At 38.2% G+C, this 72089-nt stretch overlaps 1 protein-coding gene across 4 annotated transcripts; it reads right to left on the bottom strand.

Moving 5' to 3' along the window:
• Nucleotides 1-16288: 16288 nt before the first annotated feature.
• VGLL3 (vestigial like family member 3) lies at nucleotides 16289-58935 on the bottom strand. 4 transcript variants are annotated; one of them, XM_081234485.1, is made up of 4 exons: nucleotides 58439-58935; nucleotides 46286-46568; nucleotides 36526-37059; nucleotides 16289-16399 (listed from the first exon to the last, which is right to left on the bottom strand). In XM_081234485.1, the coding sequence occupies exons 1-4, from the start codon at nucleotides 58562-58564 to the stop codon at nucleotides 16356-16358; spliced, it is 987 nt and encodes a 328-aa protein (XP_081090611.1). In that variant the 5' UTR covers nucleotides 58565-58935; the 3' UTR covers nucleotides 16289-16355. The 4 variants fall into 4 exon arrangements, with proteins under 4 accessions (XP_081090611.1, XP_081090613.1, XP_081090610.1 ...); XM_081234487.1 differs by having other exon boundaries at nucleotides 46286-46403; nucleotides 58439-58934; XM_081234484.1 differs by having other exon boundaries at nucleotides 46286-46571; nucleotides 58439-58932.
• Between the last annotated feature and the right edge of the window lie 13154 nt (nucleotides 58936-72089).

Below are 72089 nucleotides of genomic sequence, written 5' to 3' on the forward strand. Positions count from 1 at the left end.
ATATCCAAAATACATAAACAACTCATACAATTCAACATCAAAAAAAAAAAAAATCCAGTTAAAAAAAGGGCAGAAGACCTGAATAGACATTTTTCCAAAGAGGAAATGCAGATGAACAACAGGCACATTAAAATGACTCAATATCACTAATCATCAGGGAAACACAACCAAAACCACAATAAGATATCACCTCACACCTGTCAAAAAGGCTTTCACCAAATATCAAACAACAAATTTTGGTAAGGATGTGGAGAAAAGGGAACCCTTGTACACTGTTGGAGGGAATGTAAATTGGTACAGCCACTATGAAAACAGTATGGGGGATTCAAAAAAACTAAAAGTAGGACTACAATATGACCCAGAAATTCCACTTCTGGGTATATATCTGAAAAAAACAAAAACACTAATTTGAAAAGATACATGGGGTCTTCCCTGGTGGCACAGGGGTTAAGAATCCACCTGCCAATGCAGGGGACATGGGTTCGAGCCCTGGTCTGGGAAGATCCTACATGCCACGGAGAAACTAAGCCAGTGAGCCACAACTACTGAAGCCCATGAGCCACAACTGCTGAAGCCCACAAGCCACAACTACTGAAGCTTGTGTGGCTAGAGCCCATGCTCTGCAACAAGAGAAGCTACCGCAATGAGAAGCCCACATACCACAAAGAAGAGTAGCCCCCGGTCGCCACAACTTAGAGAAAGCCTGAACACAGCGACAAAGACCCAATGCAACCAAAAATAAATAAAATAAATAAATTTATATTAAAAAAACTTGTAATTTTTTTTAAAAAAGAAAAGATACATGAACCCTAATGTTCAGAGCAGCATTATTTACAATTGCCAAGATATGGAAGCAACCTAAGTGTCCATTAACAGATGAATGGTTAAAGAAGATGTGGTAAATACACACAACGGAATACTACTCAGCCATAAAAAAGAATGAAATTTTGCTATGTGCAACAACAAGGATAGACCTCGAGGGTATTATGCTAAGTGAAATTAGTCAGACATAGAAAGAAAAATACTGTATGATATCACTTCTCCCCACGTATAAGTGGGGAGAAGGAAGAGGGGTTGGCCACACAGGAGTAGGGGATTAAGAGATATAAATGACCATGTATAAAGTAAGCTGCAAGAATATATTGTACAACAGGGGCAATACAGCCAATATTTTATAACAACTATAAATGGAGTATAACCTTTAAAAATTGTGAATCATTATATTCTACACCTGAAACATATAATACTGTACATCAACTATACTTCAATTAAAAAAAAATAAGCAGTTGAAAACCACCCTGATACGCAGGAACATGAGAAGTAGATAATTAAATGTTTGCAAGTTCTCAGTCCGTGGCATTTCAGGAGCAAAACCAGACACAGCCTCTGACTCGGGAGAGAGCATTTACCTGAGAGCCTGCCGTTTCCTCGCCTTCCTCCTCATGCTTTGGATTGTATCCTCAGGCAAGATTATGTTGCGGAATCACATCTGCATCTTGAGTTCATACCTTCAAAGGCATCAGCACAACTCCTTCACCTGCTCCCACTGCATCCAGAGAAGGACCTTGAAATGCTGAAAATGCCAACCTCTCCAGTCTTTTGTCTCAGGAGAAATTCAGAAACAATGAGCTCCTATATGAAGACCAAATTGTGATTTGTTTTCCTTCTTGTCTGCATGTGCTCTCCCCTTACATAGACACCCAAAAATTCTGCTACAGCTTGAAGTCTGTTGGTTGCACTGACCTGCCCCTTCCAAACACATGCAGAGCAGGTTCTGTTACCCGCCCTTGGACCAATGCCCGGACGCAACTCTCGCAGATATACCCAGTAACCCTCGTGCTTAATCCTGGCCTTAGCTTAGAATCACCTGGAACACTTAATTAACATAGCATTGATGTTTCCACCCAGATCAATAGACCGACTCTGAGGGGGAGGCACAGGTGATGTTATTTCTCAATACTCCTCATGTGATCCTAATGGATGGGAACCACTTAGCTAGGCGTTCCTTTTAAAGCTTTAAAGTGCGTGCAAAATCCCTTAAGGATAAGGGGCCCCAATCTAAGATGTTATGATCCTGCAAGTTTGCACTGGAGCCCATGAAATGACATCTTTAACAAGTATTTTGTTGCTGATGTTGCTCCAGCAGACATTTTCAGCAGCACTGAGTTTGAGGTGTCACACAGCACACCTGAATCCTCTGCATGCTGTGAAGCTTTGGGAAGGGAACATCCAGAACTTCGGGCTCCCATGGGCCAATTCCTAGTGTCTGAGCTCATCCTGGAATTGGCGTGGCTGTGTTGTCGCCTAGAGAACATGGGGTAGCCAGGGAGAGAATCACATGGTGCTTCAGGGTTGTGTAAAATGTTCCCCTCAGAATTCTACCCAATGCTACCCTTTGTCCTTGAGTCCTTTAGCCCCTTGTCTCCTCAGGACCCAGTTGATTCACGGGGCAATCCATGGTGTGGGCACCTGTCCACAGGTGAGCAGATCCTCCATCCCCAGGAGACCTGAGGCATGAAAGTGTTTACATCACAGCTTTGCCTGAAAATAAACCAAAGACAGCAATAGAGCATAGATTAGCATTTTATGTTTGGAATGGAGAGAAACGCTTCCAAATGATGCCACGAGTGCACATTTAATGATGCACAAAGGAAGCTATGATACATGCTAAGTAACAAAGGAGATTATAACTGGAAAAAAATGCAAAGCCACACACCAATATCCTGTAAGTAGGACTTCTTTTTACCACGGAGACACGTTGAAGTGGCATGTACACAGACAGATTTGCCCTGAAGCGAACCAGGCTAAAGCTTCAAGGCCCCTTCCCAAGCCCTGGGATGCATCCCAGCATTCATGTTGACATATGTTTTTGCAAATATTTCAAAAATAAGCTATTTTAACCACAATCATTTCAGATCACTCTCTTTTTTACTCAGATGGTCCTTATTACACTTTCCCTGCATGGGGTAGTGGGGATTAAGCTAAGGGAAAGTTTAGTTGGTAGATATACACAGTTTGGATTTGGATTGAGTGGGATATATTTATAGCATTCTCAAACACTTCCAGGGGTAGATAAGTAATCATATCCTAGTGTAATGGCTTCTAGGAGTACTTCAGCCCCTCACTGTGTTGTTTCAAAAGGGGCTGAGAGCATGTTACTTTATGAACAAGTCCTATGAAGGTTCCACTACCAAGTATAAGAAGAAGGTACTGGAAAAGGAACATGTTTGAAATCTGATAATAAAAGCAAGTTGTTTAAAGAGTACTATGTTATACCATACTTGTGTCTTGAGCAGGTAGTTAATACAAATTTACATGATTTTTCTAAGTTTTGTGTTTATAGTATTCATCAGTCTCTCAAAATCTGTTAGTTGTGATTTCTGATTCTAAATAAATATTCACTTTCATACATAATTTAGCATTTGTTTTGTTTCTTTTTCTTTAGAAGCCCCCTATCGACCAAACTTTTATGTCTCAGGTCCCACAAATCATAGATCAGCCCTTGGGTGAATAACTTCCCAGAGAGAATCCTTTTCGGCTTCAGGACAGCCTGATCCTGGCTCATTCCAGGAGGCAGAACTGAGCCAGGCAGGGGTAGGAAAGACCTATTATGAACTACCAAAGAAGTCAGAACCTCTTTGAGAAGTGCAATAAAAAGATCAACATCAGAAAGGTTGAATTCTGTTGACAAGTCTAAGGGGCTCATCATGGTGCCAGGCAATAGACGAGTTCAGAAGTTTCACAGGCCCAGATGTACCACAGAGAGCAAGGAGCAGTGGTTGCATCAAAGAACTTTTCCATGAAAAACCTGGCATTCCTAAGACTTGTTTCATGAATGTGCACTGCCTAATAGGAGGGTAGTTTGGCCTCTTTCAAGTAGTACAGACACTACGTCCACTGACAATTGTCAAGGGAAAAAGATTTAACACACACATGACTTCAAGACCACAGCCCCTATGCATTGAAATTGCCGCTTTGTTTTCCTTGTATTAGTATGTTAGCATATATCGTTGACCCTCCATTTAGCATAAATGGAGAAGAAGAAAAGATGTTATGCTGTACACACACACACACACACACACACACACACAAATTCTAGGGTTCTGGGAGAGGGAGATTTCTCCTGCTCCATTTTTTGTTTTTAATAGATCTTTATTGGAGCATAATTGCTTCACAATACTGTGTTAGTTTCTGTTGTACCACAAAGTGAATCAGCCATATGTACACATATATCCCGATATCCCCTCCCTCTTGAACCTCCCTCCCACCCTCCTATCCCACCGCTCTAGGTCGTCGCAAAGCACCAAGCTGATCTCCCTGTGCTGTGCTTCCGGGATCTAAAAAAAAAAAAAAAAAAAAGTGGTACTGATGAACCTAGTGGCAGGGCAGGAATAAAGACATAGACATCGAGAATGAACTTGAGGACATGGTGCGGGGGAAGAGGAAGCAGTGGTGAAGTGAGAGTAGCATCAACATATATACACTTCCTGCTGTGTTTTTATGGGATTTGGAGGAAGAAGAAAATGGGAATTATTTCCCTCTTGCACAAGTTTATGTTAATCTGATTTCTGATGCAGAAATTTGACTAGACTTTTTGATTACTTATCATGGTGTATAAGTCATGAAATTAGCTGCCCAGTAATTTAGTTCAGGGACCACAGCTAGTGTGCAGTATAAGCAGTTTAGAAGCCAGGCATCCCATCACCCAGAGTAGGGCATTTATACTCTTTCTTACTTATATTTTATACGTGAATGTGAGCAAACCATAGGCACTCAATATTAATTTTTTAGTAGATTGAGAAGCCAGCTGGTGTAGTGGAAAAGAAGTGAGCTTTGAAATTACACAGACTGAGCATTCAATCCTAATTCTGCTTTGGACAAGTGATCTAAAAACTCTACAACTCACCTTTCTCATCTGTAATGTGGGAAGTAAAAAACCCACCTTGGAAAGTTGTGTGAGGATTCAACGGAGTGACTGTTGTGTCCTTCTTACAAGTGCCTAGTAAACTGGGGCCATTAGTAATTGATCCAGGAAATCATACTCTTCCCAGGAAGTCTAGTGTTTAACAGGCATATATACATTATCTCGTTTAATCCACATATCTACTTTACAATGCAGGGATTACCATATCTTTTTTTACTGATGAGGAAGAATACTTTTTCCCACATCAAACAACTGACAATTAGAGAGTAAAAAGATCAAAACCAAATCTTGCAATTTCTTAGCCTTCTGACAGAGAACCTGCAAGTTAAGATATCATGTGTTTTTAAATGATTTATTCCATTACCATTAGTCCTGCCCCAACACACATTCGGTGTGAGAAATGAGAATACTTCATAAACATTAACCTAATTATAAAATAATCAGGTTTAAAATGTAACACTGATTCTTTCAGCAGAGAAAATGAGAGCTCATCCCTAAAGAGCTAGTGAGTTGACATTTTCAGATGAAAACTATGATAAGATGTCAACAGAAACAAGCTATGATTCTTCCAACCCATTATGCACTATTTTAATGAGATTTGAGATTGGCCTGAGTAGAAAAATAACCAGGATCCTTCAGACCAGAGGAATATGTTGAATGAATTGATTCTGTATCCCCAAGTTACAAATAATGCTCTACAGTTGCAAAATCTGTCTGAACTCTATTTGGCTTGCGAAAGCCACCTTACTCTAGCTGTTCTAAAGAATCTTCCCCCTCTTTCTGTCTAGTTTTAGGTCCTCCTACTGTCTCTTTTATTCTAGTTGGCTAAGAGATTATTAAAATATGTTCAGGGCAAATACATTCAGATGTGACAATAGCAAAAACTTTGAGAACAGTGTGGTGTTCTAAGATTCTATTTGGGGGCTTGAATCCTGGCTTTTACTTGTGGCCAAGTGCCCTTGGGCAAGAGCTTCCCTGATCATTTACTCAATTACTCAAATTACTGAAAAATAAGATTAATAAAAAATCATAGTATTTACCTAGTGTTAAATTATTTACATATTTTACTAGTCTTCATAACTCTATGAAGTAGTTATTTTAAATATCTTCATCTTATGGATGAACACAATGAAATTTAAAAAGGTTAAGGAAATTGTCCAAGGACATACAGCTTCTAAGTAGCATCATTAAAACTCAAATCCCCATTTTTAAAAATTATTTATTTATTAATTATTATTATGTTTTTGTTGCACTGGGCCTTCGTTGCTGCAGGCGAGCTTTCTCTAGTTGCGGCGAGTTCAGGCTACTCTTCATTGCGGTGCACGGGCTCTAGGCGTTCAGGCTTCAGTAGTTGTGGCACATGGGCTCAGTAGTTGTGGCTCACGGGCTCTGGAACACAGGCTCAGTAGTTGTGGCGCACGGGCTTAGTTGCTCCACGGCATGTGGGATCTTCCCGGACCAGGGCTCGAACCCGTGTTCCCTGCATTGGCAGGTGGATTCTTAACCACTGCACCACCAGGGAAGTCCCCCCATTTTTTAAATATTGCTAACACCTCCCAAATAATGCTATCCACATGTTATTTGTGAAAATTCCTAGAGATAAATTCATGTATTTTTCATGGTATATAGAGGACTTTTAGTACATATCCCTTCCTGTCTCTTTGTATCTACTTTTTGTTTTCTCAAAGCAGTTTGCATCTTTTTATTTCACTTGATCTTCATCTGACCAATAGAGAAACTTTGGAAATTGGGGACTAAATGTTATCAACAAATTTCCCGTGGCACTGTTCCTAGGACCCAGGGTTTCTCCTTTTACGTTTGCCATATTTTCTCCTCTCGAAACCTGTCAAAATGCTCTAAGAAGTGACTTTTATTTTTAACTTCTCTTGAGTCCTCTCTTCCTTTTTAGGCTTTGGGTAGAAAGGCATATGCTTATTTTCATAAATGGATGAGTGCCTTGATAAGAACCTGATAATACACACTTAAAGTGATTACTCTGATCTTTGGAATCTTCACGGCAGGATGGCCACTCTCAAGAGGACTTTCCCTCCCCTCGCAATGACAAGCCTTAATGGAATCTGGCCTGAGGAGTGTCTGGGCTGTGTGCAGGGCTGGTGTCAGAGCAAGTGCAAGCTAGTTCCCCGAAGCTCAACCTTTACAATATAGTACAACTCAAACATTCCTTCAAGGCACCGCCCACATTTTCCAGTGGGAATCTACTGAAATGATTCTCTTGGAAGCAGTGTGGAGGAATGGGGAAGGGTGTTAAGTAGGTGTTTTCAGAGGAGATAGTGGATGGGTGAGTGGGTGGAGACAAAAGGGTGAAATGACAAGTAAAGATGGAAAAAATAACTACTACTGCCACCAAAAATATTCTGCTCAAGGAATGAGGGAGTACACCTTACAGCTGTTAGCACTGGTCAGCATACTTTGTATATTTATATATACCAAGTATTTCCAAACAGCCTTGTGTTTGTTTTAAAATCCCACACAGAGATATCTGGTAAAGCTATCACTGTGAAAGGGTTATTTTCTTGGTGATGTTTGCAAAACTGCTTTCAAAATTCTGTGTATACAACATAAGAGACAGAAGAGTCAATGTCATTACCCACGTTATAGCAAAATCTGGACTAGTCCATTTACCCATCAGACAACATTCAGAGTGAAACACCCACATTCTAAGGCAAAAAAACAACAACACTTAGTTTGTTGAAGCCAATTTTTTATTATTACTTTTGGTTCAATACAAACAAAAGACAAAACATCACCCAGTGATCCTTGGTTAGTCCTGAACCCACCAAAGTGTGATTTTCTTAGTTACTGCTGACTCTCATCTTTGATTTAGGAGTTGATTTTTTTTTTTTTATGAAAAATGCTAACACTAGATGGATTTCTCATATAGCCATTTTCTTTTGGAAACATAAAGCTCCACAAAACCACACATAGCCCATTTGAAAAAGATTAGGGAACTTCCAGCAGAAGGAATGGGGTAGTTTAAAGCTATATTTTCCTTTTAGCAAGATCCACAAGAAAAGGATAGAGTGTTGTGCTTAAAGCGGAACAGATTTTGTATTTTTTGGCAAGATATTAAATCCTCTGTTGCTATATTTGTCTTCCTGCAAATAGTCTTTTGTACAAGTGCAAAGCAAAGATCAATGTTGGTGTTCTTCATTCAGCCACAGCCAAACTTGGTATGGAAAGTAAAACAGTTGGGCTTAAGTGTTGTTTCTAAGAGATTCTAGTTCATTTATTGATCAACAGCATTCTAGAGTCTAGGTACCTACTTTACACATTAAATGTAACAAAACATGTTTGCTTTCCATAATAGTTTTTCCCCTGCTTAACTAATAACAGATGTAAGTATTCAATCTGGACAGAAATGTAAAAGCTTTACCAATGTAGTCAATGTAGTCATATATGGATATTTAGTCAAATGTGTATAAGCAGGTCAAATGAGATGCTTGGAAACTTAGGACATCACACAATGGGCATATATTCCCAAAAAAGGAAGCAAAACAATTAAATGGTAGTTGATTGTCCCCAGAGAAAACACACTTCAGCTAGGAAGAATCTGTACCAGATGTCCTGCTCACCACCCCCCTGAGTGCCTGTCTGACATAAAGACAACATAACCCTTTGGATTCGAAGACACTATAATAACCACATAAATGTTTAAAATAGCAACAAGAATTTCCTTTATGTGCAATTATTTAAGTGAATGTAGATTAATCCTACACAGATGACCATTGCAAACATGGAACACACCTTGCTAGTTCCAGTGATATATTAAACCCTCTTAGATTAAAAGGCTGATAAAAATTAACTGAAATCTGATAGTAATTGTGGTAGGTTAAATAATGCCCACTCAAATGTTCACTTCCTAACCCCCAGAACCTGTGAATATGTTACCTTACATTTAAGGACTTTTTAAAAATTAAGAACCTTGAGATGGAGAGATTATCCAATGCAATTACAAAGGTCTTTAAAACTTGTAAAAGAGAGGCAAAAGAGAGGGTCAGAGTGATCCCATGTGAGAAAGACTTGACCAGCCATTGTTGGCTTTGAAGATGGAGGAAGGAGGCCATTAGCCAAGGACTCTAGAAGCTGGAAACACCAAAGGAACAGATTCTCCCTTATATCCAGAAAGAATGCAGCTGACAGTTTAATTATAGCCCACCAAGACTGGTGCTGGATATTTGATTTATAGAGACATAAGATCGTAAATTTGTGTTGTCTTTAGCCATTAAGATTGTGGTAACTTTTTACAGCAACATAGAAAACTCATTACACTTGTCTAGTCTAAATATGGCAGACAGTTGAGAAGGCTGTGCCGCATTATTTCACCTGTGATGATGAGGGTCTACTAATCAAAATGCTTATCTCCAGGCTTTGCATTTTCACGTTACAAATTCATTTAATAAGAAAATAGAAGGCCCCTGTAGAGAAACTCCAGCTTCCTTTAAAAATAAGGTCTTGGACTTCTCCTTTCCACGTACACTTCTTCAATCTCAATGAATTGTCAGGAAAGTTTTGTTTGTTCTACCACACTACTTACAGAAGCTCCCTATCAACAAATGTAAAAGCAAAACAACAAAGTACACCTCTCCCAAAGAGTTAATTGATAACTTCAGAAGCATTGTGTTAAAAAATTCACAAGCCTCCTGTTATTATGTAATTGCTATGGCCCATTTCACTTGCTCTATTATAAACACTTGTTTTGTAACCATACAATCCTCACTATAACATATAAATCCCTTGGCTATAGAAATTAACCTCATTAAAAAAAACTAAGGTGGTTTAATTTCTAAAGATATTTGTAGTTTGCTTTAATTGAATAAGAAGAAAAGAGAGAGCTTTAGTTAATTGTCAAGAAACGCAGACAAAACCAAATTGCTACATTAAAATATAAACATTAAGTTCACATTAAGTTATTTATTGAAAAAATTGAAGATGACATTTGTTTTTATTACAAAGTACTCCATCATCTCATATCATCAACATATAGTTATGAGACCTGCATTTGAAGAGTGAATAGAAATACAAAAATGTCTCTTCCTCCAACCCCATGAAAAACAACAAAAAATATGATTTTATAATTAGCTTCTGAAGCGAAAAGTTTTATGAATTACATATATTTTGTAAATTAAGAATGACAACAGAGCTAAGATTAGTTAATTTCTCTTTCTGGATATGTAAAATGAAGATAGCATAAAATTGCCCACAAAACTAATAAATCTGGAATTTTTTTTTGTATTTCAGGGTTCTAAGATAACATTGATATTACAAGTTTTCAGTTCACTTAATCAAGTGACAAATATAAAGTTCACCATACTATGTATTTTTTTATAAAAGCTTTCACCTTATCTAGATTTATGTGATGAAAGCAAATTGAATCTATGTTTTCCCTTTCAATATATGCAGTTTAAAATACAAAGAATTCACATGAAGACCCTTCCCCATATTGCATATCCAGAAAAATGTATGGAATAGTAATTTTAAATCAGATACAATATCCAAGATTGTAAATAGTCTAAGAAATTAAATCAAGTGTGTAAATAATCATTAATTTTTGCCCTAGCCACAGCATAGAAAAAAACGTACACCTCTATCAGTATCTCTTATCAGTAAGAGATATCATTAGAAAACTTCACATCTTATGCATATACCAAAAAAATACTAATTAAAGAATCTTGTATTCTAAAAAAGTTATTCTTAGGGCAAAATTTAGTAGTCCAGAAATTATTAACAAGGAAGCTAATCGATGATGACGTGGCATTTTCTAGGTGTCATTGTTTATTTACACAAAAGAATTGGTAAATTACACTTAACTCAATTATCATTTCTTTAAACTTTAAAAGAAGATTTAGATAATTGTATTGGATCAAATTAATTGGCATTTTCAAGAGAACATTTGTTTGATCAATTATCTGAAACTATAAAAATATTTTTCAAACAGACAAAAAAGCACAATGGACAATAAAAGGAATAAGAAGAGTATGATATTTTAATTATAATGACTATTTCTATAATTTGGAAAGTGTACAGAGGGAAATTCCCAGTGAGCACTAAAAGAAAAAAAACCTACTGAAAATTCTGAAAGTCTGTTCTGTGCCCAATCTCCATGACCAAGTTACCAATTAATTAACATTTTGAAGCTATTAGAACTGAGGCTCCCTTGCAGGCCTCACCCGTTCCCCACTCTCCATTTGTGTGTAGTTTACATATCCTTCTTCAACATACATTATTATTATTTTTTATTTTATTGAAGTATAGTTGATTTACAATGTTGTGTTAATTTCTGTGGTAGAGTGGTACAGCAAAGTGACTCAGTTATACATATATATATTCTTTTTCATGTTCTTTTCCATTATGGTTTTTCACAGGATATTGAATATAGTTCCCTGTGCTATACAGTAGGACCTTGTTGTTTATCCACTCTATATATACTAGTTTGCATCTGCTAATCCCAAACTCCCAATCCTTCCTCCTCCCACCCCACCTCTCCCTTGGCAACCACAACTCTGTTCTCTATGTCTGTGAGTCTGTTTCTTCAACATATATTATTAAACTAAATTTTACCTTGATTTTTCTAAAATGACTTAAATAATAGTTTTAATGTTTAATAATAGATTTAAAGGATTCTAGGGCCATGTTTTTAGAGAATACATTTTAATTTCTCTCTCAAGCTGCCTTAAATTTTTTGAAAGATATGTCTTTTATCCTGAAGGAGGAAGAAAAACAACTGAGTCCTTACGGTCCTGTACATTAAAATTGGCAGGCTTATTTCAGTCTTGGTCTCATAGTTTCAGCTTTTCTGCTGTCCTGTCTGCTGTGAAGATGCTCAATCACAGGAATTTTAACAGCCATCGATACCCCTTTGTAACCACAATGGCTCAAGTGAACCCTTTCCATCTTCAATAACTGACACAGTGTCAACATCTGCTTCCAATGAAGTTGTTTCTTTTTTTCTCAAGTAGAATAAATCTGCCGACTGAGATCATAAAGGGTTGGGTTTTTTTTTTCATGCAGAACATTTTTTCCACCATATTTTGCAATTTTTTCTCCAAGTTAAGTAAAAAAAAAATGGGATAACTTCAAAAGAGATGTTTTTATTCTAGGTGCTAAGGAAGCCCAAAATATAATGAAAAAATTAAAACTTTGGTGATTTCATGAAACTGTCACTTTAATTTTGGGGACAATAATACACGGGGTCCTGGATGAATAAAAGTTTAGAACATGTAAGAAAACTCAGAGTTGGGTCTACATACCACTAAAAGGCTAATTTATTTTCCTTCATAAACAGCACACTAAAATAGAGATAATTTAGAAATTTACGTTTTTTCTTCAACATCTAGTAGAAGGCAAAGATTCTCTCGCAACAATTTCTTACAGAAAAGCACAGTCATATCTATTTGATTGCTACAGAAATGGGTGTGAAAAGTAAACAGAAGTGATGTTTTGGAGCTCAATTTTATGATTTACTTACTCAGCTGATAGGTCTTTGTAGTATCTGTCATTTATTGAATGTCTACTATGAGCCAGATGATTGAGATGTATATATATATATATATATATATGATTTCCAGCCTGCCAGTTAGGTATTATTATCCCACTTCACTCATGAGATAAATAAATGAAGCACCAAAACACACATCTAATTATGGCTAAACCAGAATTCAGAAAATGACCTAATGTCCAAGCCAATGTTGTTGTTTTATTTTCATTAATTCATTCTGCTTTTCTATTTATCCTCTAGTCGAACTGTAACATAAATACTAGCCTTTTCTACCTCTTAGTACCATCGCCCCATTGACTTAATTTGGCAAACATTGCATAACCAAGGGGCACTCAGTAAGGGATGGAAGGCAGTTTCTAAAAATATAGTTTCTGATTGCCATTTGAATAATGAATAACGAACTCCTCAAGGGCACAGTTTATGCCAGTGCCTAGAATTTTTTTTTAAAAAGTTTTTACAACGTTGAAGAAATTAATTTCTCAATTATTTGCAAACCATTTATTATCCTTTGCAAAATGTAGAGCAATCCCGGCCATTTTTGTTTAAAATAGTAATGTAAATAACTCTAAGAGGAAAGAGAGAGGAAAAAAGCTAAAGGGGAAAGTTAGGGGGGGATGGTTAACCTTCTTAAGATGAAGCATTGATTTTTACCTTCAGAGGTGCTTTTCAAATAAACAGTGAGGAAACAAATAACCTGTAAAGATCTACCTAATCACTATTTTGTTGTTTCTTATTTCATGATAGTTTAGTGGTTGAAGCATAGATTAGATGGCAAATCAATGAGATGATTTTCTAGGGTCTAGCTCACAGATCTTTAGAAAGGTTGAATGAAGCCTAATTTATAAAATAACCAAAGGTGGAGTGGTTCCAAATGAAATTGGAGAGGTAGCCCTCAATAAAGCAGTCTGGAAGCCTCCAAAATTAACAGTATCATTCTGGTGTGAGAAAACCAACCCAGAGAGTGACAGCATTTTAAACTTAAACTCAGAATCATATTAAATTACAACTCATCCTCTTTTATGACTTTGGTGGTAATAGTAATATGATTGTAGCAATGGGATGTGAGACAATTACAGAGACAGGCACTCATCTTTTTTGACTCACATTTTGATCCAGTCCTTGTATATGCATGGATCCAGTCCCTGCGATGTGCCAGCAACACCTGGGCCTGTTATCAGGGGGATCTCATTCACAAATCTCTCCTGTGTACAGCAGAATTCAGATGCCCAACTTTTCTTGGGTCCTCAGAGCCAAGGAATGTTTTATCAGATAGTTACCAGGAGTGACACAGGGCAGAGTGTCACCCTAAATTCAGGGTGAAGCTATCTAATTGTCAGCTCTCTCAACTTAAATTCAATTCAGTGGAGAGTAAGGAAACGGGCAGAAAGTCAATACGTTTCTTCCCATAATTGGGAAAATCCAATTGAATGATCTGAATGAGTTGGAGTACAACACTGTTCTAAGAGAAGATGCAAAGGAAATTAACAGGTTCCAAGGGAAGAGGAGGAAAATAAATATCCCCATTGAGTCATCCCATGGGAGCTACTGAACACTGGTCTTTGAGAATTCAGAAGGACACAAAGTAAAACAAATTTTATAGATTCATTCCACCTTGTGCTACACAGACTTAGGCAGATTACAAATAATTGTATCAAATCAAATTGTAGATCAAAACGTAGATAATTTAACCAAGCCACTCCCTAGAAATCTAAGTTCATATCATTAGTAAGTGGAAGATTCCTTACGTTTGGACCTCACATTAGGTTAAATGTGTATACTGTGTTAAGAGGAGTCTGGTTAAGAAGCAATATAGTGATGAAAATACAAGAGAGTGTATAGATTTATAACTCATAAGATGCACCAGGAAAGAAGACTATGGCATAAAAATAGAGTTAAGGGAAATATTTGAAAATTTTCTGTGAGAACTCTGCCTAGCTAATCAGAGACTATGTTGTTCCTATATCTAAAATGTTCACACATATGAATAGTTAAATAGTTCACACTATTTAAGATGGAAAATGTATTTCACTAAACATTTAATTTCACATGGGTGAGGACAGGGATGGGAAAAATTTGAGAAACATTTTTAACAAACTAAAACTTCTATATAATACTACCTATTTAATATGAGCCATCTCTGGAAGCAGATGAAAGAAAGAATGGACTTTACATTGAAAGTCCTTAAAATACCAATAACGGCTACTTTTATAAACCTAATCTTTTCCTAATAGCAGTTTAATGATAATCCCAACTTTTTCTTATTTAGATCCTGAGGGCCATGTCAAGTTGAATCCTGAGTCCTCAGTAATAAATTTCAGATAATAAGTTGTCAATTTATTAACCTAATTTCAGTAATTGTAGTATAAATCCCAATTTAAATTTATCTTCCCCCATTTTTTTCTTAAAAAGAACTAAATCAACTAAAACCAGAGTTAAACAGACAAAAAAGACGCAAAAACTGATTTAAAATATTACATATGCAATACATTATTTTTCAATTTAAAATGATGGGTAACACTTTCTGAAACAGCCATTGAATTACAGGATTTGTGATGTGTCTAGTACCTTCCCAAATATTATCCCTTCAAACTATCTTCAGGAAAAAAAAATTTCACTTAAAATATGGCAAAAAATTGCCATGAATGAATAATTATAAACAAGAAAAATAAGTCACTGGCACTAAAAGGTAGCATGATTCAATGTTTTTTTTTTTTTTTCCAGTAGTTGGATATAAATTCTGGTTCCATTTTTCAAAGTCAGATGGACTAGAAAGATAATTATATACTCTAGGCAAACTCTCCATCTGATTGAAAGTTTATGCCAACTTTCTTCTCAGTCAACCTCCAAGCAGTCTTTAGGAGAAATCAAAGTAATGAAATAGCCTTTCTTTAGTGTGATCATTAAAAAACTTCCTTTTCAAGCTTTACATATAACTCAGAGCTAAGTGATCTAGCATGGAATTAAATCTTCACTGAGATTGAATGTAAAATAATACCATATTGGCTTGGCTATGGTGCTACTTTTGTAAAAAGGAAAAACTATCAAACATTTGAGGTAAGCTAGAAAGCACAGAGCATATCACAGACATCTTAAAGCCAAGCATTTTAAACATTTTTGCCAGTGCTTCTCTGAGAGCAAGTTCTTTAAACAGAACTTAACAATTCTTACAATATTAAAAAAAAAAATCACATCCCTCAAAATTAGCCCATCAATGCTAAATCAAACTTTCTGTATTTTTACAAAAATAGATGCACATAGAGCTACAAAATTGTACTCCTGAAAGAATGATCATTTTCTTTGTGGTTCATCTTTTCCTGACAAGGTGGTTGGTTCAAAAAGAAAAAAAAAAAAAAAACAACAACTAAAAAAAAAGTGTCGAACTGAAACAAAAATTAAACGATGTATTGTTAAAAGCAAGACAAAAAGTTAAAGAGAGTTGCACAGTTGGCAAAGGCTCAGATGAGGGAAAAAATAAACAAAAATGCTTTTCTTCAATGTCTATGACCCACTCTGCTTTCTCAAGAAAAGGCTCCAGGGCCTCCCTGGTGGCGCAGTGGTTGAGAGTCCGCCTGCCGATGCAGGGGATACGGGTTCGTGCCCCGGTCTGGGAGGATCCCATATGCCGCGGAGCGGCTGGGCCCGTGAGCCATGGCCGCTGGGCCTGCGCATCCGGAGCCTGTGCTCCGCAACGGGAGAGGCCACAGGAGTGAGAGGCCCGCATACCGCAAAAAAAGAAAAAAAAAAAAAAAAAAAAAAAAAAAAAAAAAGGCTCCAAACCAAAGTCATCTGGATAACACTTCCTCTTTTCCTTCCATGTCTACTGTGTCCCACTGCAGAATGACAAACCCTGGTAGCATCTTTTCCCAGTGGGCCCATGGATTCACGCTTCAATCTAACTTGCTAATACTGTGTGTTTCAGTACCATGCTGAGTCCTTACTCTTGTCTTGATGCTGTAGACCTAGAAAAGGTGACAATGAGAAATAGAAAAGAATCAATATATGTAGCATTCAAAAATGGGCAAAATCTACAATGCACTACATATAGAAACCAAAAAGACAATTGAGCTCACAATTTTCAAAAAGCCAACCAACACAGTAGGTGACAAAAAAACTTTAGACTAGAGCAGTGCTATTTGCATGGTACACAGTCTTTACTATGGTTTTATCTTACTAGAGTAAGTGTGAATAATAAATAAAATAATATAAATGAAGATTTCTTACTTCTAATCCCAAAAGGAACTGATATGGGGGAAAATGATATAACCGGTCTTTGGGCATTTAGGCAGCGCTTCAGTTCATACTTCTCAGCAACCATCAAATGACACTTTTGGACTAAGGTAGTGACTAAATTTACTTATTTTTATTGTCTTTTCTTTCAGAAACTATTAAGATGGCTTATAAAAATCCATATCTCAAAGCCAGAAAATGAAATTTACAGATAACTTTAAAAATAGTAGTACAAAAGGAAAATATGTGAACATGTATGAATTCCAACTCAAAGCTAGAATGATTAGGATGAAGTATATCAAAGAGGAAATAGAAAATATGACTCTGATTCTAAACCTGTTTTAAGTCTGGGCTGGATGTCAGAAATTGAATGGTTAAATGAGCCAGTACGGTTTTCAATGTAATTGTCACTAAAACAGCTTTAGTGATTTCATTGCTTGTCCTTCAACTTGGTAAAGAATTTTATAAAACAATGTGTGTCATTATAAAACAGATACAATTAGTCAGTCATTGATACGAGACATTAAGACAATCTACAAAACAGATTACATAAAGGGAGGAAGAACAAATAAAAGGAGTCAGAGAAGCACCTCATAGAACCACAAGGCAAAATCTCTGGTTTATAGTATTTGTATCCTGGGAAAAAGCAGCACTTCTAGAATGCCAAAAGATTAGCTCCATCTTAAGCTTTTTCTCATGTATACTAGCATTATGTTTAGATACAGAGTCAATAGTTTTCCTTTCCCATTTCAAAAGAAGAAGAGAAGGATAAAGAGAAACAGGAAGAAGAAATAAAAGGATCTGGGATGTACCAATTCACTCTAAGTTTGCTTTATTCATTTTCAAATAATTTTGTGGTCAGAATAATTTGCAACCTGACAAAGTCTCCGTTGGGTGACTTTTATAATCTAAACCACCTTAACTGACAATCTGCTGACTGCATAAATATTTTTTTCATTATTAAAACGTCTCATCTTTTGTATGACTCAGTATTTTCCGCACTTGAAGACTACATCAATCTATAGAATGTCAGCACTGCAAGTCATGAATAGTGTTGGAATTATCAAGTGGTTTGAGTGTCTTTTTTTCTTCTTAAATAAAAGCAATCCTTAGTTTGCCTTGCAAAGACAGATGACTCCGTCAAAAGCACGTTAGCCTTTTTCTGTGGACAAGGATTACATTACTTAACAGAGCCCTAAATATTCTAACCAGAATAACTGGTTGGAATAACTTTCATTATAACTTCGTCTCTTCAATTGTTTTGTTTTAAAACTTTGCATTACTCCAAAGCAAACCTTTAAAAAACCAATTCATCTACGCCCTGAAACTTATTAAATAGCTAATGTTGACCTTTTGGCTTAGCTTCTCCTTAGTGATGGGACATAAATAAAATTTTTACTTTGATTACTAGGTATCTATACCTGTAAGTTTCAAAATAGGTATAAGTAAAGCACAAGAAAATGAACAACCACAAGCAAAAGACCCTACTACTAGTAAGTTGTAACAGGAAAGCAGGACTATGATCTTTCCTGTTAAACACTTGTTGAAGGAAGATCAGAATATTTAAGAATCAGCCAGTACACTTAATTTTCCAAGTAAGGGTGAAAGGGGACAAAGTCATTAACCCATGATCCTTATGTGGTCTATATATATATATCTTTAATCCATGATCTACAGTTACTTGGGGTTTCCCCAAATTTTCTTACCAGAACACAAAATCAACTCTGCTATTACTTTGTTCCTATTCAGGCTTTTTTTGCCTTCTCAATTCCTCAACTCAAACCTATATGAAATTAGTTTATAACACATTCTGAAATCTGCCCACTGGCTAGCTGAAATCACCCATGTTTTTCTCTTGATGTTAGTAACTCAGTTTTAGTTTTATTGTTTCATCTGTGAGATTTTCCGTGAAAGGAAAATAAACATCATAACAATAATGTTAGCAAACACTTTCTTAGGGCTGAGTATGCCAGACGTTGTGCTGCTTTATGTGAAATATCTCAGTTAATGCTTCCAACCATGTTTTATATATATATATATATATATAATCTCCAGTTTACAAATGAGAAAACTGCGAGTAAGAGAGGTTATGTTAACTATTAAGTGGTAGAGCCAGGACTGAAAATAGGTGGTCTGGTATCGGAGTCAATGGTCTTAACCACAATGTATATGGCTCCCCCTATGTGGACTATATTGTCTGTAGGCTGTGACACTAGCCTATACTCCTGCAACTCCCTGAGTCAAAATCCTTTCATTAAATTAATTCGAAGAAAAGTCAATACATTTTTTTAACACCTTTATTGGAGTATACTTGCTTTACAATGGTGTGTTCGTTTCTGCTTTATTCATTTTTTCACTGTTTAGAAACACCCTGATTTAACAGAACTGATACCAGTGTTAACAAAATAGCTCTCCTACTGTGGTTTTTTAAACTATACATTTGAAAAGCTTTTCCCAAGACACAGCAAATGATTACACAGTAGTTTGTTTTACTTCCGATGAAGACTACTCTAATCGTGTAACGGACATGTTTTATTAACTGATGTGTTTTTTTGATATATATCTTTAATATAACCACTCCTCCCTGCCCCCCAAAGACCTCCCCAGTGTGAACACTGAAGACATAGGGTGGCTATTTGACTCATGAGGTGGTTGTCAGAAATGGGACCAAAGAACAAAGACATCACATTGCTGGCTTCAGAGTCTGAGTCTGGGATGGAGTTAGGAGAAAAGCCTGAAAGGAAATGCAAGCCCACAGACCCAGTTCTTCCCTTCAGTTCCAACACCACCACCACCTGACCACCAGAAGAAAAGGGAAAAAAAAAAAACCCAGACCCAGAACAAAGGAAGTACGAACATAAGAAAGAAATATAGAATAATTAGTAGCAGGAGAGAAGTCTTGGTCACAGAAGATCATAATAGGATTTCCCTTTAAAATTTGAAGAATCTGACTATATATCAAGGTATCATAATTCATTTTCTAGCTGAGATTTTTGGGAGGCTGTTGCTTCACAGATTCATTTCTTGCAAAAGGCTCTAGGAATAAGGAAGTAGAGATGGCAACAGGGTGTGTCTAAGCATAGAAAGCCTAGAAACTTCCCCCTCCCTAGTTTCCTTCAACTCCAACGTGTCTGATGAAAAGATCTTAAAGTTCCCATGGGCCCCTGCAACAATGATACAGAAGTTAGTTCAGAGAGATTTCTGGCAGGCCTGCTACTACGTTCCATAGTAGTGGGTACCCCATGGCAGAAGATGTGGGTATCCCATGGCAGAAGATGTGGGTACCCCATGGCAGAAGAAATGGCACAAGCCACCCCAGCTGAGCACCTTGGAGGTATGGAAGCTGAACTCGAAGTAATTAGTCATTGTTGGGGGAGCACTGTATGGAGAATGCACAGAGAAACAGTGGGGGGAGGGGATACGTTTGCAAACAAAGGCCAAGATAGGAATGAAATGACGAGGCCAAGAGCAGAGAGCAACCTCTTAATCAACAATGTTCACAATGTGACAAACTATGTGATGCAATGTGAAGCAATCCCTAGGGAGAGTGTGAGGGAAGCATCTGAGAAGAGGTTTCAACTCTAAGTGGGACAGTGTTTTAAAAAACTGAGCAATGAAGATATCAATGGGCTGGACTATGAATACTCAGAATTGATGAAATTACTGTATAGCACAGGGAACTATATTCAGTATCTTATGATAAACCATAATGGAAAAGAATATGAGAAAGAATATATATATATATATATATATATATATATATATATATATATAACTGAATCATTTTGCTGTACAGCAGAAATTAACACAACACTGTAAATCAGCTATACTTGAATAAAGTAAATTAAGAAAAAGAATTGATGAAGTTAAATTTTCTGTTATGGGGCAGAAATAAATAATAAATTGGCTTACTGAAAATGTTACCCTCCAGCACACCTGAGTTTTAGGGACTATGTGATTATCAGAGTGATATTCACTAGAAAAGCATATCCTACTTCTAAGGAGGCATAATCACTTGACAACATCATTGACTATTGCTCATAAGTAAGTTGAATATGCTTCCAATTAATTTTATTGCTGGAGATAAAAGAGGCAATGTGGTAACCATGCACTGGTGAACATGCTGTTGATAAAAAGAGAAGAAGAAAAATAGGAACATAAAACCTGGATGTGCAGGTAGAATATTTTATGACTGAAAAGTAAAAATACTTAAATGAACTTTTCATTTCACAGATATTAAGAGTCTAGAAAACCCTTGTGGATCAGAATGCTTGCTATTAGACTAAAAGAAGCTGGTAGCTTATTTCTACATTTAAAAAAAAAAATGAATCCCTGCTTCATCCTTGCTTTAATAAAGAAAAGCTATACTTATTTATTTATTTTTTGTGTGGTACGTGGGCCTCTCACTGATGTGGCCTCTCCCGTTGTGGAGCACAGGCTCCGGACGCGCAGGCTCAGCGGCCATGGCTCACAGGTCCAGCCCCTCCTTGGCATGTGGGATCTTCCCGGACTGGGGCACGAACCCGTGTCCCCTGCATCGGCAGGCGGACTCTCAACCACTGAGCCACCAGGGAAGCCTAAGCTATAATTTTTGCAAATATAAATATATACAACACTGTATTGGATGCTATATCAAAATATCCAGCCTTCACCAACAACCAGACATCTAACACTGACATACTGTCAAATGATCACAAACTATGTGATGTGAGAGACAGTCATGTTACCTTCTCCTACTTTATAAAATTATCACTGCTAATGATCATACAACTGCATTTGTTTGTCTGAGGCCAGGAGCAATCAGTTTAAATGCTAGTTAAGAATTTCTAAGTAAGATCTACATGGGGGTAACACCTTAACACTAATGAAGGGGAAAAAAAAATAAGAGTGAGGGCTATCCAATTTGGAAACTATGATTTCATTTCAGGTGGATATCAAGATAGATCACGTTTACTCACCATGGAGACCTGCCTTTATTTGTTTTTAAAACATCTTTGTTTTTTTAAACTTTAAAACATCATAGATTTCTTGTTTAAAAATCAAGTTACAAAGTATTTTGAAAGTAAAAGTTCTACATAATGTGCTCTGTCATCACACAACTTGCTGATTATACTTCAGATGTACATGCATACACCTCTGTTTATCCTGTGCTACAACATGCTTATTTCACCAGCAATATTATCTTGGAAAACCATTCATGTCAGTATATGTAGATCAACCCTTTTGAAGGGCTACACAATATTCATCCTTCCTTATACCATAAATTACCCAGTACTCTATAGATACACATCATTTGGATACACACACACATGTGTGTAAAAATATATTTGTTACTTATGTGAATATTTTGGTAGATAAGAAAAATTCCTGAAAATATGTTTGTATAATTGCTGAACCCAAGCATATACCCACATTTATGCTTACATATTTCATCATGAGGGGTGTGTTTCAGAAAGTTTGTACCAATATTCATATTTTTACTATTATTATTATTATAGATTAAAAGTATCTAATCATTTCAATTTACATTTCTTTCATATTAATGAAGCTGAACATTATTGAGATTATGACATTTCTTCCTCTGTGTTTTATCTTTGGCTTATTTTCTACTCTTTTAAGAAAGTAACTTCCTCATTGATTTCTAAATGCTTTTTGTATATTAGGTATATTAGCATTTTTTCTCATGTATTACATGTATTTTTGGCCAATTTGATGAGCACTAATTACCTCCATACTTAGTACTGAAATTTTGGACAATAATTCTTTTAAAAGTCATCACAAACAAGATGCATTCTTGAACCAGACCAAGGATTAAATTTATTATGATACTTGAATTACAATTATTCACTTATCATTACAACTCTTCCATACTAAAACGATAATAAAAGATACCTAACTATGACTGAGTAATAATTGATTAGCAGAGGGAGGGTTTTCAGTGCATAGAGACATTTTCTCGGGGTACATTTAGAATTGGCTTAAAATCTCCACACTGTCAGAAACAATGAGGTGAAAACTGTCTGAACCTGTCAAAATATCTTTAATTCAGATTCAAAAGAGGAGGAGAAATTTAAAGCTCTCTGAACCTGACGTTACCGGTAGACAATAATTTACTGCATTATTGTAAGAAGCACGGCACCCACACACCTGAGGCCAAAATTGCAGGTGACTAGCAGTTCAGTGGCCAGGTGTTTCCCACTGCTGCTGGTCGAGGTGGCAAGCCCCCTTAGTCTGCCTGCCCTCTCAGACCTCTCCTCCCTCCGAAACCACAAACTCATGCACAGACTCTCCAGCCTTTGCCTTTAGCGATATCCACTGCCTCAGACTTGTGCATTTTAAATGCCCAGCTGGAAGGGAAATTGGCAAGTACTTTAAGCATCAGGATATGGAATTACAAATCTGGACCAGCCATTCTAAAACAGACCTTTTGGACAAATATATAATATAAATCACAGTTAGGTAGTTTTTGATCACAGCAGCAATTTACCACGTTCAAAATGTCAGTGTCAGTGTGATAACCTCTTGGCTGAGAGAAGCTGGGGACCAGGAGGTGCAATATCACATGAAGATACCTCTCACCAAGTTAGTGACCTCAATTTCAAAGCAGATAAAAAGTAACTTTGAAGACAGAGACAAAGAATAAAGCAAAAAAGGAATGGGGAAGAGTGAAATGAAATACCCTCTGTAATTTCTTCTACAGACTTTCTCCCAGAACTGAAGAGGAGCAAGACCAAAAAAACGCCTGGATCACTTATTGTAACTGAAACCACAAGTTATAATACTCTCAAGAGACTCTAACTATCCAGACATCTGCTGGATAACAAATACAGCCAAACATGCATCTTTAAAGAGGTTTCTAGGTTATGCAGTGACAGCTTTACGATCCAGAAAATAGATAATACAACCGAAGGAAGAGCTAATCTGAATCCACTGCTTACCCATAAAACCTTAATTAGGGACACAACACCAATACAGCAAACATTCTACCTGAAACTATGAGTTAGTTAAGAACTATAAAATTTTAAAACTTACTTCAGAACTGTAGAAATACAATGTAATTTTTATGCCCATTTAGTTTAAGTAATCAATCTTCCCATTAAATCAAAACATATTGGAAAATATTCAGTAATAATGAGATATGGTGTATATAGATGAATTCTACACTGACATCAGTAATTTTTCATCTCACTTCTATGTGACATGAGCACAGGCTCACTCTCTGACACTTTCCAGAAACGTCTGTCCAATCCAAGCAAACATAAATAGGGCTTCAATGATTGTGAAGATACTAGATGTCACCTGATACTGCTCAAACAAGGCAGCTATGAAAATAAGCATTACAACACATGCTTGTGGTGACAAAAATTAAATGCCCAGTATATCAGGCTGTAACCAAACAAAAAATGGCATATTTTGCTTCTCATCAGTCTCTTGCAAGACTTTTTTTTGGTCATCTTATTGCCAAGGAATTCAGAACATGTTGGCCACAGACAACTGTTTGTGAAACCTTGTACTGTTGATAAATAGAACAATAAGAGAAGAGTTAGACAGCCAGAAAGAGAATAAAAAGTATCTGTAAATTCCACAGGCCATATAGAAACTTTGTATAGAATCTTTGTAGCCTATTTGAAAGTCAATGTGAAATTGCCTGGAGAAAAGTTCTAAAATGGATTTCTTCATTCGAGCTGTTCCTTTTAGATGCATGCCTATATGTGATACAGGAAATAGGAAAGCATTATTGAAAAGACAATTTGCTGGTACAAAATACACTGACCCCTGAAACAAGCCTTTTAATGCTTTGAGTGGTTCTCCATTAGAGTCATGTTAGAATTAAGTATGAGTTTTTTGAACCTCTATAGCTCTCCTCTTAGGCAAGCATATAAGCTTCTCTTGGGAAGACACTGTGTACTTGGACAACATCCCCAATCCCCATCCCCAATCAATGACAGGTAGTTGATGACAACTCCTTCAAGAAAATAATCAAAAGATAATGGTGTTGCCCAATTTTGCTTGCAATTTTTTTTTTTTTTTTTCTGTGGTACGCGGGCCTCTCACTGTTGTGGCCTCTCCCGTTGTGGAGCACAGGCTCCGGACGCGCAGGCTCAGCGGCCTTGGTTCACGGGCCTAGCCGCTCCGCAGCATGTGGGATCTTCCTGGACTGGGGCACGAACCCATGTCCCCTGAATCGGCAGGCAAACTCTCAACCACTGCGCCACCAGGGAAGCCCTGCTTGCAATTTTTAAGAGAACATTTCAGAAAGCAAGAGATGCCACCCAATTTATATAGCTACTGATAGCAACCTGTTCACAAAATTAATATTAGAATGGAAAATGAATGTTTTTAGTTCACAACTTTTGAAGATTAGCATGTGTTAATTGTGTTTTGGTGAATCTAATTATATGCATAGTCTAACTTCCTTATTCTGCACATAAAATTTCCTTTTGATCTATGTGAGTGTCAAGAACAAATATCTCAACCATCCATAAGCACAATGGGATAGGATGTACTTTTTTAGTAACCTCTACCACATGGTAGAGTGTTTAGATGGAGCAAACTATGTTTAAAAATGTCAAAGATGTATATTCTGATGACCCTTCAAATCCTTATTTTCTTGATTCTTTATCCTCCCTTCTTTCATAATCTGCCCAACCAATACAAAAGCACCCAGTTTTCAAGGTATGGCCAATACCAGCAAACACCACGACTGGGAAATTTGACTCCAATAAATATCACAGCTATTCTTCAAGAACAGAAACAAATTAAATTAGAAATAGTCAGAAAGTGATAGAGGCATTTAAAGTTTGCATCTCAATTATGCATGATGCTTCACATCTCCAGTGTGACTTTTTCTGTTTGCAATGCACCAAATTTATTAAGAATAATGAGAGCTTTAGCTCTGCACCATGTGTCACCATCTAGAAAACACAACCATGTTCATTAGTTCATTGGAATCTCCTAGTTGTGTCAGAGTAGGGAGTATCATCTCCATTTTGCATCTAAGGAAGAGGAGTGGAGAGGTAGTGAGGCTTGCTCAGCATAATATAGCTAAGTGAAGATACGGGTCCTGGAATCTATTTTTTGAACCTCTGCTTTTTCCATAAACATCTCTGCAAAGATTAACGTTCCTGTATTTACCATCATTTTATGAGCCCCTAAGTTTGGGGGAAAGATTGATAAAATCAATCTTTCTCCTCTCTTTTTCCTTGTCTCTTTCTCTTACATACACATATGCACATACATACATATATACATACATATTTTTCTCTTATTCTCTCCTCCTTAAACTCATATTAGTGACCCCAATACCTTCAGCTCCAAAAGGAAACACAAATTGACAAACTAGTCTTCACTGCTTTCATTGAATTGTAAGTACATGTACACATATGCAGGATTTCTTGACATCCATTTTTTTATAAAAAGAGCATATATAGGCACTTCTTCATCTTTTTTTTTGTTTGTTTCAGTCAGCAATACCACACAAAACATACTTCACTCATAGATTACCCTCTTGATGGCAGTCACTTGATTCCACTTTTTTGCTACTAAGAATATTGTCACAATAAACATTTTTCTACCTCTATCCTCATATGCTGCTGCTTGTATTTGTGTGGCATACACTCACAAGAGGAAGAATACTGTGCCAAATGTTATGAGAATTTTTAACTGTAATACATTTTCTAGTTCACTTTTGTAAAAGCTTACAATTCTTTAATTTTCTACCAGCAATGTATGAAAAATAGCATTTTCCCTTAACCAAGATGTCTTTCACAAGGATTCACACACACATACCACACAGGCAATTATTTGTATTATTATGCAAATGCATCCTAAAACATTCAGAATCCTCTCAGAAGGCTTCTGCATTTGTCCTATAAGGTCGGAGGAGGATCTGTGGGAAGAAATCTCCAGGTTTCGGGCGTTGTGACATTATGGCACCATTCTAAGGATGAAGGGCCGGGAGAGAGCATGGGCAAGATCTACATGGCCCTGGGAGAGCAGGGGAGTTTCATTAAGGTCCTGCAGAATCCAGTCCTGGATATTCAAAACTGACAGCAGTGCTCTGGAATGCATTTCTCCCTCTGATTTACCATCCTGCTACTTTTCATGCAGATCTCACTCTCTGGCTGGGATCTCCTGGCCTTTTGCATGCATCTCAAAGATGATTTCCATTACCCTTCTGGTCACGAAACTGTCATTCTGGACATGTGCCTTATACAACTAACACCATTCAAGAGTGTGTAAATATTGTAACATACCTTTGGTGTTTTTTTCTTTTTTTTCCTCTCAGTGGAAAATAGACTTATGTCATAGGCCAAAGAAAAAAAAAAAGGATTACAGAAAGTGTGAAGCAATCAGCTGTTAATTACTGAAGTCTTTACTGTCACCAAATCATAATAAACTATAAAAAAAAAAGTCCACAGGAAGTATTACTTTATAAACATTCTTCCTAGTATTTTTTTTTAACCCACAACTATTTCCTTGTGACATTTTAACTATTCTAATTGAGATAATGTCCTCAAGGTAAGTACCCAGAAATCTATAAATCTCTATCGACCAGCATGACTGTCATTGAAAAATCACATAGTCCTAGGGATGGCTTCTATATTAAAATGCCACTTATGTGGCATTGTGCCACAATGTCTCCCTGCTGAAATCAAATGATTAGAAGTAAGCTTCTGTGTCTATTCTATTTTATGACATTATTAAATAAAATTCCTTAACTTCTTCATTTATAAAAATCATTAATAACATCAGGAAAGACTTCAATGAATCACCAACCCCATAACCTTCATATATATATTAAATGACTAGTATATATGTTCCAAAGAAGTGGTGAAATGGAAAAGAGAGAAACTGTTTGCAGTTGAGCCCCTATCATATGTTTTGCTTTGATGCCTTCTCTTCTCTATGCTGAAAAATATCTTGGCATTTTAATATTTTTTAGAGCTCATACTATCTTGTTAATTATTACTGTGGCTCTCAATGATCTCTCTCCAAATTTAGCATATTTCTCTTTCATTATAAAGCCTGGAATTGGAGCACTAGGCTATCAGGTAAATATTCAAATGTCTTAGGTTGGTAACTCTTGGTTTCCTTTGGTCTTTTATTGTAAATATATATGTTTAGAGAGAGAAATGATTTCCAAGAAGTTACTGTATGCAAAACTCCATGATTTTGATACCCTTAATATTCCAAATAAAATTACAAAGCTTGTCAGCACCAGACCACCTACAAGAAAGCATGGGTCTTAAGAGGTGATCTAGAGAGGTGGTAACTTACAGGCTGGATGGAAAAGCAAGTGGTAACTTTATATCCATTTTTCTTTCATGGAGAGAAACTGCTTCTCCATTTGCTGCTCTAGTATGTGAGCTATTTTTACCCCACTCTTTTATTTCCTATACTTGGTAAAACAAAGATATTTATATTTCTAATGGATTTCAATGTAAAGCATCCATATAGTATTAAGCAAGACTGATCTTAACCAATGAAGTAGTTTAATTGGCCTATTTCAAAGGGAGCACTGTATAATAATTTTAAGCAATAATAATTACAACTTAGATTGCATTAAAATGCATTTTTGGTCATTTATGAAAGACATCTCTTTCACAAAATATTCAGATTAGAAGATTCAGATTAAACCAGATTTATATATATATATATAAATATATATATATATATATTAATATATATAACTATAAATATATATGTAGAACTATGAATACATATATTTATACATATATAAGTGCATATATGTATAAATATACACTTATACATATATAAATATATATATATAGCTTATAGGCCTTATATCATAAAAAATTCAGAAAACTATCTAAGGTGTTTCTACTTTTATGATATTATCAGACACATAGTGTCTAGAGAAGAAAAAAATAAAAGAAGGACGTTTGTGAACTCCTAACTTCCCTATTGTTGCACAGTGCTCCCTATTCACTATCAAAATTTAAGAGCTCAAAAATATTTTTTCCAGGTTTCTTAACAGAGTATTTCTATTTGCAGGTTAATCAAGCCCGCTGGTATAAAAGTCTCTTCAGAAGTAATTTGGTATATGCCTCAACACTTGAGAGAATAGTAGAAACATAGCTTCCTGTACTTATGGAAAATTTCACAAACCTGCATTTTTAGATCTATTAACTATTATAGTTACAGTCTTTCCCTGTCTCATAGGAACTGATGTCCCATTCTTTGATATATAATCTTGGTTTCACTCAATATGTGAAGGTATGTTCATTAATGAGAGATGAATGTTTGATATCTGGCTATAATCACACTTTGGGGCAGAATCATACAATGATTCACTCATTGAATCTACTACTTATACAAATGTATGGTTAATGCTTATATGATAAAATGTTTGAGAAACCAGAAGGTACATCAATATATGTAAATTCTCTTTTAGCTCCAGATTTCTTGAACCTGTGATATAGTACAGAATATTGTTGAATATGGTTTTATTTTTTAATTTTAGGCTACCTAAATGTATCTTGTCAAAAAGAACATGTACACCTCAACTCTAAGTTGTTTATGTATATTTTATATTGAGTTATTGTAACATTTCTCAAAGTAAAAAAAAAGATCAATTTATAAAAAATTGGAGTTAAAATAACTTGAGGGAGCCTAAGAAAAATATATCTGTGAATCTAGAGATGAAAACAAGCTCAAGCCATGATCAGCTTGTGTTTATAGAAAAAAAGTCATACCACACATCATGACTCTTTTTCCTTTCTGTAAATTTAAATACAGTGGATGAAGTAGAACTTATAAATAAAGTCAACTTTGTATTTCAGTAACAAGACCTCATTAACAAATCTTTACTTGAAAAATTAATTCAAACTGGCTGGAATATACAACATTGTATGTCCTACATTAGGTAAATTATTGGTAATAACAGGAAATAAGAAGACAGCATTTCCATAAGATGCATTTTTTTTGGTTATGGCCACTGACAGATGAAATCGTAGGCCAGAATTTACTTAATGTCATCATGTAAAACTCTGAGCATGATAAGAAGAGACATATTCTTGCATTCATATATGCATATCTAATAATATATTGTATCACAATCACAAATAATTCCACATTTAACTCTCTTCTCCCTAACACACAAAGGGGCCCCATACAGTACTCTGAGATTAGTGAAATTAATCTGCCATATCCTGGGTCTTCCCTTTTTCAGCTTACCCTCCTAGGTATTATCTTCAGCCCCACCTACCCTTCCTAAACTATACCTCTTCACAGTAGCTAAATGTTAGGTGAAAGTTTCTGGTGGAAGTTGAAAGCTACATGGCTTTTCTGATGAAAAAAAAGAAAACAGCATTTCCCAAAGAGCATTCCATGAGAAGTTAATAAGTATGCTAAAAACAAAATGTGCCCCAAAGAAAATCAGGTTGGAAAATCTCTTATTAAGCAAAATTTAAGATGTTTCTTTACTAAAGAATGCATAATAGCCTTTTATACGCTAAAGTGAATTCTGATCTCAAAGAGATGTATGTAGCAGGCAATGTTAACAGATTCATTTCACCATAGACCTTTCTGTTTTTCAATTAAGCCCCTCTTATCACATTCAGGAAGTATTGTTCCCATGGAAGCAATAAAACCCAGTTTTGAGACAGCTAAAGGAAAGGGGAAAGTGTTATGTGGGATTTTGGTAACAGCCTTTTGGTAAAGATGGGTATTTTGCACAAGAAGGGCAGACACAGATGCCCTACAATCATATCAACACACTGATCGTTCTGAGCGATTTATATGAAGAATCCATTCAACAGAGGGAGCAATAAGTGACAGTAAGTCAGGCAAGGCAGGAAAGTAGGGCCAGGGCAGGGTGAGGCAAAATTTAAGGAGGTATGTACTTGCACGTCTTGGAAAGTGAGTATCTCTTTAAATTTTGAGTTGGGGCACCTCACTCTCCTCACCCTAGCTTGGACCCTTCAGAAAAGATGGACCATCTCTCCTCATGCTTGTAGAAGAATTTTGTCTAACAAACCCCAGAACTCTATTCTATTACTGTATTACGATACTCTGCAATTAAATTTTTTTTTTTTTTTTTTTTTTTTTTTTTTCTTTTTGCGGTATGCGGGCCTCTCACTGTTGTGGCCTCTCCCGTTGCGGAGCACAGGCTCCGGATGCGCAGGCCCAGCGGCCATGGCTCACGGGCCCAGCCGCTCCGCGGCATATGGGATCCTCCCAGACCGGGGCACGAACCCGTATCCCCTGCATCGGCAGGCGGACTCTCAACCACTGCGCCACCAGGGAGGCCCCTAAATTTTTTAAAAAATTAATTATGGCTATAGTAAATGCCTTTGAAATATTTTCAAGAAATAGAGAGGTATATAAAATAAAAAGTGAGGTTCTCTCAACCCCATAGCTCTACTAGGTACAAAGCCAAGAGAAATGAAAACATATGTTCACCCACAAACTTGTATATGTGTGTTCATTACATTATGCTTATTAGCCAAAAAGTAGAAACAAACCAAATACTGAATGAATGAATAAACAAAATGTGGTATAGTCATACAATGGAATAGTATCCACCCTAAAAAGGAATGAAGTTCTGATACATGCTATATGGATGAATCTTGGAAACATAGGCCAAGAGAAAGAAGGCAGACACAAAAGGCCACATACTGTATGACTCTATTTACACGAAATGTCCACAGTAGGAAAATCCATAGAGGCAGAAAGTAGATTAGTGGTTGCCAGGTAATAGCGAAAGGAGGAAGTACGGAATTTCTTCTGGAGGTGATGGGAATGTTCTATACTTAGACAGTGGAGATGGTTGTAGAACATTGTCAACATACTAAAACCCACTGAATTGTATGCTTTAAAATGCTGAAGTGTATGATATGTGAAATATTGTTCAATAATAAGTTTTTTAAAGCTAAAATAAGTGAAGGTCTGATCACTTTCCCTTATGCAGCCATAATTTATAGTGTACCTATTATGTGCAGGGCACATCTGTAAATGTTTTACTTCATTAACTCATTTAATCCTTGAAACCACCCAATGAAACATCTTTGAAAGATAAGGAAGTTGAGGCACCAAGCAGGTTAAAAAATTTGCCCAAAGCCCTGTAGCTAGCAAGGGACAGAGCTGGGCTTATAAAACCAGGCAATCTAGCTACAAAGCTCACACTGCACACTAATTACTAGGAGTAATGGCCATTAAAAGTTGGGGTATATACTTCTAGGCACACACATGCATACGTATGTGTGTCGATAGATAACAAGTATCTGCATGGGACTATACATACTAGAGGTCAGCAAACTATAGCCCATAGACCAAATCAGGCCCACCATCTGTTTATACATAATCCATGAGCTAAGAATGGAAGAATGGATTTTATATTTTTAAATGGTTGAGAAAGAAGGAATGAAAAAAGAAGAGTATCATTTCATGACACACAAAAAGCATATAAAATTCAAATTTTAGTATCAATAGAAATTTTAGTGGGACACTGCCAGCTCATTTATTTTTTTGTCTGTGATGGGCTTCTACAGTACAAAAGCAGAGTTGAGAGGTGGCAACAGACAGTGTGACCCCCACAAAGCATTAAATATTCCTATCAGGCCATTTACAGAAAAATTTTGCTGACCCTTGGATTATACCATACAAGATACTAAAACTTTCTTAGGTCACTAAACATTATATCATGTTCAATCTCCCAGACTTCTTAATTTCATTAAATGGCTGAAAAATTAAAATGCACCTAAAATTATTAAACCTTCCCCCTATTGACAAAAAGGGCATATTCTTTACCAAATTTCTCTCCAAATGGTTGGATTAATTTATTTACCTCCTAATGTAAAAATGACTTACATTTTAGTGGCCTAAGTACCTGGTCTTTGGGAAGTTTTGGGCCTGTCTCACCCGAATGCAGGCTCTTTTCACAGTTGCTCAATAGTCACCTGACAAAGATGTTGAGTTCTGAGCTGTTCTAGGCTGCACGGTCAGGTCAGCTTTGCACAGATTACATAGAGGGACTCATCTCTCATTCTTCTCAACAATCTTACCTTCCCTGCTTGGGCCTATTATACAGAAACTTCTTTTACAAGTAGTTAGAAAAGTGGAAGAGTAGCTACCGCTCTTTTGTTGTCCCTCTGTAGTGGATACTGTGGTGGGCTGTCAGGTCCCTCACTATTCTGTGTTGAGATATTCATTCTCCTGCTGTTGGCAGCTCATGACCTTCAGTTGTTTCACTTTGGGAATTGCTTTCAGGTGAACAAGGCTACCTTGCCTAATGACATGACCTTTCTTCCAGGGGCAAATCCATCCAATAACTGATCAGTGTGGGAATATAAAAGCCCATCCACCTTGACTTAAGGCAAGACAATTATAAAAGGCCATCCCAGATCTAGAGCTCCCTGTAGAATCCACTGAGGTTCAGTTGAACTTATTCATTGTGAGACTTCTCCTGTTCAATTCTTCTCCCATTGAACAAAGATGTTGCCCTGAGAACACTACTGCATAAATTTCCTACAACCAAAACTGCATCAGAGAGTCTGTTTCTTGGGGAAACTGACCTAAAACACTCCTAACTCTTCCTAAAGGAAGAGAGATGTGATATTTGATATGATGCCTGAGAATAGGAGAGGAAAATGAGTCTCTGTGGCTTAGCCCCTTCAACTCTCTCTTTTTGGGGCCACCCCCCATGCAGGGAGGTGCATGCTCCTCCTCCTACCTTTGTAAGGTAAGTCATGCCTCAGACTATGCTTTTCTGAGGCAAGTCTGACCAACCATCATCTCTATTCACATTAACGAGGCTCTAAACTGTGTGACAAGGAAGATGTCTATGGGAATCTTTTCTGAAGACTAAATTTTCCCTAGGATTGGATCTCCCAAAATCTAAATTTAGCTGAGGATTCCAGGAAGTTCAGTTATGGTAGTAAGCCTAATCTAAGATCTCCAATTTGGCCTGATCAATAATTATGCTAATGATTTGATCTTTAGCTGCTTGATTTCTTTGTCTTTGTTCAGTTGGGTTAAAACTATGGGACAGGAAAGAATCATGATCATCATCCTAAACCCACACGGACAAAGAGAAGCACTGCATACATCCAAAAGGTAAACCTTCATTCCTCAATATTAACCATTTACAGTCTAATTTAACAGTTTTAATTAATAGTATCTTTTACCTATATAAACAGGGAGATGCTACCCCAGCAACTCTTTAGATTGGGGCAGGTCTTAGTTCAAATCCACCTTGAGCATTTGTGATTTAGGAAGCAGTTTTCAAATAGGAAAACTGAGCTGTGTCCTTATCAGTAACTGAATCAGGGAAGATCCATCTCGGATTTGGTTTAAGGATTAAAAGCAAAAATATATACAAAGTATCTCTGGCAATACCTTATATAGTGGGTATTCAATACATATTTATTCATAGCTCAGTTAAGTATTAAGAACTATTATATAATATACCCATATGTGTGCCCTCTAGATTCTTCAGAGAGAACAAAAATCCCTTCTCTTCTACTTCCAAAAGGTAGGAGGATGACTTTTCATTCCGAAGAGATTGTTTCAAGCCAAAATTCTGGACAATGAGTCAAGGAATCAGGGTCACACCAAAATTAACAAGTACAAAAGTAGGTAATAAGTGACAGAGAGAAACAGGGAGCAAAGGCAATCACATCCACCTTCCCATTTATGTTATAAAATGCAAAGGTTGGATGCTACAGACTGAATGTTTGTGTGCCCACAAAGTTCATGTTAGATCCTGACCCCCAATGTGATGGTATTATGAGGTGAGGTCTTTGGTAAGCAATTAAGTCATGGGGTGGAGCCCTCATGAATGGGATTAGTGCCCTCATAATGAGATCCTAGAGAACTCTCTTGTCCTTTCCCCAAGTGAGGACACACTGTAAAGACAGTATCTATGAAATAGGAAGTGGGCCCACACCAGACATTGAATGTGTTGGCACCTTGGTCTTGCATTTCCCAGGCTCCAGAACTGTGAGAACTAAATCTTTGTTGTTTAGCCCACCCAGTGTATGGTATCCTGTTGAAGCAGCCCAAACTAAGAGAGAAGAGAATGTTCCATTTGCCTGCTAAGAGCACTGTTAACTCTGGCCATGCAGGTACCCGGAAAGTGAGAGCCTGCAGAGACTGGCTGCCAATGATGGCAGCTACCAAACTGGGGCTCTCATTAGATTTGGCCCCAGGCATCAAACAACTCAAGAGTTGCATTCGTACTGTTAGTGTGTGGCAAAGGAAGGAAGGAAGCCTGTGGTGGTTAGCCCCATCATATTCTCTTCACATAGAGAGGGAGAATCAAGTCCCCTGAGAGTTTAGAAAACCAGCTTGGACCCAGAGGTTAAGTAGGAAGCTGAAATGGGTAAGGTTAGGCAATGACCACACTGGAAAGCTCAGTAAAGAACAAGTTAAACAAGATAAGAATGTTTCACTTATGTCAGGGTGAATGCAACTTGATGCTCAGCATTTATTACTCTGGGGATTTCTCTGCTGTGAACAGCATTCAGATTAAAGATCTTACAGAATAAGAATAAAACTAAGAAAAACTGGGCTTCCCTGGTGGCGCAGTGGTTGGGAGTCCGCCTGCCGAGGCAGGGGACACGGGTTCGTGCCCCGGTTCGGGAGGATCCCACATGCCGCGGAGCAGCTGGGCCCGTGAGCCATGGACACTGAGCCTGCGTGTCCGGAGCCTGTGCTCCACAACGGGAGAGGCCACAACAGTGAGAGGCCCACGTACTGCAAAAAACAAAATAAAACAAAACAAAAAACTAAGAAAAACTACGAAAAGAGTGAATTTTCTCATCACAAGGAAAAAATAACTAAAATTTATAAAAAGAAGAGAGTTTCCTTAAACTTCTGGAAAGAAAATTCTAATTTGTCACAGAGTGTTCCAGGTAAAGAACCTGGGATTGGAGGTGGAGGTGGCTGCCTTTGGAACGTAGATTCTGGGGATATAATCACTGACCTGATTTGTCTTCTTAGCCTGTGATGCTTGTGATTTTGTGAACTCAGAACTATTAACACTATTAATATGTGTAATCTGGTCCAAAAATCAAGCTCAAACATTTAACACCATGACCTTCGGAACTAGTGAATTCCAGAGAGGAGCTGAATGCTCTGTGAAGAAATATTTCCCTTACCAATGTTTTTCTAAATCTGTTGAACATAGACTTTAGAGTAATCTCAAGTCTGATGCTTTAAAACAAGAGAGAGCGAGGGAAAGAAACAAAAAGGAAGGAGAATAAGGAGGATGAGGAGAAGAGGAAGGAGGGAAGGAAAGAAGGAAGAAAGGGAGGAAGGGACGGAGGAGGAAAATAACAAAAGGCAAATGAAGGGAAAGGAAGGGAAGGGGAAGAAAGGGAAGAGAAATCCATTCCTTTAAAATACGTTCCATAATTCTTTTTAAAGACCATGATTATATTGCATGGATTATATTCCAGAAAGCAGTTTGGTTTATAAATAATAAATAAGACCTGACAAAAAACGGAGAAGGAAACATTACTGAAACATACTATTTCTGAATTCTGTTAGGCATTACACATCACTGGTAGAGAGCACAGAATCATGGGAGATTTAAAGAATGTGTTTAAATCTTTGTAAATATAAAATGTCAGAGATTCCAGTTCAAAAAAACAGATTACTAGCTTCAGAAATGGGAGAAAAGTTCTGAGACCTCTCTCACGCAGTCATACCAGTTTCTGCAGGAATGCAGGAATTCTTGAAAAATGGTTAGTTCTATAAACATATGGGTAAAGCTGAACTTTCCATGGAAGAGAAAAAAAGTTTTCTAGGTATTTAAAACATCCTCCAGTTTTCTGTATTTATTTCATTAATTTTTCTTCTTTTATGGAAAGGAGGAAATCACTGGGCTCACCTGTATCAAACCCCACACTTGGCACTAAGTCCACGGTTCCGTGAAAGGCTCCGGCCCACGCTGAGGTAGCAGTGGTGACTGTAGTCGGATCTGTTTTTGTGATGTCACACGGGGGAGCGGGAATCCTGGCCGCACGCACAGACGGCATCAGCAGGGGCCCATAGGATGGATCCAGGGCAGAGCCAGCAGAAGGGTGGTGGTGATGGTGGTGGTGGTGGTGGTGGTGGCGGTGGTGCATGTGGGGGTGGTGATGCCGCATGTACATGTCATGCATGTGGCTGTAGGATGGGCTCACCTGAGATGCCAAAGGGTAGTGCCAGGACTCGGACACAGGAGGGGGAGGGGTGGGGCCAGTCTGATGCAGACCATGTCCTGACCAGGGGCTGGGGTCAGCGGCAGTAAAGGTGCCAGGGGGTGCAGTGACCTGGAAATCAGGATGAACTCCCCCCAAACAGGGTGCAGATGGGGGCTGGTAAGAGCTGGTCCAAAAGGAAGTCGGGAAACTACTCCGCTGGCTTGAGAGAGCTGAGCTGTCTGAGAAGACAGAAAAATACATTATTTACATAAGATTCAGTTCTGGGATAGACTTGCCTCTACTTGTCCAATATGTTACAAGCAGGCTAATTAGTATACACTCTTTTTCTCCCCACACAGAGGTGAGTAGATACCAAGTAAGCCTCTGAGTTGCCATGCCAGGTCAGTACTCAGGGGTCCAGGTGCTGAACGAGTCCCCTGCTTTGTTTGCTTAGCTTAGGCTGTCACAGTCTAGGCTGAGGTCGGCAAGTCTGGGACTGGAAAGCTTCATTTCCTCCTGCATGTCTCGCTGCCATCAAGTCTGAGCAGAGGTCACAGGTATATAAGTCTCAGGTAAGAAAAGCTTATGCCATAGACATGATTCAGGTAGGTTGGAAACGATGATGTTTACCAATTTCTTTTAAAGGAAAATACGATTTTCACCCAAACTAACCATTTTAACACTGGAAGTAACAGATGGAAGTAAGATCACAATGATGCTTGCCAAGACCCATTTTCCATCAAGAAGAGAATGTTCCAAGCTTTTTTTTTCTGTACAGGCCTGGGAGTTTCTAAACTGAAAATAATAATAGTTCACATTTAATGTCAGTGACCAAATGCCCAAAATACTAGGCCAGGAGCTTTGCATGGATTTGATCTCATTGGATCCTCACTCCAACCCTATGAGGTAGTTACTCTTATTATCCCCATTTTAGAGATGTGGAAATTGAGGTAGGGAAGAAGCTCAAGAGTCACAGCTGGCAAGTGGGAGACTGGGCTTTGAAGACAGGTAGACTGCCTGGATGTCTGGCTCTCATCATACCTGTGCCACAGGAGAGCACACTTGTAACTATAACCTGAACATCTAGAATTCGGTGAAGATTCTGTGGAAATCATGAGTGGAGGAGATGCAACTGGGGTAAAGGATTTGAGGAGATGTTTAGGGAAGGGGAAATGATATCAGAGAATAGCACTTGGAGATAAATAAGCAAGAGGGAGAACCGTCCTCGACTTTGCTTCAATTCAATTTCTCCACTCAGTGGTCTTGACATATTTATATAGATGACCTACTATGTGTGAAACATGGGGCAACTAGGGATGACTGGACAGATATCCCCTTTAATCACAATCTGGCAGGGGACAGATAAGTAAACAGACATGAACAATGTAATTTGGTTTGTGCTCTCATAAGGGGAAATACAGGGAGAAGGCACTAAAGCTGCCTAAGAAATTAATAGCTAAATAGAAAGGGTCAGGGGGGCTAGCCTTGTGAAGAGGTAGGGAAGAGTATTTTAGGCCAGGGGTCTCCAACCCCCGAGCCACGGACCGGTAGTGGTCCGTGGTCTGTTCAGAACCAGGCTACACAGCAGGAGGTAAGCAGCAGGAGAGCGAACGAAGCTTCCTCTGTATTTTTTTTTACATCTTTATTGGAGTATAATTGCTTTACAATGGTGTGTTAGTTTCTGCTTTATAACAAAGTGAATCAGTCATACATGTACATATGTTCCCATATCTCTTCCCTCTTGTGTCTCACTCCCACCCTCCCTATCCCACCCCTCTAGGTGGTCACAAAGCACCGAGCTGATCTCCCTGTGCTATGCGGCTGCTTCCCACTAGCTATCTGTTTTACGTTTGGTAGTGTGTATATGTCCATGCCACTGCCTATCATTCGCATTACCACCTGAGCTCCACCCCCTGTCAGCATTATGGTGAGTTGTATAATTATTTCATTATATTACAATGTAATAATAATAGAAATAAAGGGCACAATAAATGTAATGCACTTGAATCATCCCGAAACCCTCCCCCCTACCCACCTCCTCTGTAGAAAAATTGTCTTCCATGAAACAGGTCCCAGGTGTCATAAAGTTTGGGGACTGCTGTTTTAGGCTAATGAAAAAGTATGTGAAAAAAAGGCCCAAAACTACACATACACACACAAATAGCATTTGAGGGACAGAAAAGAGTTCAGTGGGCAGATGATGGCAAACAGACTATGGTCTAAGAAGGACCTACATGGGTATGTTTTTATGAGCCATGCACTAAGTGTGGGCGCTGTCCTGAGGAGATCCAGTGAGCTTAAAAGCATTTTAATCTAGGGAGTGTTATAGTCAGAACTGTGTTTAGAAAGCTTGATACCTCCAGTGAGAGCCAGGTGCCTCCAGCACAGGGTAACTAAGCAAGCACTGGCCTGGGAGTCTGGGGTGCTCAGCCAGAAAGCTGACACCCAGCAATTACCCTGTCTCATTGTAGGACCCCAAATGATCTGTTGGCCTCTCTGTGGCTCAGTGTCTTCCAATCAAATATGAGGCATCTGAGCTCATTTAATTCCAAATATCTTCTGGTCCCAAACTTCTAACCATTCTGTGACATGTCTTATGGAGTATTTGTATCTATAGATAATGATAAAGTTGCTTAGTACATTAGTCATGCAAGTACAGTAAAATAGTATTTTTGTACTGGGTTCCACATAAAAGAACCTTGCTAGATCTTTCCATGGAATGCAAGATATCCTAAGAAGTACTGTGAAATAAAAGTATTCAGAAGTCTGACATGTTCACGTTCTCACGTCATAAACTTCCAGGACATAGTTTTCTTGCCTCAGGGAAAGCTTATATAACTTGACTCAACCCCTACATATGTAATTTGATGAACGTAACTACGATTATCACCAGTTTGTTCAAACATTTCCTTTCTCTAGCTTCCCTAAAGGCTGTGGCACTAACACTGCGAGCTCTTCCTCTCTCTCCCCATCAGCCCTAGAGCAGAGATATCATCCACCCCATCCATAGACAGATGGCTATTCAGTGTCTCAGTTCAAGTTTCCTCCCACCCACTGCTCAGGATCTCCATGGAGCTCAAAACCCTTGAGGAAATCTAAGCGATGATATTCTTCAAGAGGCAAAGGATGAAAGGACAATCTCTTCTTCAAACCTTCCAACAATCCTGGCAAACTTTTACTCGAATGGCTTAGTTTTGTCACAATCACAATCTATCAGAAACTAGCACTTAAAGTCACTTACTGGCATTGAGGCAAATATGTTCTATTTAAGAATGGTCTTCCTTTGACATATGAAACGCGGCTGCTAATGACAAGAAGGAAAATTGTGTAAGCTGTAGGAAGAAAATTCAATTTGCCTTAAATGATGGTCATTTGTAGAATATTTCTATCATACCCACAGTAGAAAGCTGTTAACGTTTAAAACTCATACAAAGAGTTTATAGAGGCTCCTTATATTATACAGTGCAGCTTTGCCACCACCAATCTGCTCCTTTGTTCTCACAGATCCAATCTTTGGTGGCAAACCCTTCATTCTGCTCATAATTTGTATCTCTTGCGGGGCCAGAATCCCATTATAAAAGCAGCTGAACTCAACCCACAGGTGTGTGCCAGAGACAGAGAGTTCTCTTTATTAATATCCCCCATTAAAATGTCAAAAGTACAGAGAGTATATGTCATTTCCCTGGATGCTTTCCTTTTGTTTCTTTCCATTTGTATGTCCACGGACCTAATTTTATTTTACAGATGCTTATGCATTTTGGATATACGTGCAGAAATAGGAATAATGAAAAAATTCCTTACCAAAAATATTATCCTACTTATGACGTATTGTATTGTGATTAGTGAACACATTAGCATTGAAAGTAGAAATCTATTCTAAAAAATGCACCCCATAGAGGCTGAACAAAGCTTTAAAATGCCCCAGGGAAAAATCAAATTAGAAGCAACTTAATATTTTCCCAGTCAGTATGTCTCCTGAGATTAACATAAAGTTTGCAGAGATCTATGCAACCCTTTTCAAAAATAATGTTGCAGTCTACAAGTAAATGAAACTATATTGAACAGAAAATGTTTATGGACAAGTCTACATTTCAAAACCACTATCTGGTATCTTGATTGTTAAAAAAGAAATTCTTGATACAAAGAAACAGATGATATTCTTTGTTCCATGCCTGGGAATCAGTGTGCTTATTTCATATGTGTGTAAATTTTTTCATTACATGACTCTTTGCTTACAAGTATTTAATCACAGCCACATTTTTTGGATGAAAAAGCTTATGAAAAACTGCACACGCTCTTTCCATGCAATATTACTTTTTAGCAATTCAGAACTATGCGATATTCACACTCTGTGGTGACTTTGGGCTCAGTGATACTGGATATTTGGATGACGTGAACACTGAGTCTAACATGTACAAAAAGTCTAAATATACTTTGGTTCAGTTTGCATTTGGGATCAAAGAATATTACACATGCATACACACCCTTATTTCTAAACAACAACAAAAAAAGAAAAAAGAAAAAAAGAAATTGTCCCATACAACCCACCCAAAGCATACCCAGTAATCTCACTGGCATGGTTTTTAGCAGAAATATGTCTTAGAGACATAAAGGACTTTAACATGGAACATCAGGTGTTTTTTTCAATTTCACAGTAACTGGGATATTTTTTACATTAAACTTCAGTGTCTCTGAGAAACAACCTAAGGGCAAACATTTTATGCAAGAGAAAATTCAACATATACTGTTAAAAAATAAATATTCTGTTACCTAATTTTGAAAAGAAAATGAAAACTATATTAAAAGGAAAAATGGGGCCATAAAATGTTGTAGAACCTCTATCTTAAGTCATCTTAAAAATCTCCAGAAAACGTATTCTTAGAATAAATACTGATTGAAAACAGCCATGTTAAAAGATAATATTTACCTTTTTATTAACCTCAGTGAAAAAAACTGCTACTCCATTCTCAACCTAGAGGGCCCTAGCTCTAATTTTAATTCCCTTCCTCTTGTTCTGCTTCCCATAAAAACAAATCATTGGGTCAGAGGTGAAATGATACGTGTTCCAGTGTTTTCTGTCACTCAGGTATTAAGCATTACCATTATATCAAAAGACTGCCCTCCAGGTATTTTGTTCTAGAGTTGCTCAAAAATGGGCCTTGTGACTCTAAAGTGAGAGTTTCAAGGGGTGCTGTCAGATGCCCTACTCCTTGGAGGCAGGGCAATGAGATAAACCAGGCCTCAATTTCCTCCCACGTGTTTGTTCTAAGCTTCCCAGCAGCGATTACTTCCAGTGCCTCTTAGAGATGCCGCCCAACTCTCTCCGTCCCTGTCTCAGTCGGCCCAGGAGATAGTCCCTCTCTCGCCTTCCTCCTCTTTGCTAAGTTTAATGCTCATTTTGAGAGGGCTTTCTTATGAGAATGTTGCTCCAAGAAGACAGATGTAGATCAGTCATGCAGAAAACATTTACTTTTCAACTACAACAAGAAAAAGCATATCAAGTTTACCACTCAGCATAGTTTTTAAGCCAGTGACATATTTGTCTATGTCTTGACTTAACTACTCGCTTTCCCTACACACACACACACACACACACACACACACACACGCGCACACACACACACTTTCTGTAATAACACTTAAGCACTGAGGTCAGTGAATAGACATATTTGAAGCCGATGCTTCTATTGGATGGGATGAGGAGACAGTCAGATTCATTAGGTTTTCTTAACTGAGAAGCCCTACTCAATCCATGAGGGGATATAATGGGAGAAGAGGTAGTCGTTATGATGTCATGTCAAATAAAGTACAAATATTTACTGTCAACTGTTTGCCTCAAAGCTGCAAAACGTCTAAAGAGGACTTTCCTAACACCATCAAGATACAGACGCAACGTATGACCGCTGTTCCATCATTAGCTGACACTCTATCATTTGCCTAAAGATTTACTGTGGAAATACATTCTGCAACCAAACATAATTCAGTTTTAAATTCCTTTGAAGTACTGTAGCACTTGTGTAGCACTGTAAAAACCTCATGCCATAAATTAGACCCTTTAATTTAATACAGCTGGTCAGCAGCTCCTCCTAAAGTATTATTGCCACGGCCATCAACATTGTCAATAACCTTGAGTGCTTAGTATGTCCAAAACACTGTGTTTTTGCCAGGAATACAAACTCCCAGAAAACAGTGTTTCTGAATAAAAACCCAAGGTTGGTTTTCTATGTGCCAAATGCATTGAAACTTACTTAAGGAAGAGAGAAAAGGCATCTGACCTTCAGTCAGTGCCTTGCATCAAGCCTTATGCCAAATAATTCATATATATTATCAAAATATCTTTACAACACAACCCTAGGAGATGGGTATTAATCAACACACATTACAGCTGAAGTTAATCTCAGAGAGACTTTGAGAATTAATCGAAGATAACATTGCAACCAGGCAGTAATAAGGTCCAAACTTGAACCCAAAACAAACATAATCCAACCAAAGACCGCATTATGCAAACCTGCGTTGCTTTGGCAATTAATACAATATTTCCAGCAACTCTCTTAACTAGACATGGGAATCTCAATTTATTATACTTCTCTTTAACATATTCAATAGTTGCTAAATCCTTAACTACATTTTGTGGATTTCATATGAATCTTATCCAACTTACGTATACTTAACTAAAAACACTAATTCACAACTAGAAACAACTATGGCAAAGTTTTATTCACAAGTGGAAAGTAAATAATACATTTCAAATCATAGAACTTCACAGAAAAAAAGATTTCAACAACCACTTAATTCAACCCCCTTATTTTATAAATAAGAAAACTGTACCCAAAGGTTGCATACAACTTATTACTAATAAATTCTCTATTAAAGACATTTTTGCTTTCTAATCCTGGGTACATAGTATGAACTTGGTTCATCTAATTTAATCACTTGATCATTCAATTCATATTCCATATTTTTCACATAGAAATGCATTATCCTGAGTATTGGGGAAAATGATGTGAATTAACTAGATAGGATATATATAGTCTCAGTGGAAGAGGAAGAGATGGAAATTGAAGAGCATGCTGTGTTTGCCTGGGCTACTCTGATAAACTAACATACAAAGCTCTAAAAATTCTGGTCTCTACTTATACCTCTTCTTTTCATTCCAATCACACTAGTATTTTGGATTCTCGTTGAACACTCAAGTTCAGTTCTTCCTCAGGGCCTTTGCACTGGCTGTTCCCTCTGCCTTAAATAATTTTCCCCTAGATATTTGTGTGATAAGAAGTGCTCTTATTTCCTTCGGGTCTGTGCTCAAATGTAAGTCTTAGAGAGACCATCTGTTATCACCCTAAGTAAAATAATACCTTGCATCTCATTATATATATATTGCCTGTCTCTTTCACTAGAAAGCTCCATTGAGTGTAGAAGCTTAGACTCTCCTGTCCACTGCTATATTCCCACTACCTAGAACATAGTAGGACCTTAATAAATATTTGCTGCATAAGTCAATGTATGAAACAGGAGATAGATTTGAAGGCTAGATTTAAGATAATGCCAAGAAAACTCTAATAATACTTACTAAAACATTACCATTATCCACACTTTCTATACTGAAATTTGACAGCCTTCCAAAGATCCTCTCCATTAATTCAGTCATGCAGATTATGGGAAAAACACTGATATGTAGAGTTTTTGCATTTACACAACACCTCACTTAAAACTATTATGGTTATGATACTTTAGAAAATCACTCTTACATCTAGCTATAATTTGGGGCTTTCGCTCCTATATTCCAAGTTAAATGATCACTGGGTTGCATATGCTAGTATGCTAAAAGAATTAGGCATTGCATTTATTACTCTCCTGGGACTGATTGTCGTAATAGGATTTATTATTGATATATCAAACTATTTAGTAAAGTCAGCTAATTCACTGAAGTTTTCTTATTTTCACCCTCCACAAACTATTAAAAGTATTCACAATGTGCTATCAAATAGGACATTGTTGGTTCTATTAGCATCTTAGGGTTTCAAGGACTAAGTTCTCAGTTCTTGTGGGAAGTCCATAATTAATAATCAAATAAGCAGTATGCTTCCCAGTTCACCTCTACCAAGGTCTAGGTCACTTGAATATGGATTCCACCTTCCTCTTTAAAGTCACTGTGTATGTCAATGTTGTTCATATTTATTATCAGAAAGGAGAAAAGAAGGGAGGGATGGTGAAAAGAGAGAAGGGGAGGGGAGGAGAGAAAAGGGAAGGAAAGGCAGGCAGACAAGAAAGAACCATTCTTCTGATGCTGAGAGGGGACCGACCACTCATCACTTCTCACCTGCCCCCTACCACAGGTGACCCATCACAGGTGACCTATCACTGGTGGCCAGCCTCTCCACACCATAGGATCACATGGGGCACTTATTACAGTGATTCCCAGAGCCTCCCTCTGGAGCCTCTGTCTGATTCGAAGGTCCAAATAAGGGGGCTGCAATCTGTGATTTTTAACAGCACTAGATCAACAATTATCAAACTTGAGCCTGCATCTGAATCCCTGGGAGGGCTGGTTAAAACACAAGATACTCTCCCCCTGAGTTTCTGATTCAGTAGTTTTGGGGCTTGGACCACGAATTTGCATTTCTAACAACTCCCATAAGATGCACGTATTCCTCGTCCTGGAAACCACACATTGAGAACCATTTTACTAGATTCTTCTTAGAATCAGGTGAGTTCAGAAGAAACATTCATATTTCTCTAAAACTACCATTGGAATGATGGATTGTTTTTTCTCTAATATTGTAATTATCTCAATTAAGTTGTCATCCGACCATTTTCTGTGAATCAGAAATCAGATTCAAACACACATCTCTGTGACCTCTATATAGAGGGGAATAAAGGAGAGGAAGCCCAATCTATTGCTTTGTTTTACTGAGTTCAAAAAAAATAGCTTAAACCAGGGAGATACAGTCAATAATATCTGGGTTGTACATTACAAAGAGTTAACATCACAACAAAGCAGGACAGAGAAAGCCATCAAGAGAACACAAAAGGCTTTCAAAGTATGTATTCCTGGGTCAGACTCAGACCTCTGCTATGTCATCACGTAGCACCTCGTGGAATGAGCAAGAGCTAATTTTTAAACACTGATCCAGGCACGCCTATTATTTAGAGATCCAAATTGGGCCATCGGGGCTTAAGGAATGGTGCTTCACAGCTCAATCCTGCCACTATGAACTCAGGCCAGTTGCATCACTACTTTCCACGAGGAATTTAAGGGGTGTGACTGCATCCTTTCCAACCCTGCATTCCACATGTGACAAAACTGATCCAGCTGTTTGTCTGAAAGAAATTCCTTGCTGTCCTTAAAAATTAAAAAGCGAGTGGATATCCGTCCTCCAGGGGCAAGTCTCCAGCTGGAACCTGGTACAGACGGTTGCGAAACAGAGCCAGTGCCCTGGAGAGCATCTGCTTTGGAATTCTTACCTCGCCATAAGGGGGTTAGCCCCATCTTGCTTTTTGAAATGGCAGATTCTGGATGAAGGGTGCTGGCTTGGCCCAAAGCTCTTGAGAAGTGTTCATCCACTACTGACCCAATGTCTCCCTGGAAATAAGTGAAAAGGACACAGCGAGAGTTAAGGTACTCCATCTCGGCAGGCTGGTCTTTCTCCTCCTCCTCCTCCTCCTCCTCCTCCTCCTCCTCCTCCTCTTGTTTGCTGGGAAGGGTGACTTCCAGAGAGTCCTGCATCTTGCTGTATACCGCTAACTTCTTCTGGGATGGAATAAACAAAACACAGTATCAAAGACAGTTTGTACAAAAATCATTAACGAGTTAACTTTTCACTAAAAAAAAAAAAAAATCTAAACATTAACATATGTTCACAAACTGATTCTTCTTCATTTGATTTACTCCACCTTCCCCCTCCCCAAACCAGCCTTCTGCTTCCCACCCTGAAAAAAAAGACTTTTCTATTTCAAATTTGGCAACAAAAAAAAGATGTCCATTATCCAATGGTATATTCTCAGACTGTGAAAGGCAGGCTTGTTTTTTTGCTTAATTTAGATATACCAAAAGGAGAATGACTTTAAAAAAAAAAAAGAAAGAAAGTGACAGAGCCCTTCCATTTTTGTTCCCGTTTCTATTTTAAAGATTTAATGTACAGCAACATTATAGTTCGGGACGGGGAGGAATGGAGATGGTAGGCCTAACTGTCTGGGGGAGGGGTGGAGAAGAAAAGAATTTTTCATAAATGAAATACACTAAAATAAAAACAGGAATGTAGCATCTTATCAAAGGATTTGGCAGATGTGCTGAACTTATTTCTCAAAAATAAAACTAAAACGACAAAATAAGTCTGTGTGAAGATCCATTTTGCATGGAACATATTTTTCAGATGTTCCACTTACCACCATTATCATAAAAGGGAAAAAGAAGGTATTATGATGACTTGCTGAAAATAATACAAGATACTAGCAATGGCTAGGATGGCTTTCAAATCAAAATGAAAAGAATTTGGTAATTTTAAAATATTTTCAAAACAGAAAATCATAGCTCTAGTAATAGTTTATATTATGACTGATACTCTTATATTTATTACCCCATGTAATCTTTACAATTCTATAATGTGGTTATTATTACTCTCCATATTTTAAATATGAAGAAGTGAGGCACAGAGAAGTGAAGTAACTTGCCAAAGGTCACAGAGCTTATAAGTGATGGACCCAGAATGCATAATAAAAATACACAGATGTACATATGTGTGTACATGTATGTGTCAGGGGAGGGGTATCTAGTGCAGAATAAAAAAATCACCAAAATGTTGTTTTGTGTTCTTTTTCTGGGTGGTAAGCTTGTAGTTGGTTGTTATTTTCTTATTCCTACTTTTCAATATTTCCAAATATTTTTCATAGAGCACATATTTTTATAATCAACAACTTTAGTACAAATTATATATAAGAAAATAATCCTAAAAAACTATAAAACTCATTATCTTAATGACAAAATGAGCATCCTATCATCTTAAAAACCTGACCCTTTGTCAGACCATTTTTCTTATTTCAGAAAAAAATGCATGTTGGAAAGTGAATGTCAGTAGAAAAAAATAAATCATTCTAGAATATTCAGTAAACACATAGTTTGGCAAATGTTATCAAAACACATAACCAAGACTCAATGTTTCTAGTGGTAATTACTAGCCCCAAAATCTGTAGCCCCAAATTATAAATGCCTCATTCGAAAAACTGAACCCCAGCAATGAATATGTTGTTCTTGTATGAGGTAGGGTCTGAAATGTTCAGGCACATTACAAGCTGCTGCTTATTATTTAGGGCTGTTATATATACACACACACTATATGTATCTCCCTTTTTATTTGAAATCTGTGTCAGTATGGTTATCACTTCTTGATGAATAGATGATTCATTCCCTGTGAGTGAATATGCCTTGCTGATGAATAGGTGATTGTAATGACTGAGTGGTTATAAAATTCTTACAATCTGTTCTGCTCAGATTTGAACATGGTTATGTTTAACTTCAATAGTAAAGAACACCGTAGTAATATAGGTTATGTATAAAATGAAAAGATTGAACTAACTGACCTCTACAGTTATTCCTGGCTTTAAATTCCATTATAAAGTTACATGAATATTACTATTTATTAGTTAAATCACAGTACTGCTTCTCCGGGCACGTGTGCCTTTACTGAAGTTATACCATTTTAAGCAAATACACACACTCTGCCGAATATTCAGGCATATTAGAAAGAAGCACTGTTTTTATTTAGGAAGAAGATTAAAACTGATCTACAGAGTGGCTTCACTGCCTTAAGTGTTCAGTATAATCTATTAAACCGATTTCTTTTTTCTCATTAATGTCCAGTGCAGCATCAGTTTGTGAGAGTCAGGCTTTGCATCTACTTGTTTAATTTGTTTAATTTTAATGCTTATTCCTTAAATGAAAGAGCCTTGGCTATGTTAATTATCCAAAGAAAGACTTTTTTTAAAATTTTATCCCAATTAGCAATTGATTCTTAGATAAAATAAAATTAAAGTTATATATATGTGAAAGATTTGAGAACTGCAAATCAAATGCAAATATAGGCTCCATTTGTATGCAAATGTAGCATAGTACTATGATCAATAATGGTATCAATAAAATTTCTTACTTTTTACATTGATGGCAGTTGAATTTAAACTATAGATTTTCAGTCTATTTAAGATTACACAATTTTCTAAATGCTATATAATTTTATGTTATTCTTTTTTAACCAATTGCTGAGTAGTTGGATACAAATAAGTTATACATTTTTCACTATGAAATGGGAAAAATTAAGCAAAATCTTCCATTGTATCAAAATACCTTTTATGAGTCTATTTTCTAAATGTCAATTCTGACAATGGATGCATTGATTCCCTATAATCTTTATATTTCCTATATATGTAATATATATCTATATATACACATATGCATTTATATAAGTATATATTGAAATATTCCTTTCAAATACCCGTGGTACTATAAAAATATCTATATTGACTCCTCTATTTAAATACATGTTGGGAGGATGATTATAAAATATACTTTTTTCTCTCTCTCCCAGCTCTTTGAGTCAGGTCTTCTACTAGTTAAATAAATTTGCTGGAGACTATTAAAAAAATAAAATAAAAAAGGAGCCTATGATATAGCTACCAATGGGCAGGATATAAAGCATATTTATCACCCCTCTCTTGCATTTTGCATCAATTTTCACAATTAGTGTACCCATTTAAATAATTACATTTACAACACACAGGAGCATTTATGACCACACCATCAACATCACTGGTTAAAATAAGAATTCTAAAGAATCCAAACAGCCTGATAGCCTTCTAAAATGGCAACACTGAATTTACATACATTTTTTAAACATCAAGTGTGAGCATGAAGAAGACGGGAACACACAATTTAAACAGCAATTGATCCATATGCTAACATTCACACTATCCTAATCTTCTTCCCCAGTGACTCTTAAGCCTCAACTGCCTTCAGTTATCTGTGCTTTTGTGACTGTAAATCAATCCTTTGTTTTTTTTTTAAAAAAAAAACTAAGTATGTTATTTATATACACTGTTGCCATATTCTGTATTTACTTGGTGTTTGCTCCTTGGAATGAAACTTCCTTAGTGTTATCTTCATTCTTGAAAGTAATATATAAAATTTTAAACTTGAAAATAAATCTCAAATCATCAGAACCCAGATTTCCTGAATCAATGCTGAAAGGCAATGTGGTTCATATTTTTCTCAAAATGCACTATCACACCCTAAAAATAGCCCAATCTGTCAGAAGTATTCATATTTTTCTTACTAGACACGAATTATTAACAAAAATTAGTCATCAGAAGGAATTTCAAAGACTACCATTTGGTTTATTGAATGCACCTTAACTGGTTCATGCCCCATTGCAGAGTAATGACAAATTTCCTTCAGGTAAAAGAACCCTTGAGTTTAGATGAAACAGTGACCGAGTTAACGGCACAGAGTTAAAATTAACTCAGAAAGACTTGAAAGTAGCAGTGTGAAGGAGTCCGCCTAGGCAGTGCGAACCATGCCCAAACACCTCACAGCCTGCCATCAGGCACAACAGAAACAAACTCGCACAGGAATGTGCCGGGGAAAGGATTTGTCTGACAAGAGAAAGACTTCTATGTCAGGAGCCAAATACCACTAACTTCCCAAGGCTTAAGCCTACAAAATGCCAAATGATTACTGTGCATATGTGGAAACTTTTTTTCTAAGGAAACAAAAGTATTTTAATGAATCATTGGATATTTGGAAACAACTTTTTTTTTTTTTTAATTTCTACTGGCTATCTTCTCTAAATGCAATGATTCTTTCACCCTGAGACATGGTTAGAGCCTGTAAGAAAGGACCACTAGCCCATAGTCAATGTTTCAAAACTATAAAGCCCATAAAGCAGTGTGCTGCTCTTTGATCCTATTTTTCTGAATTTACTTGAATAACAGATTTTTTTTTTTTTTTTTTTTTTTTTTTTTTTTTTTTTTGCGGTACACGGGCCTCTCACTGTTGTGGCCTCTCCCGTTGCGGAGCACAGGCTCCGGACGCGCAGGCTCAGCAGCCATGGCTCACGGGCCCAGCTGCTCCGCGGCATGTGGGATCTTCCCGGACCGGGGCACGAACCCATGTCCCCTGCATCGGCAGGCGGACTCTCAACTACTGCGTCACCAGGGAAGCCCGAATAACAGATTTTTAAATCTATCCCAGAGAGACTTGAAGTTTTGGTCCTTGGCCTATTTGGAGGAGGAGGAATCAGGTTGCGGGAAGGTGGGTCAGGATAAGGAAGATAGTTCACAGACCTTCGATATATTTTATTTCACTAACTGTCACACATACTCAAATATTTTGTCCACATAGTTATTCTCAATGTATATATGCAAAAACCGATTTACTTGGCCAGATCATCTAACTAGTAAATGGCAAGGATAGGATTAGAACCTATTTCTGTCTGACAACAAAGCATCTGCCAAGAAAGCAGACTAAAGAAAATGAGTCTCTATATAATATTTAGTTTAACTGTATAAACAAATAGAAGCCCACAGTCAGCGTGGCATCATATGCTAACTGAAGAAAGTCTAAAGTTATTTATAACACTTAAAAACTAGGGATGTAAACATATCAAAGATATGGCTATTAAATAATACAGTGCTTTTCAAAATATATGTATATCTAGATGAACCTGCCCTTCTATATCTAGAAATGTGTTGTCCCCTTGGCAAGTCAGATACAAAATACAATTTTTCTGGAAATCCTATTTTGGAAATGTGAGTGGAGCCAATTTACTAGACACACTCAGACCTCGAGATTCTGTGTTTGCTTTGTTTTTTTTTTGTTGTTTGTTTTTTATTTTTCTTAACAGTAGTTGTAGCAAACCAAAAATAATATTAGCTATTTTTGAGCACACCTGCCACTCAGTGATTCTGGTCATTATCAAAAAAAATCAAACCCATCCCCTCAAAGGATGAATTTTTTCCAGTTTTGAGGATGTTAAAAAAAAATGCGCCACAGGCTGAGAATTTCAAAATTTGCATTCCCAAAATGTTTTAAGCAATGATCACATCATGAGGGTATGTGTTCTCTCTCAAACTGACTGCTTTGAATGAAACAACAGTTTCTGATGTATAAATTTCTGGTATGTTTACATAATCTTATTATGAGATTTAGGGGATGATTTCACTTTTTAAACGTTATCTGTTAGTCATCGAATTGCCAGTTAATTCTTATTTTGTGTCAGTCATTGTGCAAAGGCTCGGAGCCACAAAAATGAAAGTCACAGCAGTTGAGAGAGGGTTGTAAGGGAAATGGTAAAGAAAGAGAACCTCCAGGTTTATCTACATGGCTAATTGTCTAATTTCTCCAAGTAGCTAGTATTCAAAAATTTTTAAATGAGAAAAGTAAGAGGGTAACACTAGGTGAATTACTAATTGCTTTTGTTGCTTCTAAAGAAGCCCAGATGGAAAGGGAACACAGTAGAAAGAGAACTGGAATGGTTAAGGGGATTTGACCAAAACTAGTTCATGAATCTGGGTAAGGCACCGAAACCTTTGGCCCTCAGCTTCCTCTTCTGAAGATGAGGAATTTTGACTTCATTATCTCAGAGGTCTCGTCCAACTCTGTAGGCTAATAAGCAACATGCTGGAGCTCTAGACAAACTCACACTTAATTTTGTTTCTTACGTTGGCTGCCTTTTCTGATTTTGCAGGACACTGGTCAAAAAAACCCTACAGATCATTGAAGACTAATTCATTTTCAGACATAGGTCATCTAGCCCAATTCCTAGAAATTAGTTTGGGTACTTCCTTTAGCTATCTTCACAGTAACCAGAAAGGAGGCATCCTTCAAATATCCCCACCCCATCCCCCAAGGACAAGTGTTTTCACACACTAAAACAACATAGTTTTAAGAGGAAAGGACACCTGTTCGGTTTAGGCCCTTCTTCCTTTCTTTTCTTTCCTTTTTTTTTTTTTTTTTTTTTCTCTACTGAAGTATGAGACAAGTGAGAAATAGTTCAGTTATCCCAGTTCAGACCATACTTGTAAATTACTGAAATAAATCTGGTATCCACGGAAATATCTATAAATATGGCATTCATGACTTGCTTCTAGCAACAGACGTTTGGGTCTAATGGTTCAAGTCATTATTAGGGTCTCCCTAAATGAATAGTTAAAGCAGAAAACCAGCTGCTGAAAGACGTGCTTTTTAAAAGAGTCAGTGCAAAGTTTTGACCAAAATTATTTCCTCCACTATCTCTGCCAGAGTCTGAAATTCAAGTATTGGAGAGTTTTTGTTTCTTGAATGAAAATGTTTTTCTAGAGACAATACCTTAAATTGTTATGTATTATTAGATGTATCAGTTTTGAGATTTCCTTTTAAAGCCAGTTGGAAATAGGGCCGATGGGAATGGGATTCAAGTTAAGTGGCTGGGTTTTAGAATGGTAGTCACTTAACTCTCGAGTTCGCTTTAGAATCTGCGTTAGGCATCTTGCGCATAATATTTTTAGTCTTATGGACAATCCCCTTTGCACAGAAAAACACAAGACAGAAATGTACATACTGCCTAACCGGGTCAACACAGCATCTCTTCTGTAGTTGTCCAAGGAAGCACCGTGCAGGTTCGTTCTACCCACTGATCCCCCTTATTTCTGCTGTTATGAGTCATGTCCCCGTCATCTCCAACTCTGTGAGGTGTGAGACTTTACCAAGCACTAAGTGAAGTAGGACTTCTTTGCGTTGAATGAAAATATCCTTCACTTAAATTTCCACAGAATGCTTCCTTGTCCCGGCATTTGGTTTTTCTGGTGAATGTAGCCTCACTGCACATGATTTTATGGATTTCAAGCCTGCCCTTACTATCCGTATTGTAATCTCCATTCTGGTTGACTGCCAGAGACAACAGTTCAGCTTAGTTATTTCAAAGTTTAATTTTCCTTCTAGCTTTGAATTTTCTGGCTGGAAAGTTATTGGGAGCATAAAGCTCTGGGGCACTTGAAGCTTCTAAGTCTCTACAGTCAAGTTACTTTGTGTAGTTTGGAATCAGAGGGGCTGTTCTCTCTCAAAGAAGTCCTGTATGAATTCTTATAAATCTACTTAAGTCCCTGCTTACAGTTGCAAGAAAATTGTATCCTCCAACTTAAATAAGTGGACTGTGTATTGAAACTATTTAGAATGTAATTGTATGCTTTCCTCTTAATAAATCTAAACTTATGTTGGAACAGCAATGATATATGAGGCACTTAAAGCTGACTGTTAATACCACTTCCTGCATATTATTTTCAAAGAAATACATGTTCATTTGCTAAGTGGATATTCTGCTTCATCAGCAAAGGATGCAACACGGATAACAAAAGTCATTAGCATAAGACAAATGCTTGCAAAACAACTTTGGAATGCCTAAACTAAAAACGTACACTACCAAGGACTTGGAAAGAATTTCAAGCTCCAAGGCCAAAGAATCTACTGCATATTAATCTTCTTTATCAAAAAGTTGATTTGGAGCACTAAAGACAGAAATAAGCCTATTGTGCAATAGCAAAAAAAAAAAAAAAAACTCTTGGGAGACGGCTTGGTATGGTGGAAAGATGCTCTGCTGGGGAGCAGGGGATCCGGTGGTCCTAATTTTGTTACCAATTAGCTTTGAAATCTTTAGCCAGGCATTTCAGCCCTATAAACATGAATTTCCCCATCTGAAAAAGGAGGGGTTGAAGTATGTTTTCCCAGGGTTTTTTCCTAACAAACAGAATCTCAGATTTTATGACCTAACCAAGGTGGCAGAGTCCAGAGAAAGAGTTTGAAAAACTCCTTACAAAGTTAGAACTGGAGTTCTGCCTCCCAAGACTTTTAATTCTCTAAAGTGAAAGCATGCGTGCATATTCACCCAGCTGTCACCCTTGAAGAGAGCAGCGTCAATATGCTCTAACTTATATGAAGCCCAAAGTGCGATCGTTAAAAACTCCTATGCACAATTAGAGAATGGGCGAGTGTTCTCCTCTGCTTTCACCACCTCACCTATGAACTCACCCAGTTCTGAAAGCTTTGCTTTAAGTATCTCCCTAATGTTAACATTATGAAAATATGGGGGGAGGGAGATTTTAGATGACAGATTGTCTGCATTTAAGATGAGGAATCTATGGAGTATGAAGGGAATTTATGATTGTTTCCCTCAATTTTTCCTGACACATATTTTGAATTTTTTTTCTCTTTTTTCCTACTGTCACTGCTGAGATAAAAATGCATTCCTTTCTGTACACGTTCTGCAGTGTCATCATGCCTTTGGAGCACGTGCTGAGAGACTAAGTCGAGAGTTCTCCTGAGGAGTTGGTAGGGATGGATGCATTCAAGCAATGAAGAGATGGTGGGCACAGGGACCAGAGACCTTAGCATCCCTTAGCAAATCCTGGCTCTATAAAGCACACTGTTAGATTTATGCACAGCCACGCAATTTCTAGGAATTAACATCAGGGACTATAAAACTGACTCTTTAGGTATATTTACATTTTACTTTGATTCACTTAGCCTACTGTATGCTTAAGTAACACACTGCAATGCAGCCTGATGTATACGCAGTTCACTGTTTTTAAGGTACTAACCTATTACCCACCTATGATTTATAATATGTTCAATTAAAAAATGAAATAAAATTCCAAGTGCCTTTTACACTTGTAATTACACAAAATTACATTGTACTTTTAGGTGGAAAGCTGCAAATACATGTGCCTGGAGCATTAAGTTCTACTATTTAAAAAAGAACTTCTGCTATATAATCATGCATTAAGAGGAAAATATACCTATGTTTAAAATCTATCATAATAAACCACTATGAGGTAATAATTTACAAGGACTATAGAGCTATATGGACTTGAGGAAAAAATCAGTTCAAAGATACACTACAATAATTGAAAATACAGAAGTGATACAAAACTTTAATGCTCTCTTTCCTAACATTTTCTAAATGACCATTAAACTTTGTAACTCTATCACTTTTTCTGCTTCCTGTCCTCAACAAGTCAATTTTTCAAATACAGTAGGACACGTAGCCCTTGTTTTTGTCTCCCAGGCAAGATGCTATTAGGGGTCACTTCCCATGTACAGAGAAAACAATCTTCATGGATAATAATGATAAAACCTTATGGAATGCAAAAACAACCAAAATATGTATTCTCAGATGACTACGTTGGGGCCAAGTCAATATTAGTCCCACTTCACCCACGCACCACATAGTCTAAAAATGCTGTCAGCCTGATAAGAATTTCCTGATTTACTCTGTTTTCCAACAGAAAATATAGGTCATCAAAATAAACCCCTGACAGTAAAAGAACAGTAGTTACACTACTGTCTTTTTATTTTGCTAGCCAGTTATATAGTCAAATAGTTGCTTTACCTGACAAAAAAGTAATCTCGAACAAGCCAGTGGAGTAAAAGTAACATGAAAATTTCAAGCACACTTCTCAACTAAGTTCCTAAGTTCAACTCAGCCTAACATCTACTTAAACAATATCTACAGAAGCTCAAAGGATAGCAGAAATGGATCACTATTTACTAATATGTGCCACTCATCGAGGTGGACAATTCAGGTGAAAAAGAAAGCTCATTTTTTGGTTTGTTGACGTTCTTAACAAAAGAATGTGATTTGGGAACTGAGTTTCGGGGCAACTGCAAAAGTTAGGTAAGGTATTGGAGTTATTTTTTATTGAAAGCTAAATTTCATGATTAGTTATTTATAATTTTTCTGATACTGAATTTTATTTTCTAGCTCAAAAAAGTATTCCAATTCTAACCCCCACTAGAGATTCGTATTTTAATGGAACTATTTTCACAACTCTGGAAAATAAAACCTTATTCACAACTATTCTGCTAAAGTTATTTTTGAAGGGGAAAAATACCTTTCTGAATGTTTAGTAAAGTTTGAGGCTGTTGCTCATCCACATTCCAATTGATAATTTAAGGCCTCTACAGTCTCTGAGATGGAAGAAAGTAAAGAAGAAAAGGGTGGTTCATCTGGGACACAGTGTTCATAAAACACAGAAAATGGATATCCAGCGTCTCTTTGCATCACTTGCCTGACTTGGACTTAAATGGTTTCCTCCATTACTTCTATCTTTTATATTAAAGCCAAAGAAAAAGAGCATAACCAAAATGTTTTAACCTGTCACCCTTGATCACAAATTACAAAATGTTTTCCCATTCACCTCCCTAAAAGTAATCTTGCTTTGAAATGCTGAAGATGATGAAGAAAAAAAAAGAAGATAGCTAGAAAGTGGGGCTCCTTCCTCTTTTGCCCAAGTTGTCCTGGTTAAGCTCATACTATTCAGCAGATAAATCTAGAGTATGTACTCTTCCAGAATCAGCTGAATTTCAGTTCCTAAATTCTAAACCGAAGTTATAATTTCTTTCCAAAGAGTAGCACAATAAATCTAGTAAAGAGACAGGGGTAGAGGAAATAAATTAAATGGCCAGATTAATTAAAGAGCCAAACCCTGAAGACCACAATAAAATATATGTTTTTTAAGAAACTAAAAAAAAAAAGGTCAATCAATAAATTCTGTGAATGTTAGTTTCAGAACCATATCTATATCCCTGATAGGTGTCTCTACCTCAGAGTATGTATATTTTTTTTAAGTCTCACCAAATCAACCCACCCTAATTCCCAGAGTCTCAGGACCCTATTTTGGTACAGACCCTGGCCACATGCTCATATATGTGTTTTATGTAGTGCTAACTAAGCCTTGACACACTGCGGGCGAACAGGGAGGAACATCCAGGGGTACCTAGTGCTTAATTCCCCCAGAACCCTACTCTCCGTTCTAAAGGAACTTTATCATCTCCCTAGTTCCTGAATCCTTTTTATCCAACAGCATTCAGTCACTCTGGGCATGGTGGAGACCCAGCATCCAGTGACCCAAGGTTACCTCTTAGCTGGGAAAGAAAAGGGTTCTTCTGTCCAACAGACCAAACCATAACATCTCTGTGCTTTGATGCAATTAAAAATGAATGAGGAATTTGGGGAACAATCCCTGTCACCTAAGCATGGAAAATGACAGACTTTGCAGAGAACTTCTAGTAACATTTGACAGATATTACACTAGACCCATGTTCCACCATAAAGTTCCAGAAAAGTCATTCCATGGGCTCACTGTCCAGGTAGCCTCCCCTATGTCAGTGACACATTTCATCATCTTAATCAAGAAAAACCCTGAAACACTCCACCTTTTCAAAGGAAACAAAATATTTGGTTTAAAGGAACTTTACTCACATACTCCTAAGACAGATGCCCTTGGTGAGCTTCAGAGAACTGAGCCCTAAGAGCTAGGGTGGCTATGAGGAATAGCTTCTGAGCCGGTGACAAGAGCTCACTGAAGCCCCCAGCCAGGTAATGCCTCGCTTGGAATCCCCACCCGTCCACCTGGCAGCTCGTCCTTCCCGAAGCCTCGGCTCTTCTCTTCTGATGGCTTTCTGTTCAAGGGCGCTCCCGCAAGGCTCAGAGCATCCTCCGCGCCACCCGTCCCAGAGGGACGTCTTGGGAGCCCCAGACCGATACTCTCGCTGCCCCTCGCCCCCGCCCCCGGCAGGCTGCCCGGTCGGTGACTCACCTGCTGGCCAGGTTGGGGCGCCGGGTGGTAATAGGCTGTGGGGCAGGTTGCAGCTGCCACGGGGTTGGGCAGATACTGGGGCGCTCCATACGGCTGGGGGTGATACATCACCTCCGCACAACTCATGGCAGCCGGGGCAGCGGCGGCCCCGGAGCTGCGGCCGCTGCTCTACGCGCTCGCGCGAGAGGCGCCGCCGCAGCTGCCGCCTCTGTCGCAGCCCCAGCTGCTACTGTGGCGAAGGCGGGTCCTCGGCGGCCGTGGGCTCCGCGCGGGGCGCGGGCTCGGGAGGGGTTGGCAATCGGCGGGGGCCCATGCGCGGGCACCCTCATCTTCAGCCCCTCCGGGTGTCCCCTGGCCGGCGCTTATATAGCGACTCGGGGACGCATTGGCCCGCCGCGCGGCGGGAGCATGGTAGTGCGGGGCTCGGGCGAGGGCAGCGGCGCCCACGGCAGCGCCAGCCGCAGCCGCAGCCCCGGCCGGGGTCGGGCAGACCTGGGGAACCGGGCTCTGGTTTGCATATACACAATGCACGCCTGGGGCTCGTCCTATCACCGGCGCTCCCGGCTGGGCGAGGACCGGGAGGCGGGGGCAGAGTGAGGGGGCCCGCAGGGGAGGAGGGGGAGCACCTCGCCTCTCCCGGCTCTGACGCGGAGCTCCGCGAAGTTCCTCCAACTCGCTCGGTGGCGGGCCGGTCGCCCAGCAGGGGGACCCCGGGGAGGGCCGGCCGCGGATTGGAGAGAAGTTGCAAGCTCTCTCCGCCTCCCGGCAGTGGGGTGGTGGTGGGAGGGAAGGAATGGTACGCGAGAGGTTCCACGCCCTGAAAGCTCCGCGGGTTCCCACCCCAACTCCTGTCACCTGGGCGCCGGGGCGAGGGCTTCCCAGCCCCAAGGAGCTTTTACACGGAACACCAAACTAGAGGCCAAGGCTAAAGGAAGGCCAAGTGCACTAGGAGGTAAAACAGAGCAGGCGCAAAATGAGCTGGAATTGGCGCCTACATTCAATAGAACCGTAAGTGAAAGTTAACTTCATTGCAAGCGCGCAAGTGCCAGGAATGCGACGCGGTTTTCCGTAAGCAATCTCCGCTTTACGTTAACACCTTGATGGTATGACCTGCTTGCGGGACGTCAACCTTTTCTGGCTTTTTCAGCCCGGTTTCCATAGAGCAACAGACAGTGACAGTCGATTAAACCCATCTAGCTATTATTTAAAGGTTTATTTGCACGTGGTTTACAATCCTTTCGGAAATGAAAAGTTTGTTCCTAGGAATATAATTGTATTTCAATATAATCAAGTAAAGTAGAAAAGATGTATACTTATTTTATGAATAAGCAAACTCTCTGACCAAGTGTATCTCTCCCCCTATATATGACACAGAACAATCTCTTTTGTTTTCACAGAGACTATCCTTTGAGGAGAAGTAAATCTAGATGTTAAACGTTTTGATGTTGTTAATGGACAGACTTGGGTCCCCCTAAAATTCACGTATTGAAGCCAAACCCCCATTGAGACGGTATTTGGAGACAAAACCTATCAGGAGGTAATTAAGGTTACATGAGGTCATAAAAACGGGGCCCCAACCTAGGACTGGTGTCTTTATAAGAAGAGGAAGAGATGCCACAGATCTGTCTGCTTTGGCACAGAGGAAAAGCCTTGTGACACCCAGTGAAAAGCTTCAGTCTACAAGCCAGGAAGAGAGGACTCACCAGAAGTTAACTCTGAGGGTACTTTGATCTTGGATTTTTAGCTTCCAAAACTGTGACAAAATAATTTCTGTGTTTAAGCCACCCAGCCTGTGGTATTTTGTTATGGCAGCCCCAGCAAACTAATGCCGATGTACAGTACAAATATATTGTTTGTATTGTTAATCTTTATATGAATGTGTATGTGGCTATGTATAACTACACAGACACACAAATATATAAATGCATATACACTCACACATGCCCTCACTCATACACTCAAAAATACAAACTATAGTAATTGGATAGGAACTCCTGGCTGCTCACAGCAGCTCCTATTCACTCACTCATTCTTTCATCCACTGAAAATTAAAAAAATATATTTATTAAGAGCTTTCACAGTTTAGACTTTGTCCTCTTTGTAATGGAGGAGTATTCCAATCAGTAAGAGACATACAAGTTTATTTAAAATGTTTTTTACTGCCTTTTCACAAGTTGACAACCACTGGTCATACTCATCTTGTGTGTTCCAGATTCATCTATTCTGTTTCTGTCTGTAGGGCTCCACATAGATATTCATTAGGAACCTCAGTCGTAATGGCACTAATATTTTCCCCATAGCCCCAACCCAATCCTCCTCTTTTAGTCCCCATTTCAGGCATTGAAACTCCCACCCTAGTTGCTGAGCTGGAAATCTGGGAATCATCCAACATCACAGTCCCCACATCTGGTCTTGGAGTCCATTTCATCCACACTTTTACCTTTCTACTGACTCCATTCATCTCTTTATCTCTGCTGCCATGATCCTTAGGTCACTCAGCATCTCTCACCCAGAATCCCGCAAGAGGCACCGACCTGATTTCCAGGCCCCAAGTTCAACCCTCTTCTGATCCATTTTTCATGATTTGTCCTCCTATTTTTTTCCAGCCCAGCCACTGCAAATCCAACAAAGTAATGATGCTTGACCCTCTTTTAAAAAAAATTTCCCAGCAGCTCCCCACAGTCCACAGTCCCAACTCTTTAGCATTCAAATTTTGGCCCCTACCTATGTCACCATCTCCTGCAACTGTCCATTCAGCCATTGGACTTGAGACCTCCCTTTCTAGGAAGAAGCGTAGTCACTTAACACCACTAACTTTATCTTCAGATAATTTAATATATCTGTAACTGATTATCTTTTGTACAATTATGTGCTCAATATGTCTCCTCCACTAGACAATTGCTGAAACCATTTATATCTTGTACATCTGACGTTTAAAAGGTGTTCAGGCTATATTTGTTGACTTAGAAAACAAAGGCAGAACTAGATCCGACATGTTCATACCCCAATTTCTGTGTCTTCCCTGTGTCCCATAGAGCCTCTATCTAGTATCCTGTAAATATTTACTGTATGACAAAGATGTAGTTCTCAGATCCTAGTAAGTCATGGACTCAAAAGTCTGGAGGTATTTGGCAAAATCTTTCTATAATGCAATATCTTTGTTTTGATACCTCCTTTAGTTTCCATATTGCAGCGATGGAAGAAAATGAGAAAATGAAGATAAATTCTGCCCAGACAGAATTAGAATCTAGAAGAAGCATAGACAGAACAGAAGGAGAAAATAACCCATCAAAGGGTGGAGTCTTTGTTTGCTCATTAATAAAAAGTAGGATCATTCCTGTTAAGGAGAGCTAATTTGGAGTTCTGATAGGAGAACAGATGCACCTTACTTCCCCCCGGTAGATATTTAGGGTTTTAGAATAGAAAAGAATCACAACGATCACCTAGCCTAAAACATCTTCTTTCAAAGGTAAGCAAACCAGTGTTCAGATTAAAATCTCCTAGGGAAATGGAGGCAGAACTAAAACCAAAGTGTCCAGGTCTCTGGATTCTTAGTTCAGTTCTTTATCACCCACAGTAATATTTATAAACAAACACATATGTAAATCTACATGCATGCATGCATACATAATATGTGGGTGTGCATACGTGTACCTATTCATGCATATTCATTTATGCATAAAAGAAGAGGTTTTAGATGAGATTATCCTTTGGCGAACCTTGAGTTGTGGAAAAGGAGTGAGGGGAAATGCAGGCCGATTATATTTGACAATAGTGAGTCACCCACACCAGAGAATGTGATCTAACCACTGGTGTACTCATTTTCATATCTGTCATGCAGAGGTGGGTGTCACAATTACTTGGAATAACTCAGTGATGGGATGGAACTTGATAATTTGCTCTTCTGAGCTCAAGTTCCTCAAAAATTACTCATTTACCTTCTTTTTCTTCTCTCAGTCTCCACCACTGATCTGGTTGAGTGATGTGGAACTCAAACCTACGCATCCAGTGTTTATCCTCCTACTCTTTTCTATCCCAGCCACCGTAGATTTAATAGAATACTTAGATGACCTTACATGTTCCCAGCTCTTCTGAGTTAGGAGTTTACAGTCACTATATTTTTGGGCCCACCCACCAACTTTCCCAGAATATTGCCAAATTTTCCAGCTGGAATTTAGTGGGGTGAACTCCCCAGGCCAGTTTTATTTGGAGGGGTAACTTGAAGTAGATTTTCCCAAAATTTCTTGGGGTAAGATAGGGCAAAGAGGGGGGCAGCTTTTTGTTTTTGAGAGATGACAACCAGGCTTGTCTTTAACTTAGTGTCTTAGTGTAAGAGAACACATGGAATCTGCAGTGCCTGTGTTGGACATCTCAGCATGTGTATCCCAACTCTCTTCCCAGGTCACCAAACAGCTGATTCTTGGCCAGCACTCTGGCCAGCTGATAACGCAGCCTTCTCTAGGAATCACCGCTCTGAGCAAGTAGACTTGGTTCATCTGCTCAGAAAATTCCCAAGTCTTGAGTACATAAACATAGTTGTTCTAGGCAGAATAATGCCTATGAATATGTTTATCGTATAGCAAAAGAGAGTTAAAATTGCAGATGGAATTAAGGCTACTAATGAGTAGATTTTAAGATAGAAAACTTATCCCAGATTATCTGGGTGAGCCCAGTGTATGTAATTGCAAGGGTCCTTTTAAGAGGGGAGACAGGAAGCAGAAGAGTCAGTGTCATACTGATGAGAAGTGAAAACGACTCTCCAGCCATCACTGACTTGGAAGATGGAAAGGAACCACAAGCCAAGAAGCACAGGCAGCCTCTAGAAGGTAGAAAATGCACGGAGTGGGCTCGCCTAGAGCCTCCAGAAGGAATGCAGCCCGGCCAACAGCACCATTTTGGACTTCAGACCTCCAAAACTGTAAGATAATAAATTTGCATAGCTTTAAGTCATTGAGTTTGTGGTGATTTGTTATAGCAGCAATAGGAAACTAATCAACAATTTAGTGGTGGAGGGGGTGCTAGAAGGGAGAACTTGGGTGAGCATATCCCCCTTTGCCCTACAGATTCCTCAGAGGAGAGGCACAATAGGAGGAGAACCAGTGAGAGGTTCTCTGAAGCTCAGGGGCCAAGGAGGGACTCTGGCTGCCTGGATCTAAGAGTGGTTCTAATAATACTAATGGAATAGATGGAAAAACAGAAGGTCAAAACTCACATGCAAAGCAATAAAACCACTTTTTGCAGCTGTCATTTAGGATCACCTGCCTTCAATGGGCCCTTCTCAATGCCCAGCAACTTTACTGTGTTCCTCTGGCATGCTTACCCCCATTCTCTTGTGACTACCGTCTCCTGTCTTCTCCACCATTCTCAAATCCCGCAAAACCACTTCTTCACTTTCTACTTTTCTATTCACTCTTCCACCCGTATGCAATCAGATTTCTGCCTCATCACCCCACCAAAATGTAGTAAGGTCACCAGTAATGGTCGTGTTAACAAGTTCAAAGTTTGTCTTTAACTTCATCCTAACTGATGCTTTGTAAATTCTGACACTGTGGATTAATCACCCCTTCAAACTGCCTCTTCTCTTGATATCCTATCATGACATCCCTCTTTGCTACTCTGTCTACTTATACTTTGGCTACTCTTTCTCAGTTTCCTTTATCAAATCCCCCTCTACTTAAACTCTAAATATAGAGATTCTTAGTCTTTTCCTGGGCCTTTTTCTCATCTTACTCTATCCTCTCATCCTAAGAGATCTTATCCATCTTCACATCACTTCTATATGCAAGTTACATACAAAAATTAGCATCCAGCCCAGAGTCCAAGACTTACAGATTGGAGATATATCTTATATGAGGTCCTAACGTTAATAAATAAAGCAAATGAAACCATGCATGGTCCAAATTATTATTGACAATTTCGTCAAAGCCCCACAATGAACTGGATCACATATACTGTGTCTCAGTAAGTGCGACACAGACAATTTAACCTCCAGCATTAAAAAGACTGCCTTTTCTTGGGTTGACAACCAGGTGAAAAATTGGTCCATGTTTTGGAGCCATATCTTTTTTTATTTTATTTTTTATTTTTATTTTATTTTATTATTTTTTTTTTTTGCGGTATGTGGGCCTCTCACTGCTGTGGCCTCTCCCGTTGCGGAGCACAGGCTCCGGACGCGCAGGCTCAGCGGCCATGGCTCACGGGCCCAGCCGCTTCGCGGCATGTGGGATCTTCCCGGACCGGGGCACGAACCCGTGTCCCGTGCGTCGGCAGGCGGACTCTCAACCACTGCGCCACCAGGGAAGCCCAAAGATTAGTGTATTTTAAAAAAAGATATGGCTCCAGGGCTTCCCTGGTGGCGCAGTGGTTGAGAGTCCGCCTGCCGACGCACGGGACACGGGTTCGTGCCCCGGTCCGGGAAGATCCCACATGCCGCGGGGCGGCTGGGCCCGTGAGCCATGGCCGCTGAGCCTGCGCGTCCGGAGCCTGTGCTCCGCAATGGGAGAGGCCACAACAGTGAGAGGCCTGTGTACCGCAAAAAAACAAAAACAAAACAAAAAACCCCACTAATCTTCAAATACTAAAATCATACTCAAATTGGCAAGATATATGCATAATGTAAGAGAGCCATGTGGGGATTTAGACTCAAGGAATAATAGATTCATGTCTCCCATCTTACTCTTAACTCTGGGCTAGTTCTACTAAGTTTTAACTCGCTGGTGAAGATAATGCTTCTTTATCATAAATTCTCTCTTCCCCTCTCTTTTTCTTTCTCTCTTTCTGTTTCTCTTCTCTCTCTGCCTCTGCCAGCTTACCTCCACAGCCTCCTATCCATTTTCTCCTGTCCACTCTGCAAATTTGTTGCAGCACATGTCATCCATCCACTTGCTTCAGTCCAATGAACCCTCTTCCTCAGGCTTTGCATGCACTATTTACTTGGAAAAGTAAACTTCTTCCCCTTACTTGACCTACTTACTATCTTAGGGCTCAGATTGAACATGCTTCCTCAAAGACACTTTCAAATTTAAAGTACACCCCAATTCTGCCCCCACTACTCTCTCAATAACATCCTGCTCACACCCCCTTCCTAGTATTTATCCTATTTTGAAATATAGGAAAATTCTTAACCTTTTTTTCCTGTCTCCTCGTTATGATCCATGAAGGGATAAAGTATATATGTTTTATTCATACTCATTACTATATCATACTTATTCAATGAAGTAATGATTTTATGCTTTATTAAAGGATAATTTCCTTTTGGATTCAACATGGTCACAGTTGTAGGGATAGGCTTTGTTTAAAGGTAGATATTCCACCACCCAAAATGTAGGTTATAGACTTGTTAGGTGATTTAAAACATGTGTCTTATGAGAGGATGAAGAATAATGAAGGAGGGTTATATGGATCAGGGGTTTATGATTTTTCTGTTTTCATGCAAGATGATGATAAAGGGAACTCACATTTTATGAGCATCTGCAATGGACCAGGCATTTACACTGATTCCTTTTCTCTCACTCATTTAATATTCATAATAATCCCATGAAGTAGTTGGTATTACCATTTTAGATATGAAAAAGCTAAGGGTCAGAGAAATTAAATATTTTAAAGATCACCTAGCTGGTGAGTGGCTGAGCCAGGATTTGACCCCAGGTCTGATTCCAAAACACTTGTATTTTTTTAAAAAGTACTGGGGGTTTTCCCTGGTGGCGCAGTGGTTGGGAGTCCACCTGCTGATGCAGGGGACATGGGTTCGTGCCCCGGTCCGCGAAGATCCCACATGCCACGGAGCGGCTGGGCCCGTGAACCATGGCTGCTGAGCCTGCGTGTCTGGAGCCTGTGCTCTGCAACGGGAGAGGCCACAACAGTGAGAGGCCCGCATACCACAAAATTAATTAATTAATTAATTAATTAATTAATTTTTAAAAAGTATTATTATACCATATATTATATAATAATTAATGAGCACTAAGTCTAATGAAATGGCCTACATATATATTTAACTTCATGTGTTTGTGTGAAAGAGTTAAAAAGATAGTTTCACCAAGGAATTGATAAGCCTCATAAAAATTTCTTAGATCAATTATTTGTCTAGTGGGTCAATTTAATGAAAATTTCCTGCTGAGCCTGAGTTTCTGGCTTTAAGAACTAGTTTGGAAAGAAGTGGATAGGGAGCTCCTGAAAGTTCTCAATTTCAGTGGAAAAACTGATTGCTAGGGATCACAGAAATAGCTTCAAAATTTTCTCTTTGGGTAGAATTGAGAAGTTCTTTTCTCAAAAGTACTTTCATGTTTAATTTTTTCTCTTCTATTCGGTTCCTTTCATAATCTGTTAAAAATTGAATAGCATCAGATTTGTGGTTACCAGAGGCAGGGGTTGTGGTAGGTGGGATTAGATGAAGGTGGTCAAAAGGTACAAACTTCCAGTTATAAGATAATTAAGTACTAGCAATGTAATTGTACAACATTATAAAGATGATGGACACTGCTGTACATTATCTATGAAAGTTGTTAAGATAGTAAATCCTAAGAGGTCTCATCACAAGGAAAGCATTTTTTTCCAATTTCTTTAATGCCGTACCTATATGAGAGCATGGATGTTCACTAAACCTACCGTGGTAATCATTTCATGCTGTACATAAGTCATATCATTACACTGTACACTTTAAACTTATACAGTTTTTTAATCATTTTTTAAATTGAAGTATAGTTAGTTCATTTACAATGTTATGATAGTTTCAGGTGTACAGTAAAGTGATTCAGTTATATATATATATATATATATATATATATATATATATATTCTTTTTTTACATTCATTACAAAACATTGAGTATGGTTCTCTGTGCTATACAGTAGGTCCTTTTTGTTGGTTATCTAATTTTATATATAGTAGTGTGTATATTTTAATCCCAAGCTCCTAATTTATTCCTCCCCCCTCCCCTTTGGTAAACATAAGTTTGTTTCCTATGTCTTTGAGTCTATTTTTCACATATGAGTGATATCATATGATATTTGTCTTTCTCTGTCTGACTTCACTTAATATGATTATCTCTAGGTCTATCCATGTGGCTGCAAATGGCATTATTTCATTCTTTTTTATGGCTGAATAATATTCCATTGTGTATATATACCACATCATTTTTTATCTGTTCGTCTGTCGATAGACACTTAGGTTGCTACCACATCTTGGCTATTGCAAATAGTGCTGCTATGAATATTGGTGTGCATGTATCCTTTCAGATTAGCGTCTTCTCTGGATATATGCCCAGGAATGGGATTGCAGAATCTATTTTTATTTTTTTAAGGAACATCCATAATGTTCTCCACAGTGGCTGCACTAATTTACAATCCCACCAACAGTGTAGGAGGGTTCCTTTTTCTCAAAACTTATGTCAATTATATTTCAATAAAACTGGAGAAAAAATTTGAATAGCTTTTGATATTACCAGAAATGTGGCCTTAGTTTCAGGAAACAGAGACTTTGAATGGAATAGGGTAGAGTGGCCAGAGTAGGCAGCTGGACAGGACAGCAAGCCATGTAGAGGACAGTGAATAGGGAAGTTACCAGGTGGTTGAGCTCTTTACCAAGAGGGCAGGGGCTGGCTGTGCTGTGGGGTGACTAGTAAAATCAGAGTCAAAAGGGTCCATCAGATACTCGCATGAAGAATGAAAAGAGAACAAACCTTAACTCCAGACAAAACTCTGAACTTCAGTGTTCTCATGTCTAAGTGGAGATAGTTACATTTATAAGGTTTCTGTGTGGATTAATAAATAATATACGTAAAGCTCATAGGGGAGAACTTGACCCATGCTGAACTTCAAAATGTTAGTTTATTTCCCTATCACAAACCTCCCTCAGCAAGTTGCGAAACAGACAAACTTCGTACTGTATATGGAACAAGACCTATCATAGAATAACTAAATACTTTAAAAAAAACCCATAATTTGGAGGTCTTTTTAAGAGTTCTGTTCTAAAAACCCACAAGCCAAACATCCAGTCCTGTGAATTCAAGGACAGTCTAGGGCATACGACACGTGAGAGCTGTGCATGGCACATGCCTGTTGTGTTTTGCATTATTCTATTCTCTTCAGCCTGGTGAGATTTAATGGGTAAGCTTATAAGAGTCAGCATGTTCTCCCTGCAGAATGTTTTTAAAACATTCATGCAAGAATTTCTTAGGCAGGGTTTTCTACAGAGATATTATTTGTACTCTGATTCAAGATGCTATTTTTTTTCCTGATGATTTTCAACATCTAGTAACATGCCACTTCTCTGTCTTATTTACTTCTCTTATGATGTGTTTAGGTCAGAGCACATGGTGCTCATTACAAGTTGAAGATCTCATGTAAAGACTCCGAGGATGAAGTTTCATCTATTTACAATTTAATAAGGTGGCTATTCTTAATCCTCCTAGTTTGACTTGTTTAATAAAAAGTGAGACTTTAAGTATCTCCAGTGGACCCAGCAGAGACATACAGCAAATAGCATCACCTGCTTCACCAATTTCTCACTCATTGGAGGTTCATCGCAACTCTCTCTTAGTACCTCTGTTTACTATTAGAATATATTCCCGAAACAGTCAGCATGCTCTTTCTGTAGAGATTGTTGAATTTTTTTCTCCTCTAGTAATTTTGGCTGGAATTGTAAGATTTTATAGTACTCTTTATTTATATATTTTATAGAGATTTAATAATAAAGGAATCCAAGTTGGGAAACAGTGAGATGAGATGAAGAGATACCAAGACACTTTTAGCCTGCATCAACAAATCAGCACAGAGTACGTACTTCACCAAGAAATAGGATCATTTGTTCTCATGGAAGATAATGACAAACCATTAGTTCAATGTGTACTTTGAGTTGGTTGTTTGTTGCTTTGCTAACTTTCCTGGTAGTAATGGCTGATCTGGGCTAATCTAACTACATTCTCTCTGTCAGCCTCTGACAAGTGGAATATATTCACATGAGGTCTGGCCTGGTATGGGTGCAGTTCTGTCCTTGGAATGGAACAAAGTTAAATAGGCCAGGAGGGACTAAAGCCTTGATCTTGGCATCATTAGCACTGTGTTCTAACCCACCGGGCTAATAACCCACAGACAAAGACCAAATGGACTAATAAATCACAGCAGCCAGCATAATCTGGTTTGAATTTGTTTCTCATTTTTAATACATTAGTTTTCTAATTTTATTTAAGTATTTTAGGGTAAATGAAGCCAAAGTCCCATGTTGCTATCATTCAGAAGAGAGAAGGCAGAGAGGAAACGCTGTGTCCCACCACTTCCCACTAACACTGGGCACAAAGGGACACTGTAGGCTGCACTCTCCCTTGGACAAGAGGTGTAAACCTGGAACACTGAGGGCAAATCATGATTTTTATAGGTAATTTTTGCTTAATAAGCACAAAAGAGGCTTTGTATTTAAGGAAAACTTTTTGGACCACATTGAAGGCCAATAGCTTTTAAGAAACAAAAAAATTACTCCTCTGTTTTGTTGCTTGTTTTTTGCCAGATTGTCATGCACTGTGTTTGTTCCATGTGTCCAAAGATATGCACACATCTTCAAGTCCTAAAAGTAATTTAGTTGCATCCCAGCTGCCCACTTCTTTCTTATTGTATAGATAGGTCACTGGAGAGGTTGTCTTCACATTATTGTCCCTGTGGCTATGGATGCCTGGAATATATTCAAAATCCCACCTACTTCCAAGGCGCACTATAAGCAGTACTTATTTTAGGAAGCATACCTTAACATTTGAAAATTCCTTTATACTATTATAATTTGAGTTGCTTGAACCTTATATTTGGTGACTTGATTATATGCAATTATTATTGTTGTTCTTTTTTTTTTTTTTTTTTTTTGCGGTACGCGGGCCTCTCACTGTTGTGGCCTCTCCCGTTGTGGAGCACAGGCTCTGGATGCGCAGGCTCAGCGGCCATGGCTCCGTGGCATGTGGGATCTTCCCGGACCAGGGCACGAACCCATGTCCCCTGCATCGGCAGGCGGACTCTCAACCACTGCGCCACCAGGGAAGCCCTATTGTTGTTCTTTATTTTGCTCTGATCATTTCAATGATCATAACTGCCTCCCTCATGAAAAGATTCAAAAGACAAATTCCATGAGGGAAGAGGAAGAGTTAGATATTTCTTTGGTGGTTCGCACAGCATGAAAAGTGGGTACAGTGTAACCCTGCTTAGGTTAATTTGAATTGAATGACTGTTCTGTGATCAGAGAATGTTGTGGATTGTCGATATATAAATGGTCTTGCTTTGGTCTCTTTAAACACCATATAGGAAGAACACAAATGCTAAGGACTTTTTATGTGACTATTAGACAGAAAATATATCTTTCATTATTTTTAGCTTAATAATGTCAAAATATTGGGTATGATGAGTAATACTTTTGAAAATAATTTTTTTTTCATTTTCTAAGGATTTTAACATAAGCAGTCTCTTTAGCATAGTAAAACTGTAGTACAACTGAAAAATACAAAATCCACTGACATTTCAGGAGATATATATCATCTCCAGTAACTATAAATTATAGTAGCTTATCCTTCATATGTTAGTGTCCAGAGAGCCTGTAAAATCAACTCCATCCTGGAAGTATAGTTAGGGTTAGACTTCCTGAAATTATCTAATTATAGAAGAAACCAAGATAAGGAAATTAAATAACAGTAATATTAGCAATAATACTAATAATAACACCAGTAATAATCATAGTTAACCTTTATGTAGTGCCTGCTATGTGTCTGGCATGTCTTAAGCACTTTACATCTAATAATTCATTAATCCTTACAATAGATTAAGAGGTCAAAGCATCAAGTGGTTAAGTGATCACCCAGGCAATCTGTCTCAAAGGGGTATTGAAGAAAGTTGACATGTAATTTTGGCAACTCTGAATAATTTTATCCATTCTACCATAGGAAGCCACAGTCTCTTGTCTACAACTTTTTCTTATAGCTGAACAGACGACATTCATCTCTAATGTCTACAATGATATTCTGTGCTCTAGATAGCAGTGGCCTTCACCAGAGGGACAAAAGCATGAGTGATAACCTGTCCCTGTATATACCAACCTGGATTCTTGAGGAGATGATAGGGATGCACACAAACCAACAAAAATAAAACAGTACCTCTGCTGCCTTAATACTTGTCCAGTTTTCTTACTTATAGTATCCAAACATAAATTTTATTCTTTCTTAAAAGTGAATAACTGAAATATTGGCATATCTGCTGCCAACTTTGTAGGATTAAATCTCGTAAATTCTCAAGGACTGAACTGTTTGTTTATACTTTCTCTGGAAGCACACCATGTTCTTTATGGATGATAACAAATATTTTTTAAAATCTAAACGTTATTTCAGAGCATTTGATAATCAGGTCATGACATAATCAACTTCAGATATGCTACAAATATGAGGAACTTGATATGAACAGATGGGAGAGATAAAGCTATTCTTGGGCAATGTGAGATGCAATATTGAATATTAATTGTTACTTCCAGCTCAGGAAATGTGCAAAACCTAGTCATTAACTACGGCATTGCTCCTCAAAGTATAGTCTATGGTCCAGCAGGCTCATTATCATCTGGGAGCTTGTTAGGAGAAAACCTCAGGCCTCAGCCCAAACCTGCTGAATCTGAAATTGCACTGTGATAAGAT

This window comes from Mesoplodon bidens, assembly GCF_964165515.1.
Source record: "Mesoplodon bidens genome assembly, chromosome: 5".
Classification (NCBI taxonomy): Eukaryota; Metazoa; Chordata; class Mammalia; order Artiodactyla; family Ziphiidae; genus Mesoplodon; species Mesoplodon bidens.

What these genes read in the sequence shown, in the direction of transcription:
- VGLL3 (XM_081234484.1), bottom strand. Translation starts at nt 58,564, where the DNA reads ATGAGTTGTGCGGAGGTGATGTATCACCCCCAGCCGTATGGAGCGCCC. An exon ending in CGCCCCAACCTGGCCAGCAG is followed by an intron (nt 46,572 to 58,438) that starts GTGAGTCACCGA and finishes ATTCCATCCCAG; the next exon opens with AAGAAGTTAGCGGTATACAG. An exon ending in AAGTGTGGGGTTTGATACAG is followed by an intron (nt 16,400 to 36,525) that starts GTGAGCCCAGTG and finishes CACCTTTTCTAG; the next exon opens with GTCTACAGCATCAAGACAAG.